Source organism: Hirundo rustica, chromosome 2 (assembly GCF_015227805.2).
Source record: "Hirundo rustica isolate bHirRus1 chromosome 2, bHirRus1.pri.v3, whole genome shotgun sequence".
NCBI classification, from domain to species: Eukaryota; Metazoa; Chordata; class Aves; order Passeriformes; family Hirundinidae; genus Hirundo; species Hirundo rustica.
This window is the reverse complement of record NC_053451.1, coordinates 70,471,388-70,543,476: the sequence shown is the minus strand read 5'-3', so window position 1 is coordinate 70,543,476 and position 72,089 is coordinate 70,471,388. Positions and strand designations below refer to the sequence as shown.

At 35.6% G+C, this 72,089-nt stretch overlaps 1 pseudogene; it reads right to left on the bottom strand.

Moving 5' to 3' along the window:
* Nucleotides 1–34,886: 34,886 nt before the first annotated feature.
* Nucleotides 34,887–51,902, bottom strand: LOC131378487 (uncharacterized; annotated as a pseudogene).
* Nucleotides 51,903–72,089: the final 20,187 nt, after the last annotated feature.

Genomic DNA, 72,089 nt, shown 5'->3' with positions numbered 1-72,089 from the left:
ACTGAAGCCTTTGCTTCAGGGATGTTCAGAGAAAGTGAACACAACTTGATTAGATGAGATTAAGTTTGACTAGATTCACCTGCCTCCCACCTTTCATGTATTCACTTTTATTTAAGGAATGGGTAGCCTACAGCAAGATGAAAGGGGGAAAAAAAAAAAAAAAAAAAAAAAAAAAAGGTAGTATGAGCATACTTCCAAAATCTTATTCCATTTTACCTAGGAGCTTAATTGTGCATTCAGAACATGATGACTCCTGCAGCTAAACTGAGCAAATGTAGAAAACAGGAAATTTTACAAAAGCATGCCATCTGCAGGTAACATTTTTATAAGCCAATTTCAGTTACTCTTTCTTTAATATTTTGGAGAGACTGAGAAATAGATTTCACACAAGGAGAGATTTCCAAAGGCCTTATCTGTCACAGAGGCACCCAGCTTCTGTATGTGGGCTCTCCTAACATGGCTTAGATAACCACTTGACTTTAGTATCTGTAAGAGCTGGAACCTTGTTCCATATGCAGTGTCTTCATCTTTGTAAGAATGCATTAATAATAAAGGTATTGAATAAAGAGTTAAATCTCTATGGCAGCACAAACTTGGAGCAACACTCAAAATATTTCATCCTGCTTTATCTTTTAAATAGTACATTTCAAAAGGCTTAAACAATTAGAATTTTAAATAAATATGCTTTTCTTATTAATCTTTTATATAATTCAGAAATGTAGAAAGAGAAATAATTTTAAACTGTACCTGTAATTTGATGAGAGTATTATTACTTCTCATTCTTCAAAAAGAGGAAGGAACAAAAATTACTTGCTTACAAACTCTGTCTTACAAAGTCAGGATTTTGAGATATACATATGTCACAAATCCAGCAGTTTTTGACCAGGGAGTCACCTTGCAGTTACTGTAGAGATAGTGCAGACAAAAAGTTCATGCTTCTGGCATAGATTACTGTTATTTCTGGTAGATATCTGTGTTCCCACTAAAAGATCTGGTCATTCGGGTAATACTTGTTCACATGGAGTCTAGGCTTAAGCTCCTATGTAAGTCAAGATTTTCAAAAGTTGTACTTGACTGGAGGGTACCACTCTTGAAATTCTTCCCATGATGCTTTGGCTTTACAGGTTTAATTAAACTGATCTCTATTTCATTAAATAATTCTAAAATAATGAAATAATTGCAAGCATGAGTTACTGGGAATATAGTGATATTTTCCCTGCCAAGTTTTATGGTGCCATTAAGTGTTTTTGTAATAGCTCATTAAACAGGCAATAAAATATAATCTCATAGCCATTTTCTGCTCCCCCTAAATGGAAATATCAACATATGGTGATTGAAATAAATATTGATTTAGTTTAAGTTTCAGACTTCATTAGATAATTTCATTATTTTGAAGGTCTCTAGTTTACGAACCATCATCATTCTAACATATTAATGAAAGCTGGGCTATTTCTTATTCAAAAGCCACCTGAGTTGTCTTGTTTTGTATTGTTTGAGTTTCTTTTACTGAGAGCTGGTAAGGTGTGTGTGGAACATCAATTCACATAAATGCATGAAGAAAACTTAATTGTGAAATGTTTTTAAGACATCTTTCATCCCTCAATGGTTATATGCTCCTAATTTTACAATTGTTCTCTGATGTCATATTCCAGAGTATCCTTACCTCATCTAAACATTAGAATTTCCATTTAGAAAACATCTACTCAACATTACATTTGGCTCTCATTGTTTTGCTCCTGAATTTAATCACCATTTAAACTTTGATTACTTGTACATAAAATGGAGGTCTCTAAAATGTTTAGGCAAAACAATTTTGTCTTTAATCCTAAGTAGTACTTAATTTTTTGTCATTTATTCTATTCTTCTGTAAGTGGTTGTGTTGCTTCCGCTCCTCTTGGTATCGAAACTCTTTTCTCTGCTAGGGGAAGTTTCAGGTTTAGTAATGCATTTGAAAGGGAAGAAGTTTCATGGAAAAATTCTTGGTTTTCACTGTTTCTTTAACACTGATGAAACTCTCATTTCTTAATTTTCACATGAGATTTTCTTATAATAGTAAGTTCTGAATGTGTTACTACAGCTGATTAATTTCTTTTGTAACAGCTATGGAAATTGAAGGGCATGCAGTTATTTTAGTCTTGTAAACGACATTAAACACAAGGATCTGATTCAACACTGGGGTTTGGAGTCTAGAATTCTGCTAGACTGCATGTGTGCACTTACATCCAGGCAAGCAGTTGAGAAACTTGTTACTTAACGTTACCTACCTACCTGACCTGTCTAAACATGGAATGCTGTTGACAAATACTTCCCAGAAGTTTGCTGTTCTGCATAGCCAAAAAGGCCTCTGCCTTTTCTCAGTTAAATGCCCAGGCTCACTGAGTCATGACTCAAATGGAAATATCAGGGCAGTGCACATTGTTTCACAGCTCAGTAGACAGACTACTTAGACTAAGGCAGATTTTAGGCCCTACTACACCTGAGGTCATTTTTGCCTACATCTGTCCTAGTCCAGGAAAGTTCCTTTCTCCCTAGTAAATGCAGCTGTGTGAGCAACAAACTTCCCACAAGAGACCTTGATCTTCTGTGCAGCCAGGAAAACAAGTTCATACACGGAATTCCAGACATCAACTGGCCAAGAGGAAGTAGTGGTTTTTTTCTCAGTTATGAATTTGTTGGGATAGGGTTTTTTATCTGTTATAAATTTTAAAAAGTACATCCTTTTAAAAATCCATCCCCTTTAGCATTTCAAATTCTTGCTTCAAAACCTGGAGTTTGGGATGAGGTTGAAGTCATGAGAATTACTCTTTTATTAGGGGAAAATTAAGTGCTACTTCTTCATTGGTAGGAAAAGGTTGCTGGTGTTGTTCTATTAGTTTATGCTTCAAGTTTCCTGAAATATGCTCAGATGAGGAAGAGCACATTGATGGTGCTTTTTAATTAAAGATTTTCAAGTAAGGTCTTCCTTTTGAAATTGCTACATGCTTTCATTAGTAGGAAGTGCTACAGTCACAGCAGAGCAGCTGATAGTCTTATCTGTTGCTATTTGAACTGTTTTACATGCTATAGTTACTTTCAGATCCTGTGAATTAGTAATTACAGATTATATTAGCCAAAACACTAAAATCCCCAAAGGTTATTGTGATAACTGTCATCTTTGTGTCTGGCTATAGCAGAGGACTCTTCCTGTAGTACATAACAAATTAGTGTTTTCTAAACAGAACAGTGCAATAACGCGGATGTCCAGAGCAGCTCCTTCACGGTGTTCTATGTGATATTTATACTGACATTCAGGCTTCACAATTCAGTGTTGACAGCCTGGAACATCCTCTGGAGGAGTAGCTTGGCTAGACTCAAATGTGCAGAGCAAGGCACTGAATAGTTAATTACATATTTTAAAGCAGGCCTATGGCATGCCTTCTTTAATACAGTAGATTCTGCAATGTGAAGGTGTTCCAAACCACAGTGCCTACAGAGTGCTCTTCCCAATAAGCTTGCTGATTTCTTCACTGGCTCCCAGTTTAGTTAAGATTTTATTCTTTTTCTAAATATGCAATTTTGATTTCATCAGCAGAAAAATATGTAGAGAAATAAAAATTTCAAATAATTTTACTGCTAAATTTTACTAATAAATTGTTATCATTATCATGGATAAAAAAATCTAATTTATACCCAAACAATGCATAGCTATCTTTAACAATCTTTATAGATGTTTTAGTTTAACTCCAGCCAGCAACTCAGATCCACACAGCCACTTGCTCATTCCCTAGAAGTGAGATGAGGGAGAGAATTGGAAGGGTTAAAGTAAGAAAACTTGTTCTTTGAAATCAATGTAGCCTAATAGATAAAGGAAAAGCAACACACACAAGCAAAGCAAAACAAGGAATTCACTCAGCACTGCCCATGGGCAGGCCAGTGTTCAGCCATCCTCAGGAAAGAAGAGCCCTACCATACATGACAGTAACCTTGGATGACAAATGTCATAACTGAAATTCCTGCCTTCCTTTTCCTTTCCCCAGCTCCTATCACTGTGTGATGTCAGATGGTGTGAAATACCCCTTGGTCAGTTGAGGTCAGATGTCCCAGGGGTGTCCCTTCCTACCTTCTTGTGAGCCCCCAGCTTAGTGGTGGGATGGGGTGGGGTGAGGAGCAGAAATGGCCTTTACTCTGTGTAAGCAGTGCTCAGCAATGCCTAAAACAACCCTGTGCTGCAGTCCCATATCCAATACATAGCACCATGTTCAAGCTGCTAGGAAGAAAACTAACCTTATCTCATCCAAAATAAACAGAACAGGGAAGAGACTGCTCATTCAGGACTTCAAGACTCTGAATAAGTAATTTGATACATATGATGTGGTGTTACACACACGGTGTACTGTCATGTAAGAATAAGACCTAGATGTCTTAGGTCTCTATAGTCTTTGTATTTGGAGACTGTCAATATTTTATAGTTTGGCAACAAGTACTTTCTATCAGAAACAATCATCTGTATTAATGTAGTGGTAAATGAAATAACTTGAAGATGACAACAAATTTTATTAACAATTCTGCTAAGAAAAAAATGAAAGAAATTAGAAAATCATAATGTTTTATTGTATGAAAACAGTTCCATCGATATGTTCGCATTTGTACATGAGTGAAAATGTAGAAGACAACTTTTTACTGTGTAATTCATACACTACACAAATGTGTGGACATACTTTTTGTGGTGCTCTTTTACATTGTTTGTTCTATGTGTAATTCAACTGAGATTTTTTTAAGAAGCAGAAGTGGAAAAACCTTCTGGCATTACTAACAGGTAAGGATATACCTCTGTCTATATGCAAACACCCTTACACAGCTCTTCAGCAGCTGTTATCCACTGAATTCAGTGGTGTACATTTATGTTAGTGTTCATGCATATATGTGCACACGTACATGCATGCTTATTTATTCTCATATCATTAAATATCAAGATTCCATTACAGTTTAATTTTCATGTAAAGACAAGTTACTTAAAATTGTAATATTTTTCAGCTTAATCTTTTCTTTATCTTCTTCTTGAAGAAATGAAGCTGATTCTTCCAAGGCTGAAAATATTGGAGGGTTGTTTATTTTCTCTGTGTTAAGAGGCTGGAAGACAAAATCAGTTAATAGTCTCAGGAGCTTTTCGGATTTTAATGTAAAAGCGTTATTAAGAAAAGTACCAGATGTATTCTCTGGCAAACAGTTTAGGTTGCTGTGACCCTCTGTTTGTACCTCAGAAAGCCAATTTACTAAACAATGAGGTGAATAAGACCTGTTATGTTCCTTGGTGGAAGAAGATTACTGCAAGAAGTTTATTGTCCAGCTGCAATGAGAAACAAGGCAAAATATTTTCCCTGCACGGCCATATCCTATATGGAACTAAGCTACAATCCCCCAGGCTTTCTTAGCAAAGATACTAGCGGCTCCACAGGGGTCAATAATTTGACAGACAAAGGAGAAAATGGCACTGTATTTCAGGCCAGGTGGGCCTGTGGTAGCTGGTATTGGTACTAGTGGTTTTATGGGTGGTATAAATCTTTATCTTGACAAAGAAGACAGCAGGGAACAAAGAAGAGAAGTTCCTTTGGGCGCAATATTATGGTGCTAGATGGCAATATGCTATAAAATATTAATCTAAGATGACTACTTCTGGCTCCTTTTTTGGTGGAGAATGAACAGGATTTCCATTTTCTTGGATGTAGTAATCTTGAAGAGAACATTTACATTTGTTTTTGGAAGTAAAGGTATCAATTTTTCTTTAATGACTATAAAGAAGGTGGAAAATAAAGCTCAAACGTAGACATTGGCAGTCTAGGCAATAGAGACCTGATTTGATTAGCTAAATGCAGGATCTATTGCAATCTGAGATGTTGCAGGTAGTTTGAGATATTTGTGCGAGGATGACACACAACTCAATGTATATCATAGACTCTCAAGGAGATTTTTGCTTTTCTGAGGTGTCAGCTTGAAACCAGGCAGATTCACAAATTTAGATTTAGATTTAGATTGAAAATATATGCCAATAGCATCTAAAAATTTTCAATACTGCTAGTGCTCTATCACTGTCACTGCTTGAGAGTCTGTTACTATGAAGTAGCCATTAATTTACATCTTTAGTAATTAGGTTTTGTAATCCACAATGTACATTAACACAGCACTCCACAAGTGATTGCTCATATGTGCTTTTTCATGCAAAATTAATTTTGCATTTTGAGAGCTAGAATTTCATCTGGCTTACATAAATATAAATTCACTGCAGTTAATGGAGTTTTCAAAGTTTACACCAATTGAGACTTGACACAAAAATGAGGTTATGCAATACATTTTACCAGTGCAGCTTGATATTTTTGGTATGAGTACTTAATTTGGTCAAGTGAGCACAGTGAAAGTCAGTTTTTCCAATACTAATGAGGTTTTTATTTTCTTTGGACTGTGGTTACAAAATGACTTGTGAGGTTCAGTGTTCTGCACCTGTCTTTCCTGCTTGTTGGGCTAGGAGTACTACGATTGCTCAGTCAAGCTTTCTTACTAGAATATGTTAGCTCGTGGGTTCTGGCTGGATGCTCAGACTTTCCTCTAAGTTTTTCAGCTTCCTGGCTGTCCTTCTTCACCACTGGATTGTTCTGGCTGTTGGCCATCAGTAGTTTTGCTCTCTATTTCACCTCTCCTCTTTGCTGTACTATGTTTTTTGGTTTTTTTTTTTTTTCTTTTCCTCTAACTGCTCATGGACGGGAGACTTATTTCTAAAACTTCCTCCTACTTCTATTTCCCAAACTGATTGTTGAGCATAAAAATTTATTTCAGGTTCTTCTCAGCTTGTCCCTTGACAGGAACCAGCCAAAGAGTGACGTGAATGTAATGAGAGAAGGATACATTATTGTCATCTGGCCCAACACTAAAACGTGGCAGCATGCAACTGCACCCTTGAAAAACAGAATGGAATAAGGTCTCTTTGGTTTTGCCATGTATTTAAAAGAGATAGAGACCTCATTGGAACCAGAGAAAACTTCATTATTGTCAGTAAATACCTCAATAAAAATGGAGTGAAAAGGTAGTATAAAGTAGTCTAAAAGAATCACAGAATCATAGAATCAGAACAGTTAGAGTTGTAAGGGACCCATCAGGGTGGTAACATCCACCTCCTGGCCCTGCACAGGACAACTGCAAGAGCCACACCATGTCCCTGAGAGCATTGTCCAAACACTTCTTGAACTCTCTCAGGCTGGTGCTATGACCACTGCCCTGAGGAGCCTGTTCCATCTGGGTGAAGAACATTTTTCTAATATCAAACATAACACAGCTTCAGGCCATTCCTTCAGGTGCTGTCACTGGGCATCACAGACCAGTGTCTACCTCTCCTCTTCACCTCAGAAGGAAGCTGCAGACTGCAATGAGTTCTCCCCTCAGTCTCCTCTTCTCCAGGCTGAGCAAGTCAAGTGACCTCAGACAATCCTCGTACAGCTTGCCCTAGAGGCTCTTCCCCACAGAAAATCTTTAATAAAGATACCTGAGACTTTAGTGGCTGGAATGTGGTGTTCTTTTTGACAGCTGTCCATATGGAATGCAAAATGAGAATACATCAGCTGCCAAAACAGAAATCTCCACTCATTTGTGAGAGCATATTTGTGTTTGACTATTTAAACAAGCCATTAGGTAAAGGGTGTTGGTACATCAATACTATTTCTATAGATGAATGTTTATCGGAAAGAAGAAAGACCAGGCAAAAGCAGAAAAGTATTACTAAAGCCATCAAAGAGCACGAGGAATGAAGGAAACATTTGAAATACAAATATGCTAGGGTGAGCGTGCAAAGGTAAAGGCTCACAAAGTACTCACACAGGGAAAAATACCAAAATAGTGACTTCTAGATATGATTGATATAAAATATTTTCAAGAGAACAAAAGTTACCATGCTCCACTAGCTTATGTGTTCATGATGGATCCAATAACTAATGTTTTGAAACTTGACGGCAATTTCTAACAGACAATAAAATCAAATACATTGTATTTCTGATTCACAAGGACAGTTAGAATTATTCACCATTATTTTTTTAAATCTTGATTTTTTGAGCATGTCCCAAAACTAAAATATATTCAAAGCATTTAATTTCTTTATATACAAAGTCTTGCTTGAATGCTAACTTGCATACCTTTGATGGAAACAGCTTCAGGTAATAACTATGTTTAATTCTTACTTCATGCACTAGGGGGTTCCCTTTCCCTCCTATTATGTAGACACTTCTAAATAGTTTTAAAATATGTATTTAAGCTAACAAGAAAAAAAATCAAATGTGGTTTTGATTTGCTGCTATTTTAGGTAAGGGTATTTATTCCGAACAATGAACTTCCACTATATGAAGAATTTAAACTCCAATCCTGTCTCTGATAGAAGGATATGTAACATTATCCTGTATTTTTATTCTGCTTATTTACATATAAATATGTTTCAAATGTCTTGAGCTGTATGTGACTTAAATTTACTAAAATAATATTTTTAAACACTTATTACTTACTTGTGGATAGAATCTTAATTTTTTTAATCCCAAATAAAAAGACCAAGAAGACAGAAGTATAAAATTGTAATAAAGTTATAATAAAGTTTAAAAAAAAAAAAGTGAGTTAAATAAATATGACAGAGCAAATATGACCTCTTTCTTGTTTTATAGATTAAAATCAACTGGCTTTAGATTTCAAAACAGTATGTCATTGTGGTTTCTTTTTTAAATTTGGAAAAACCTAATCATTCAAACTACATGTGCTGTAGTATTATATTTATCAACAATTATTATACAATACAGCAGAGGTTTGTTTTGTTTTGTTTTGTTTTGTTTTGTTTTGTTTTGTTTTGTTTTGTTTTTTGGGTGGGTGGTAATGTCATTAGTGTTTTGAGATGTCTGTAAGGATTGAGACTAATTTCTCTTCCATGATAGGCTTTACCCTGGTAGGAATTTCTGTCTTGCATTCAGAATATGGCAGCAAAGGGAATGTTTTTGAGGACTTTGGGAAAGGGTCAAACTCTGAAGATATACAACGTTGGTCCAGTATCTTACAATGTTCTAACAATAGCTGTTCCATTAAAATCTTCTGTTAAAACCAAATTTCTGAAATGTTCATGCATTATTTATAGTAGAAAGTTAGGTTGTAGTATAATGATCCATTAATTAAACACATTTCTGTTTCTTGTTGTTTCTGTCTTTTCCCATGTACCCAAGCCTAGGATAATCTAAGGAGGATTCAATGACAGACTAAAGACATCTGTTATATATCAGGTATGCATCAACTCAATAGACACTTAGCTAATACAGTAGTTTAGAGGCAGATATATCTCCAGTTGAAAAAAAAATCTAGATGTCTTTTTTAGGATGAGCCAAATATCTCTCCAGCCTCTACTGGCTTCTTTGGCTGCATTTGTATTTTGATTACAGTGTAAACTAGGCGTTCGAGGTTACACAGGCAAAGATAGTACTGTATCTACACTTAAAACCTGAACTGTTTTCCTAAACTTTATTTAAAACTAAACTAAACTAAACTAAAAAAAAAAAAAAACAAATAAAAAAAAAAAAAAAAAAAAAAAAACCACTGTTTTTTCTTGTCTAATTTCAGATAGGAAAAAATATCATGGGCTTAATTCACTTATTTGCATATAACACATACAGTGCTACTTACAAAAGTCAAGGTATCTATCCTGGTTTTGGCTGGGATAGTAGGGATAGTATCCATGGCTTTGCACAGACCTTGCAGATATGGCAGGGAACAAACATACAGAGACCCATGCCCTTCTAAAGTGGAAGCTGGACCCCACATGCTGAAGTCTCTCAAAAAGCAGTAGTTGTCTAAATATAAGCAACTGAGGGAAGTTTCTTTTAAGTTCTTAAAGAAAATTTATTTATTGCCATGAGGAGTAGCTGCATCTAAATTTAACTCTTGGGGTGTGATACAGTGTGCTTGCTCTGCAGTGAGCGTCTTCTGCCCATCCTCTGATGGAATACATAAACCCCAACCCTAGAGAACTAGAGAAAGGTCCTTTTGCATACAAACAATAATGCACTACAGGTTGTTTGTTGCCCTCAATGTCTTCTTTCTAATAAAGGCTCTAACAGCATTATCAGCAGGCCTGCAACTGATAAGCCTGCCCAAGTAATCTAAAGTCATTATAGCCAAAATAATTCTGATTACATCATCAATATGAAAGATAACTTCTTTATTGTTTATATATGGCAAAACAAATGATAAATCCTTTTAGTAAAAAGGAGTTTTCTTAATCTATAGCAGAGCACAATTATTCTTCATATCTGTAATTACAGACTAAAAACTGGCAGTGTAACATGACAAAGTTTTCCATCACTTCTATGTCTGAATAGCTTGCTTTTTTGGTTTTGCAGTTGCTCCAGCTACAATGACATAGTAGTTTGCTAAGCAAATGCCAGATGCTTGTGCTTGTCAGTTCTACTTTTAAAAATTAAACCTTTGTTGGTTCAGTTTCTGCCTAACTTCTTAATCTTAATTAATATCTTATTACTTTAAATATATGCTCACATGATTGCAATAATAATTTTTTTTGCAGTCTAATATGTTACCATTTGTCAATTGACCAGCTTACTTATGACTTTTAACCTTAAAAAATGGTTAATGTACTTAACTTGTCTTAAAAAACGTATCTCATTTCATTTGCAGGGCCATGATAGGTTAGAGAAAGGAAGGTACACGTATGTTAATTAACCTTGGCTTAATTCACAAGAGATCATTTGATAAACAGCAGTAACTTGATCAACTGAAGTAGTTTGAATATATTCTGAGACCCTGTAGGCATAGACACAAATATTTCTGTGAATGTGGATGATGGAATAAAAGTCCGGAGTGGTTTGTTTGGTCCCTCTTGTGAAGATTTCTACCATGAGAGCAGAGCCAGTTATATGTATGATTTCTGTTCTCTTTTGCCTCAGTGTAAAGTCAAATGACCTTGTTTGTACAAATATCTTTGGATTTTTCTGGTGGGCTTCACTTGGTATTTTATTTAAAAATAGAGATTAGCTTCAGAAAGTCTATGTAGTACTGGTGATGAATAAGTCCTATGAAGAGGTATGTTTTCTAAAGCAATGAGAGCCATATGCAAAAAAATTTGTTAGAACAAAAATAAAGAAATTATTTTTTTATTCCAAAATTCATCAATAGGATGTGATTCTCTGCAGGCCTAGTTTTGCACTGCTGACAAAGTAGCCTGTGAGAGATTTTGATTTTGTCTGAAAATACTTATCAAAGCCTGAGGAATCATATTAGATGAGATAGACAACTGAATGGCACTGTAAAAGATATCCTAATTTCACAATTTCTGATATAAACAAGATACTGTTGAATTTCAGGCATTACATAACAAGTCAGAATTTAGGTCATCATTCTACCCATGGGGGTAGAATGATGACCTGCATACACCTGCATGCCAGATTCACAGTGGCAAGCATATATATTATTGGTTATTTGTGCCTTGAGTATGTGCATAACAATATCAATGGAACCACTGATATCCATGTGTATGTATTGACTTTTCCATGGGTATGAAATTCATTATATTGATTAATATATTTAATCATTATCCTTGTCCCATTCAACTTGCATTCACCTAGAATGGAATCCACCATGAAAAAAATATCATTAAAAACATAACACTTGAAGGAATGAGTTTCCATTAAATTTGCATATTTATACAGCAGGCATAATTTCATTACAAATTTCATTAAGATTTTTCTTATGGGAAACACATAAAATAACAATTTCATGCACTGTACATGAGAACAAACTCCTCTGAGCAGAATGAAAGAATTAAAAAAAAAAAAAAGTGCATTATTGAATTCCATCGCCATCTCTATGATTAAACATTTTGCAGCAGTAGATACTTTTCAGTGTTTTAAATTAGCATGTGGGAAAGTGAAGAAAATTAGGACAAAATAATCTTTTGTTATGCCAGAATTTATAAAGGTATACTTACAAAACACATTCTGTTTCTCTAAATGTAAAAGACTGTATATATAGATTGTATATAGACAATAACAATCATGTTCAATAATACAGTTGAAGTGCCCTAAATTAATCCATTTCAAAGTCACAGTTTCTGAGCACAACCAATTTAACAGCAAAAGTATCTGAAAATTATTAAAGGCCTTCACATATTTTAAAAGTGCTTCAGCTTAGATTCAACAAAACTAGCCAACCTCCTCCTCCAACACATTTTTAAGTGCCATTTTTTAAAAGGCAGCATAATCTTACCCTGTGATGCCTGTTATATGATCATGTGTTTGACTGTTTTTGTGAGCCCATCCTTTATTTGGCAGTCACAAGTAACATTTTTAGCATACATTATTTCTATTATGATCACAACAATCCAAGTTCTCTGCTGCTTTAAATTGTGTTTTCTTCTACTGGAGCCAGTGAACAAATATTGACTTCAATGAGCTATTTTGATTTATATTTCCAGAAGCCTTATCCCACTGTGTGGAATTATATGTTATTACAACAAACTGTGTTACCTCTTCATTTGGCCCCAAGAACCCTTCTCTGACCCTAGTAAATACTTTCTCTTCTTGGTATCCCTTCCTAAATTTTAGTCAAACAGATCCACTTTTCTATATATTAGAAGTCTATAGTAATTGAAGAGGTGTGCATGAGGATATGTTCCTTTCAATGTTCTCATTTTGAATGTTGTCAGTTTCTTAGTCTTAAGGAGCAGTTTATGTATAACTTCAAGTTCATACACTATAATACACCACTATCAGTATCACAACTTAGATAAAAAGGATTCCATCTAACTAGTCATTTTCCAAAATTTTGTGAATCACATGAAATTTTCCTTAAGCAAATATGCACTTAAGCTATATCATTTGACTTGAGCATTGTAGCAGATCTCAAATATTTCAAAAAGCTTTGCATTTCACTATTCTGAAAGTTTTGGCCTAGGGAAACAACAGCCTACAAGCTCTCTAAGCTCATCAAAGTTATCTAGGCAATAAAAAGGTATTTCAGAGAAGGGTGAATGAAGATATGGGAATGATTCACAGAAAAGACAGAAAATATATTCCTGATACTCTGATATATCCTCCTCCAAGAGGAGGACTTTGCACTAAAACTGCATTCTTTTGAAAATAAATGCTTGTCTGTGCTAAAATTCCCAAATGTAGATGTAATCAGATAATTTGTTCTGGAAATATACCCTCACAAGTCTGAGGAATACCTATTTCAGTTAGTCTGGATACCAGTTAGTATTGCATTGGACTACATAGCTTAGAAATTCCTGGTTATGTAATTTTTCCAAAATTGCTAAAGCAGGCAATTTGAAAGACACAGCTAAAAACTGCCACAATCTTGAGAATAGGTACGAAACAAAGCAGAAAGCAAATATAGCTGCAACAGGAACTCTTTCAATTATTTGATGCATCTAAGGGTGAGTGCAAAGGAAAAGCATGAGAGCTGAAGAATGAAAGAAAAAAAAAGGATTATGGCCAAAAGTAAGCTACAAACAAGTGATTAAGTAAATTGTAGAATCATAGAATGTTTTGGGTTGGAAAGGACCTTAAAGACTATCTGATCTTAACCCCCCCCCCCCGCCATAACAACTCCCAGACTATTTGACAATTTAGTTTATTTTTGGTCAGTAATAGCTGACGGATCCATCCTCTTGCACTAAAGAATCCACAAAACAAAACCCCCAGATACTGATGTTCTTTGCATCCTAAGGAATAAATGTTAATATTTAAAAAGTCAGGCCAATTCAAGAACCCACAGAAACACTGGAATGAGTTAATGAATAGTAATATTACTAAGATCTCAGTAATAATGAGGTGACCAAAAATAGACACCATAGAGACTAATCAACAGCTGTGTCTAATGTGTCATTTCGTTATTGTATGCTCTAACAAGGCAATTGTATATGGGTGATTTAGTAGACTTGTTATATCTAATAAAACTTAAAATTCCATATCAGATGCAACAATAATGGATTTTTACCTATTTGAAAAAGTACATGTAATACTATTATTAACATTTGAATCATGAAAATATATCAATGAAACTCTGAGGGTTGTCCTTCAGAGTATCGCCTTATGCAAGGTTTTTTTAACACTTTGTCCAACAGATAAAAAAAAAAAATCTATAATAAGGTCTCAAGAGTAGCTGTAATAATTTTTAAAACAATTCAGAATTATTATTTAATTCAGAATTATTTTGATAACACCCTCCAATTTCAGCTCACTTTCAGAATACTATAATTTAAAAAATAATTTTCATGCAATAGCTCCTTAAGGAGTTGTGCCATGTTATTTTAGTGATGTAATGTCACACAATAACCACTTTTTAGTCTGATGCTTTGTTTCTTACTGAAAGAGTAAGGAGGAAGGGACCCAGAGCTGAAATTAATTTAGGTTCTGTCCATGTTTGGCTGGATGTCACCTTCAGTTTTCCAATAAATGTAATAAATTTCTGAATTAAATTGATACAGTTTTCTTTTTCTATTACTACTTTCACATCCATAGAATAGTCTACCTCTCAGTAAAAGGCTTGTTGAGATGTGATTCTCAGATCGTCATTATATAGTTTACATAGGCATCTGGCCCTGAAGTCCTACTGTTTTCATCAATGTTGCAGTAAATGGAAGCAGCTTCAAGGGGGCAGGAGCATCTTTATGTAAGTCCAAACCTGTGAATTGTGGAATAACTGGATGTTTCGTTCCTTTATAGGCTTTGTGCTATGGAAGGTGTTGGCTGAAGAAAACCAAATCATGCTTTGCTAACAGTAAGTTCTGTATGATTTCTCTAGTGTGGTGTGTTGGTGTTCATTGCCAAGGTGTGAACTACCCTGTGTGAAAATACTTCATATGAGAATCCTGGTGGGGTAAGTTCATCCCCTTGTTAAATCCCCCGATTAACAAGTAGCTTCAAGGGTGAAAAAACCCCACATACTTGAAGAATATCAGCTGTTAACGCCTGTATTAGATTGAACACATTAGGAACTCTGTGATACTGAAGAAGCTAACTGAAGTACTTTTAATTGTACGCTATCCACAGGCATAGATCCCAACAGGTCAAAAATTTCAGAATGTGTATGTGCACTGAGGATGTGAAATTTTAATTCTTTTAATGTATCAGGTAGCACTGAGAAAGATTAAAATACATTGCTACAGGATATTTCTGTTAAATTATTCTCACTGTCTTGAAAACACCCTGTTGTAATTATAAATAAAACCCCCAATGAGCTTAAATACTGATCTAGAAAAACAGAACACATAGACAGGGCAGGATAGTTAATGGCTTCTTTCCATGCCCAATCCCATGTCGAGAGCAAAATAGTTTACTGGTTTTGATTGATAATCTGTATAACATCAAACTGTGGGGGGAGACGGGGGGACGGGACACACAAACAAACATACAAACAAACAAAACCAAAACAAAACAAAAACCACCAAAACAAACAAACAAACAAACCCAAAAACAACCAACCAAAAACCAAACCAAAACAAAACAAACAAAAATAAATAGTAGGTAAATATTAAGGGGGAAAACCCCACATTTATGACACCCTGTCAATTATTTCAGTCCTCTAGAATGACTTTCAAAAATCATGAGGGACTTTTCAGAAGGCACTTAATGATCTAAACCACATTTTGAGAATTTAAGACATCATCACATATTCAGATGACTTCATTCATTTCTGTAAAACATCGGAAGAACATCTGGCAAGAGCAGAAAAGTTTCTAAAGCTTTTTAAGGAGTAATGGTTTAAACTTGGGAAAAACAAATGTCAATTACTGAGGGATCACATTACCTTTTAAGGATATGCATGTTCTGAAGAACAGCAGAAGCATCAGCCACAGAAACTGGATATTGAGTAATATTGAGATAGTTCCTGGAAAAAATGGGTACAAAATCTTATCCAGATTCTTGAGGACACAAAAATTTCCTAAAACAGCCAACAGAAAGCAGCTTTTTCATGATACAAAAACATGAGAGCTTTTTATTTCTTGGAAAGTTCAAAGTCCATTTTTTTTTCCAGTTCCTGAAAATATAGTAGCAGCTTGTAGAAACTGGTGATTTTCAGATGTCAATTGATGAGTATTAGGTGACTAAATCTCTAAGATGCTGAATAACAGATTTTTAAGAGATAAAAAAGAAAGTAGCAAAACTGAATGTTCAAATATATAATCTGAACTTTGAGGATCCCGTAAAGGAATATTCAGTAGGAATTATATGAATCAGGTACATGAACTATAATTCCTTGTGGTCTATGCTTAAAACCCACAGTCTTGTGCAATGGCACTCAAACTACATAAAAAGAGTTGCAATGATGAATTATCTTGGAAAACACAATGACACAGGTTTCTTGTTGACTGAAGACAATGAGATTAGAGACATGAAGTCCAGTGACAGTGTTCAAGAAAAATAGGCTTTGGAAGTAAAATTGAAAGATTATGCCATTACTAATTTGCATAGTTACACATGCAACAGAATGTGACATTGTTGCTGTTTTCAGTGGTATACACAGCTCTCTTCTGGATGCAAGATACCCACCAAAGCCTCTCTGTCTCTGCAACTGGACAGGGGAGAGAAAATACAGTGAAAGGTTCATGAGTAAAGGGCCAGGAGACATCACTCACTGTTCATGGTCATGGGCAAACCAGACTGAACCTGGGGATAATAATTGATTTTATTACTAAAATAATCAGAGCAAGATAATGAGTGTCCTAGGCACTTGCCTGTACATTTCACATACTTTGCAACTATCCAGCCTCATGGGAGATCTCTGTGTGCTATTCTTAAACAGATTAACCCTAAACAAGGCCTGAAACACTTTCAGAAGGCTTAGTAACAGGACTATGCTGGTTTGAGCATCCCAGGGATAGTCAGCATTCTCAAAAGCAGTTGTTATTTGCCTGGAGGAGAAGGTGGAGATGGAAGGAGGTGTCTCCCTCTTAGGTTGGCTTGGAGAAGGCATAATTATTAATAGCTTCCAACAGATGGCTCCTGAAGTACAGAGTTGACAGCAAGGTAGATTATAAATACCAGATCTGTTTCGTGACCTGTAATTCTATCGTACCATAACACAGTGTTACAAAGCACAACAGGATGGCCTTAGGTCAGTTCCCAAGAGTGGCAAACAGCACAACAGGGATCATATACTGCAAGTAAGGTAATTAAAATAATTTTAAGAACAAGCATGCCAGCTTTATGAGGAAATAAATCAACACTGTGACCAGCAACAATTAAATAAATATAATGTATACTTATAATTTATTTTCTAATCCTTTCCACTCAGATTTGTTGTTAGCTCAACCTGTCATGCCCCACCTTGAGGACAGAAATTTCTGTCATGGTTTAACTCCAGATGGCAAATAAGTATCATGCAACCCCTTGCTCACACTCACCCCACAGTGGAGAGGGAAAGACAATCAGAAATTAAAATGGCAAAACCCGTGGTTTGGGATAAGAGCAGTTTAAATTTTAAAATAAAGCAAAATATAATCATCATCATTATCATCATCACCCTAAAGTAACAGAAAGAATAAGAGAACCCAAAAATATCTGTTGCACAATACAGTTTCTCATGATCCACCAACCAATGCCCAGCCCATTCCAGAATAGTGATTGTCCCCTTCCAGCCAACTCCTTCCCAGTTTATATACTCAGCAAGATGTTCTGCGGTATGGAATAGCCCTTTGGCTAGTTCATCCCAGCTACACACCCTCACAGCTTTTTGTGTACCTCTTTGTTGTAATGCATTAATTGGGTTTATATTGTGTTTCATCGGATTTGTAATGTTTTTCCCCTGTTCCCGTGGAAATTGTATCACGTGGTTTATCCCTGCTTGGCTGCGCCCATTCTCCCGCACTGGAATGTAACCCAACTCTGTTCCACTCCCACCTTATCCCTGATGGGCAGTGGCTTGTCCCTGCCTCCAGGCCCTGTCCCCCCGGGAAAAAGCCCCAGGACAGGCGGAACCTAGCTCTCTCTGGCACCGGCACCACAGGGGGAAAGAGTTCCAGCCAGCAGGGCAGGACTCCAGAATAAAGCCGTGATATTCCCCCAGTGAGAGAGAAGGCTCTTTCCTTTTGCCATTGGCGGTCGTCTGGTCTCATAAAGAAACACCACACCTCTTCATTGTTAAAACATGGAAAACTGAAAAGCCTTTGACTTAGAGCAGACACTAGTTAGCAATAACTAGAACATCAGTGTGTTATCAACATTATTGTCATAATAAAGCAAAAATCTACTTCATTGTAGCAGCTATTAAAAAGAAAATTGACCCTATGCCAGCTAAAACCAGGACACCAATATAGAAATAATGGCAGAACAACAGAGAAATTCATGTTAACCTGTACATGAAGGCCATGTCAATGTTATTAGCCAATTCAATCAAAATTTTTGAAGTTGTTTTGAAATTCTATTTTAAAACTAAAAAACAGAAGATAGGGAAGATAGGGAAGAAAATAAACATTTAATAAATATTGGTTCTCTCTGGAATCTGACACAGATTTCACCTGAACCTGTTATCCTAAACAACTCCTAGAACCACTGGAAACAAGCAGGCATTTTGTGAGGCCTAGATGTCTAACCCAGGAAAGATGCCGCACATCTTTAAAGAACGTACCTCTAAAACTGTTTTAGAGACATTGGTCAAGTAAGTCAATAGGTCAGTAGTAAGTCCTGTCCCTGTTACTTGCAGTAGTCTTCCATTAGCTAGTCTTGCCTGTAGAACTGTACAATAAAAAGTAGAAATACTAAACAACAGGCTAGACATTCTAATGCAAAAAGATCTGGAAAACTTTTTTTTTGTCAATGCCAAACAAGCAAACCTTATTATCAGATGTAAAAAAAACCAATCACTTTGGGCTTGTAAATGAGCCTTATTTTCTTAGAAAAAAAAAAAAAAATCTGTTCAATGAAAATTTTACTGAAAATGGCTTCTCAATGTGTAATAGTATTTAAAATGGCAACACAACATTATGAGGTCTGAGGAACAAAACAAAGGGCATAATGATCATAGAATATAACATGGAACACATAATGTTATGTCTGTTATTTAAACCAGAGCTTGCTCTTCACGACAAATACCGTGTGATGCTCTTCACTGTCTCAGTATGTGCAAGGTTATAAACACAAAAACTATCTGGCCATTGTAGTAATCAGGGCTTTGGAAAAAAATTCATGAGAATTAACTCTAAAAAAGACTGGGATATTTTCCATCAAACATGAATGAATAATATAAACACCTACTTTATAAACACCTACGTGATAATGCTAAAGGATAAAAAAAAAAATACAAAAAAGAGCAGATAATTGTATTGATATTGTTCGTAATTATTAAGCATACTAATGGCAAAAATGAGAGGATATGGCATAACAACAGTTACTCTCTCACAAGGTGTGGAATTGTAGATAAACTTGAAAAAAATGATCAAAGATCCTTGTGAATCAAGAGTACTCAGGGAAGTTTAAAATCCATTCTTTACATAATAGAGAGTGTAGGAATAGATACTATACTTCAGCATCTAAGCTGATCTCTGATTTTTCTAGAGGAAGTAGACATTTTTGCCAATTCTCAAGTGTTTGGAACTGTTCACAATGACAAGGAAAGTAGATTTTTTTTGTAAAGGATTGCTTTAAACCAATCTGGTAATTTCTTTTTTGCAAGAAAAGTAAGACATGCATGAACTACTGAACAGGCCATTGTGGGAGATAGTCTGCCTGAGACTGGAGACACTAGAATTATGTGTACTAATCAGAAATGAAATCTCAAGTCTGGGAACTCTATATGCACAATTTCTGACCTCCACAAGATGTGCTCTATGCTTTCATCAAGCCTGTTCCGTAAATCTGCAAATTCTCTCCTTTTTCAGCATTCTCACTTCAGAGCTGTTCTGACACCATCCAAGGTAATTTACTCCTTTAAGCAATGCTGTAATATAACAGAAATGGAAGAATACTATTAGAAAATATGTATGTATGTATATATATAGGTAGCCACACATAAGTAGCTCAAACATGTCAGATCATTCCAAGAGCACCTGGAGCAACAAACCATGATTATACAGGGACACCCAGCTGTTCCAGAAAAAAAGAGTCAAAAGAAACAGGAGATGCTCCACAGGAGGACTCATGTACAACTAGTATCTTTCCCAGTATGGCTGTCAGTCATTAAAACTCAGTTTAGATTTCTATTACACTCTGTTACACTTCTCTTACCAAGCTTATGGGCTGTGTCCACACACAACTCTCAAAATTTTTCAACAGAACCTAAACTCAGACTGCATTTTCTTCATGTTAAGTCTCTTGTTCATGGCCCTGAGTTACCACTTTATAAATATAATTTGGTTTAAGTGATGATGGAATTTGTATCCCCATGCAGGCAATAATGTCATAAAAAATGAGATACTGCTAAAATAAAATGTGCGCTTTGCAAATGAGTTGGTTTACATTGCAAAATGGGTTCCTTCAAACAACAGGTAGAAAAGAGGAGACCTTGGATTAGAGATCACATTGTTATTCTCCTTGGGAATATCAATGATAAATGAATAGTAGAGGAAAAAGAATGAGTATAAACTGGCAATTACTAACTTTTGTCGCAAAAATAGTGCAAAGGTTCTATGTGGAGACAAGGAACACAGTTGTTTTGGAGGGATGCAGATACATCTATTAATTTATATGTATTTAGTATTAGGAAATGTTTTCTTTTACTCCTATGTCTCAAAGAACTCTGTTAGTGTAATAAAAACTAGGACAGAAGTCAGAGACAGCTAGGAAAATGCAAGGGGGAGTTGGTGGATGAAATTTTGCATATATGTATATCCTAGCTTTTATTATACTTTCACGAGAGTAAAAAAATCAACATAATCTATTTAAAAAGACAAAATGTCTATTCCTCATTAAGTTGTTATGTTTTAAAAATCTTTTTTTTTTAATTTTAGGTTTCTTCCTTTTGTCAGACAATATGAGTTCTTTATTTTATATATCATGGGTATTTATTTAACTTATTGTGAGTGAAAAACATCTTTAAAGGAAAATAAAGGATTTTAAAATTCCATATTTGCTGACCCAAAATCTTCAGAAAACAGTTTTTCAAGTGTTAAATATGGTGTTTTGCATAGATGGTGTAAGTATTTATACTATTTGAGGGTAAAAGTGAAGTTACCTTATTTGTAGCTACAATCTTCCATATTTTGAGACAGTAATTAGTCTTCTTATCTACTACTACTTCTCTTTACTCTGCTGTCACTAAAATCAAGGCAGACACTTTATATATAATCTTCTAATACAGATTAATTTGAAGGTGTGACTCTGAATATGGGAATAGCCATACAAAGCAATCTATTACTTATTTGTGGCACTGATAATGTCCTTCTTCTTTGCAATTTTGGTATCTGTTTTATTCTTCCTAAATGAACAGTTTTCTGTGTTGCACACACTTAAGGTAAAGGCTGGAATTCAGTCCTACAGGTAGTCTATTAACCTTTTAAATTTAACTTAAATTCAAATAAAATTCCAGAGAAAATTAATCACTGAAGTACCATTCACAAACGTGTTCTGTTCCCATAGCTTCAAAGAAACATACGTAATTTGCAAAAATCAGTGAACCACAAAAACTAAATCTCATATGGTTTATGAAGTTCCTGTGTTCCCCAAGTACATCATATAACAATACTAAGCAGTATGCAAGAACCACTGCAGCTGTGTGGTACAGCTGAAAGTAAAACTATTCAGTAAGTGAAATATTAATGTCTTCTTTGTCATGCAGAGTATTCAGGGCTTCCATTCTCCACCCACAATTTCAAAAGAGAAATCAAATCTTGAAGGCTGAGGGAATGTTGATTCTACAGTAGGTGTTGTTAAGCTGCCCATATGACTTCCCATAACTATTGTCAACATTAATTAATAGATAGCCCTGATGTCCACAAAGAGAAATCTAAAACATCACCTGTCTTTTGGTTCAAAAAGTTTATGAAGTTCACTGTCAAGTAGCAGACTGACTGGAGCTGACAGATGCACAGGGATATCTAAAAATGTGGTGCTTCAGGTAACACTCCTAAAGGGTTCCTCAGCCTCCTTAGCCTTTGTGATGTCCTAGTGTTAGTTGAAAATGCAAGGAACAGCCAATCATTCCCTTTTCTTCCCCATGGTCGCATGTGATAAATTGGATAGCATGTTGCATCAGTTTTATGAAATGTCAAGATCTTCCTGGCATGGAAATTCTCCCTTGCTGCCTTATGCCACCTTTATAACCGTTTTTCAATACCTTCACAGGACCTGCATTACAGTAGAGGACTGAAGACTCATGTCTGAAATCTATTCAGATTCACATATATCAATAAGGTGCAATTGTTTGGAAGAGCATTGAACTCCAAATGTCTCTCTTATCTGTGCGTGCCAGCTGAAAAAAAAAAAAAAAACAAAAAACAAAAAACAACACACACACAAACAAGGACTGATAAGCCCTGGACACAGAAATTAATCCCAGAATTAAACCCTTTTTCTCTCTAACTATGCATTTGTAGAATACATTAATTTTTATTGCAGTCTTCTGCTGGAAAAAACCAGCCACTAACAAGTGCTGAGGCAAAATACAGCTTAAGAGGATCCTGCAAATACTTAAACTCTAAATGTGCCTTAAGCAGAAACAACCCAATGTCCTGCATTTAAAATGAAAATATATTTCTCCTTTGTGAATAGTTAGCTGGAGCCAAGAACACATCTGTTATGAAGATTCAACCTCATTTTTGTGCTCCGCATTTTTGAGAACAAAAGGTTAAAAAAATCATTTACAAATGTATATCTGAAAAGAACTCTATATTATTTAGTTGCTATTCTAGTTAAAGTATTCTGTACATCTGCTGTTTATCATTAAGTTCACTAACATAAAACTGAATCTGCCCAGAGGTGATAATCTAAAAAAGGGGCATTAGTGAGAGAAAATGTTATGGGAATGACAGAAGAATGCAGCTATATATTTTGATGAACAGTGAGGGCTCAGTGACCCAAGACAGAGGAAGCTATAAATGATTCATAACTTTGAGAAATTCTGTAGTTTCAGTAATTTAAGACATAGAGTTCTGTCTAATTAAAAGTAAGTACAGTATCTATTCTAATCTTAGCTCTTTTATTGGGTCCTGGCTTCAATAAAATTATTTTCATGTGATGCACATTGCTATTTTAAGGGCCTCTGTATGGTGTATTCATTGATTTATTATTATCTGATTTGCACATTGAAAACAATTGCTCTCGGGAGAATTACAATGGGATTTGATTCAGATGTAAATAAATAACAGAAGAGCCCTGAGATCTCAGCACAGTTTGCTTCTTTTTGTAGAGCTTTCCAGATTTCCCAGCTTGACAGAAAATATCTTTCAAACTTAAAGGCATAAATTTGAAATTTGTGTCTCACTCTTTTTGCTGTTGTTTTTAACAGATACTTTATTTACATAATGTAAATAATTGACTTGGGGAGTATGTTTGTTCTTGCAGTCATTCCTCTTTTAAAGGCAGACTAGATAAACATTTCCAGTGTTTTCAGTTTTACCTGGAAGGTAACAACTTTAGTTTAGTTATCCACTTCTTTGCTGTTGGCTATAGAAATCCCTGGTTCTGCAAATAAGTGCACACACAAATGTATTTTAAAAAATTTGAAAGTGTTTAAAGCTAAACATACAGAAAAACATCAGATGTCTTAAAACCTGATGCTTGTAATTTCTAGACACTTGGCATTCTGAAGGGTATCCAGAATATGGATACAGATATATTACAGAAGTAATCAAGAAAACTTGTAAGTGCTGGCCAGGGAACTGCAGAGCAAAGTAGGAGAAAACCTGAAATCTGAGTTTCCTTAGGAAGTAGGAAACTGAATGGGACTGCCAGTGGGTTCTTCTGACTGTCAGAAATGGATAACTGTTCTGGAAAAAGTTACCTAGAAAAGTACTCTTGAAGACAACAATAACAACAAGAAGAAAAAACCCTAAGAATCAAACAGTATTTGTGGATATTGTTTAGTCGAAAAATGACACTTAAAAGGAAATTACTGTAACAGAGTTCAGAAGTCTGTAACTCCAGTTGAGGAGAAATAACCTTTTGCATACCTTGAGGCTGATAAAGTAAGGTGGAATTTGAACTGCTGGAGTGTAGGAAGGCTCTAAAGAGGGATTGAGATGGGCTAGTTCATAAGTCAAAGCCAGCACTATGAATTTCAACAAGATGAAGTGCTGGGTCCTGCATTTGGGTCAAAACAGTCCCAGGCAGCGCTACAGGCTGGGAGCAGAGATGGTGGAAAGTGACCCAGCAGAAAAGAACCTGTGGGATTTCTGGTCAATAGCCAGCTGGACATGAGCAAATGTATGCCCAGGTGGCCAAGAAGGCCAGTGGCATCCTGGCCTGTATCAGCAATAGTGTGGCCAGCAGGACCAGGGCAGTGATTGTCCCCCTGTACTCAGCGCTGGTGAGGACACAGCTCGAACCCTGTGTTCATGTTTTGGCCCCTCACTACATGAAAGTCAGTGACGTGCTGGAATGTGTCCAGAGAAGGGCAATGAATCTGATGGAGAGGCTGGAGCACAAGTCTTACGAGGAACAGCTCGGGGAGCTGGGATTTTTTAGCCTGGAGTAAAGGAGGCTTGGAGTGAGGGGTGGCCTTATTGCTCTCTACAACCGTCCAAAAGGAGGGTGTAGCCAAGTGGGAGTCAGTCTCTTCTCTCTGGTAACAAGCAACAGGACAAGAGGAAGTCTCAGGCTGACCCAGGAGAGGTTTAGATGGAATTTTATGAAAAATTACTTCACAGAAAGGCTTGTCCAACATTGGAACAGGCTGCCCAGGGAAGTGGTGGAATCACCATTACATTTAAAAACATGTAGTAGGTGGCACTTGGGGACGTGGTTTAGTGGTGGACTTGGCAGTGCTGGGTTAATGGTTGGACTTGATGTACCTAAAGGTACTTTCTCACTTAAATGATTCAATGATTCTGTGATTCTGTTTGAACAAGGCATGTTTGAGTGTATAATTAATGATCTTATGTTTGCTTATATCCTTGGGGCTTTTGTTTTGGTTTGTTTTTTTTTTTTGTTTTACCTTAGGTGTAAACATTTTTCCACAGCTTTACTGATTCCACCCTATTGATGACATTTGGGTGCAAGGGTTTTTGGGGCAGAGAGAGACTAGATCTCTGAAATGCTGCAAGTTGCAAAAGCTTTTAATCAGTGATAGTTCCTGTTATTGGTACCTCCTCTGATTGCAGATATCCTCTGATCTTCTCCAAGCAAGTCCTCAGCTAGTTTTCTCCTTTTTTCTTTTCCATTTCTCTTGAATCTATTACTCGGTAGCTTTATTAAAGTTAAGAGATGTTGAAAGAGTAGATATGAAGAAAATGATAGATAACATTGCTAATCACATGATTTTTGGAAAAGTCTTTCTGTAACTGACAATTTTTGGTATGAGTGTCAGCACACATTGCAGGTGAAGTTTGTAACAGGCAGCGTCCCCACTCACAGGGGCGGAGTGGAATGGCCCAAGATTGTGGCCAGTGACAGGGACCACTGAGAGACCCCAGAACCTCTGGGCACCACTGAGGCAAGACTGGAGCCCAGCTTGGATGTCACATCACAAGCATTTGGATGTGCAGAGCAAAAGGGGGACTGTAAAAGCTGGGAGCTGAGAAAGGTAGAAGGTAAGTTAGAAAGATAGACCCAGAATTAAAGATAGCTTAAAGCTTTATGTATCACCCAAAAATCAATATGCATTCACAACTAATATACTTTGTGGTATTTAAGGTATATTTTATCCAAGAAGGGTTATCTTGATGTCCTGAAAAACTTTAATTAATGGAATGGTTTCAACCTTAGAGACTTCACAAGTCATCTACAAAACATTTGTTCTTCGAGATGTACAAATTGTCTTCCAACTAGCAGCCTGACCTGGGGAGAGGACATAGGTGAACTATCATTTACCGGTGCCTGGGTGGGAGGTCTAGGCAATAGATCTTCAGACACGAGGGAGTAGATTAGCTTCTTCATCTCCTTGCTTTTTTACTAGCTCTGCTTTGAAAGCACCATTGGTGCTATTCCTAGAATTAAATAAGCAATATGAGAATCCCACTGCAGCTCAGGTATGGGTCAGAAAGTTTGAGGAATATTCCAAAAGCTGAACATCTGTATACATATGGCCACTAGGAGAAAAGCAGTTTCCTATGGACTTTGAATGCTTCCCTGGTTTGATAGAGGATACAAATGAATTCTGAAAATGTCCAGAGATCCATAAACTGCTAATATTGTTTTAGCATGACTAATAAGTATCAAAATCCATTCATGAATTTAATTCCCTGTTCCTTCAACTTCTCTTTGGCAACCTCTTAAGATACTTTGGGGGTTTTTTTAAGACTGTAAACTCTCTGCTTCTTTTCCAGTATACAAAATACATCTCAGGTGTCATCTGACACTTACTAGCAATAATGCAATAACTCTTACAGTAAACCAAGGTTTGGTTTAGGGTAGTTAGGTCAGTGGAAGAGAAATTATTTAATCTGAAAGCTCTATTAGAGATTGAAAAGAAAGATGAGGGAGCAATTGAATTATTTTAGATTCTTTACATTTCAGATTCTCCAAATCCTTCAAGTTCAATAAAAAGATGACCAAGATCAATTCCAAAGGTTGTCTTCAATTCAATAATTATAAAAGAGTTACAAACACTTTTAAACGTGATTGTCATAAGAGAATAAGAGTGAATTCTGATTCTAATGGAGATTGAGAACTAAATATAAGAAGATAAATGTTGCAATATTAGGCATCAGGCTGGTGTTGGGTAGCTTTTAAGGTACAGTTAGCCTGCGCAGTACAGTCCCATGCTGAAGTATTTGAGCTATTGTGAGAATTCACAACCTAATATTGCATAATTTTTTTCATACTGATCTTTCCTCTTGAGATAACTGTTTTAAAGTATCAAATAATCTGTAACTTTGTAAAATCATCGATTCAGTTGAAAATAAATCTGTCCTGACTCACGGACATTCAGAGCACAATAAACATAAAGACTAAATGCTTCAGCATTCACACAGAATTGATACTAAGTTTAGTTAGTACTCTGTGAAAAAGTAGTGGTCAGCCTTGGTCGGTAGACTGTGAAACAATACCTAATACCAGCCTTGCTGGTTTTGGATTAATGTTTACAGACATCCTCTTAAAGATTCCTAAATTTTATGGGAAACAGTGAGGCCTAAATTATTTTTTTCCTTCAACCATCTCAAAATTATTTGAACAAAATAGTTATTGTAAAGTTTTCTTATGAGTATTGGATTATGTTCTTGTGAATGAGATGTCATAATTCATTTGAAGGGGGTGGTAAGCCTGGAAGACAATATAGTGATAGGGAGAAATTGTTAATTGCTTTTACTGTAGAAATCTGTTACAAGAGTTTCAATCCACTCTCATCACCCCCCTTTACATACCTTGATGAAAATAAATTTGTTCAAATATAAAATAACTCACCTATTCTTAAAGAAAAATATACATGAGATGAAGCACCTGTCCCCTCCTAATTTTTAATTTTAATTACCGATTTAAACTTCCCAGTACAAATTACTTAGAGTACCTAGAGGTAATATTGTAACAAGATTAAGAAACCCAGTGAGGGGAAAGTTAAGTCAAATGGAAGATAATGCCAAAATTCTTAACTCTAAAAAGATGAAATAGTTTAAAACATGATATTTAGATCAATTTCCCCTGCCTTTCTGTAAAAAGTAAAAAAAGATTTACCTTCACGTTAATTACATTTAAGAGAACAATCATTTTATTCTTTTTTTTACTTCAGAAAATTTTAGCCCTTGATAATATCATCAATAATAGGAAAATAGTAAAAGTATTTTTGTCTAATCTGTTTTGGATGGAAATGTCAGAGCTAAATTTGGAAGGCTATAATTAGCAAAAAGATATAAATCTTAGTTTATGTTCATGCCAGTTCAGACATATTTAAACATCCAGCAGAGCTCTAATAAAAAAAAAAAAAACCTACATAACTGTCATTAAATGATCAGTTTCAGTGATACCTATCTATTTATTTTTCTAAAAATAAACATCCTCCCTTATTATTTCAATTTACAAAGTGAATCCACATGTTAGATAACAGCATTAAAATTGTGATTTGAACATTTATGGGAATTTTGATCCATATAAGAAAATGGAGTTTAAGCCAAAAATTGCTTTCCTCATCTCTAAAAATCCTTCATGTGATTAGAAACACTTCTACAGTCTTAAAAGTCCACTCAGAATCAATCTTGCAAGAGTAAGTGTGCAACTGCATTGTGGATTACAGAGGAAGATGTTAACAATTAGCTTTGTCACCATTTGAGTATCTAATCCTTCAGCTGTGCATGTGTATATTAATTCCAGCAGAGCTCTGGCAGGGTATGGGGATGTGTCTACATAGCCCTCTGCATATCCACACTCCTTTTTTTTCTCTACTTTTATTGAGAAGTATTTTGCTGCCTCTCAACACAGCTTTCACATAAATTAATTTTTCTGAAAGGAAATTTCAGAATTTGTTTTTGGACTGAAGAGAGAGAGGAAAAAAAGATAGTTTTATAAAAATTTGAATTTGTCCATAAAACTTTTTGTCACTTAAACTCTGAATTAATAAAATCTCATTGCAAAATACATGAGATTTATTGTAAATGCATGCTTATGTATGACTGTGTAGACAAATGCAGGACCAGATAATCATATACCAAGTACATATACTGTGTGCATTTTTTTCCATCGTTCAAAGAACTCTGAGGTTTTGTTAGCTTTAGAGTGACAAGTTTAATAAAAGTACAGAAATTTTATACAGCAGTGCTCTAGCAGAAGTTGTGACTCTTCATTTATCTATAAAATGAAAAATGTTTTATTTTTCATTATAGCATTATACTCGCTATTCTTCCGTTTCAAAACCACATAGGTTGTAGAAAATTAATTGTGTTGTTTTTTAATAATGTTATATGAATAACGCTATATAGGAAATGGTATAATCAAGTGTCACTATATCAGGATATTTTCAAATAATAATTCTCTCCTGATATTACAGAAACACCAGATGTGCTGCAGTGATCCTGGATACAAAAGACATTATCCTATTCATTTTCAAAAGAGAGGTTATAAACCTGTAGCAATGCTATGGTAAAAACCTATGCTGAATTGTACTTACACTATTTATTATCTGTTACTTATGGGAAATAATGGAATAAGAAATAATTCTCTGTGTGCAAAGGCAAAACAATATAATTCTGACCGGGTTAAATAAAAAATCTATTTGAACTATTCCCCTCTCTTACTAGGCTGGTGATGAAAAGTAGAATTAACTGTGAGTAAAGCATTAGAGATGTGAGGAAAATTAAGGCAGCAGGATTCTCTAGGTTGTTCATAAAGATGATCACTAAGTAGCAAAAATACCAAAATCAAATCCAAGCACATGCTTATCTTTACAAGAAACAAGTTGGCATGATTTAATCAATGGATTTCCTTCCCTGCCTAAAGCCCAAAACCACAATGATCTGAAAACTTTTAGAAAAAAATGTCCACGTCCTTTTCTCTGTTTTCACTGTTCAAGTAATCTTATCATTGATAGCACATTCATGTTTTACATAAAACACACAGCACTAAAAATTACCTTTCCGTATCGTCTCAATAGGATTATTACTGAAGGAAGAGTGGCTGCATGAGAATGAAAAACTGTCAATGAGCCCACACCCCACTGGACAGCTCCAAATTAATCATATAGTTATTACAAAACCAGCATTTCCCTTATTTTCCAGATGACAATGATTATAGCCAGCCATGGAAAAGTTTCTCCAGATGAGGTGCCTAAAGGAGAGCACTAATCTGACTCTTCTGAGAGAGCTATGCTTTCCTTTCCCAGAGGCTGCAAAACACCATAAAAGAATGTTCTCCTTGGCTTCCCCCCATCTTTTCCCCTCAACATACACTTCTGAATTTATTGAACAGCTTCAGAGCTCAAACTGCAGAATTTAACTCCTGCATATCTGAGGTAAAGGGGATTCAACCTGATTAGCTTGACTTTCCTTCAAGTCCCTTTGTTCTTTTCTATCTTACATTGAAAAGAAAGGAAAGGAGCAGAAGTGGGGGGAAAGCACACAAGCAGGATAATCTACTTCTTTAAAATATCACATTTTCTAAGGCACTTAACCCATGAGGTGACACAGAATAAGACAAGAAGGAAAGACTTTTCATGAGGGATAGCCTACAATGTGGCTAATGAAGGCCAGGAGGTTGTGCTAAGCTCACTGGTGGTCCCTTAGTTATGAATGACAGCAAAATAGGATAAATACTTAGGATAAATCCACAAAATACTCATGTGTTTGCTTTTCAAGAGCCACTATGTTTTCTCTTGATCAAAACAGGGGGAGGAAAAAACAAAGAAAGAACCAAACAAAATAAACCTATAGAGTACTCCCAACACATAAACCTTAATTTCCTGTAGGAAAGGGAAGAAAGGGTTTGACACCTGTGGAGCATAAAGAGTACCTTGACCTTTTCAGAGCAGTTTCTCACTTGAGATTCATAAGTAACAAAAGAGACAAAGATTAAATTGTATGGCACTTTATCACTTGGTTTGGTGACATTTGCTGTTCTCACAAAGCATGTGGAAATGCTCCTTAAAAATAGTATAAACCTGGGATGCACTAGGTGTTTTGACAAGAATTTCAGCAAGAGAAAAACTTGAACCAATGGGGTCTGGCGCAAAGACAATCTACGTTTATGGTTCAAACTTTTCCTGACTTGGTAACCCTTATGAGTCTCTTTAGGGACCCACAGTTGTCTACTCAATAAGAAGGATAATCTCCATCCCAAAGTGATTTCAGTTGTAAAGCTCAAGCTTTTCTCCTTTTCTTGGCTGTACTATATTAATGGATTTTTACAAAATGGGGACTATTCTCAGAAAAACCCATAAAATCTCCAAAAGTATAAATTGAAGGAGTTCTTTTTTCCTTTATTCTGGGGTTTGTAATGTATCTTCTTAATTCCTATTTCTGGTATCTAAACCTCCGTTTTGTTTCTCATTATAAACTACAGGAAGAATCTTATTCTATATCATTATTTGATAAACAAATCAATGCAAGAGACATATGTTATTCCTCAAAAACAGCAAAAATGTAAACATCTGCTCTAAATCCCCAAATGAAACACATTTTCCTTCGGGACATTTAAGTTTTCATTTCCTGATATATCATCTTTCGTGTCTCAACCTTCTTATGGGAAATCCTGAAACCATTACTCTGGATAAGAATAAATAAATGTAAGAACTCCAAAGCAATTAGGGAAAAAACCCAACCCAAACCAAGCCAAAACATCCCTGATTAAATTGTTTACAATATATGCAGGCCATGTGATCATAGCTAGATAAAACAGAGTTGAAAAGATTGACAAGAGTTTTTAATTTTTTTCCTCCAAATATATATTAAGAGTTTTTTGTATTTTATCTTTGTATTTGGAGGATTAGTGAAGATGAGAAAGGAATGGATATAACAGGTTTCTGCTGCTTTGAACATAGGCTTGAATACCTTGATGTGAATTTATGTAATGGAGCTACTATACAGGAATAGGGCCTAGTACAATTTGAAACAAAAATCGAGGATCAGAGGGCAGTAAGAATGTCCTTTTTCATCAGCAAATACTAGTGTGGAAGTGTTAAAGGACTAATTTCATAATGGTGGGAAAAACTGGTCTGAAAAAAAAATTTGTACCTTTCCCCAAATAAATGTCTTTGATAGTGCTAACTTTAATTATATGGTTGAAATCACCACTGTTGGAAACCTACTTAAGGACTGAAGAGGGAAAAGACTGAAGACACTGGGCAGTGCTCTCACCATGATGTCAATACAAGCAGATCTGAATAAGCAGATTTCTCAGAAAGTTTTGACCTGGAATGAAAAGTACTAATTAAATTAAGATTTATGAGTCATCACATTGACAATTTGCCCTTTTGCAACTCTAGATTCTTGCAAGATGCAAACAGATTCCACAGTGCAATCAGCACTGTTCAAAATATGCGTAAAGCTATGGGACAAAAGTAACACAGATAAAATCCTGATGCTAAAGCCAGTGGGAAATTTTTTTTAAATCATTTCAATGTACCTAAAATGGAGTTAGAATGTTTATCTCTTTCTGACATAAAATAATCACTGACATGTTACATTTCTAAAAGACCAGGTTTAAACAGTACTTCCTCGTGAAAACTAAAGTATATAGAGTTTATATATTTAAAATTTGAATTAAACTGAGTACTGCAGAAGGAAGGTTGAATACCAGCCAGTTAATTTAGATAAGCCTGAAATTAAAGCAGTTGGAGAGGTTGACAATGTTTATCTGTATCCACAACCATGAGATTACGTTGATCATTTTATATGTTGTGTTTCAATACTGGATCCTGACCTGGTTTTCTGCTCTAAAAGAGGGAGTGTTTCTTTCTATGTTAGTGAAATTAATATTATGGCTTCTTTTTTGCTGGTATCTTCACTCCTTTTTCAAGTTTAAAATTAAATATAAATCTCATTGACATTCTCTCCAGTAACAGGATTTAGATGTTTATCCTCTATCATTTGCAAATCAGCATGTTTACAGGCATTAAGTCTGTGAATGGATTGTGAAGTGTTGGCATTAAATAATTACATTTCATTTAGTTAGACAAATCTTGCTCTTTCTATAGAAAAGTGAAAGTATAGATTCTATTTATGCTTTTAAGAATAGTAACAGCTGTACTTTTTTGTGGCCTATGTAACAAATTGAAGGATTTGAAATTTTTTTTTATTTTTTCATTCACATTGTTTGCTTAGAATTCTGCTAGAATACTATTTAGATATATTTTTGATCCATCTGAGATTGATGTAATTAAAACTGTAGATTTGTAAGTAGCCAACTGCTAAAATTAGAATCTGCATGCTACACTGAATTTTAAACATGAATTCTGTAAAGCTTTGTTCCAGCTTCCTTGAACTAACAGGGTCAAATTCTGCTTGAGATGTACATCTGGCCCTGGTTCCTGAAACAGGACATACTGTATTTCACAAAGAGCACTAAAGATCAGCCAAGTGACCTTTTATGTATTTTACAAATGCAATTGCACAGTGTGCAGCTGCTGTGGTATTCTTCCAAGGTGTTCCCCTTATTTGTCCTTCTGCTTCTCCCAGAGTTGCAAACTGAAATTATTCCATTGTTAATTGCAGATTATATTATTAAATCCCAGTTGTTAAGTAGGAGAGCAAGAATGTCTGGAAGTAACATCAGCAGTCCAGAAAAAAAAAAAAAATCTCAAAAGATTTTAATACTGTGATTCATCAAAAGAAAACAACCCAAATCTCAAATATATGCTCTTTGACATAATTGGTCTTTCTACTAAAATGTACAGAGTAATGTATCCCAGAACTTGAAATACCAAAACTTCCCTGAAATTCAAGACAGAAGAACAATATTTTCAAGCACATATCCAGTGATTATACCCATCTAGAATGGACAATAATGCTATAAGCAATAAATTAAATTGACTGTGAAAATTGTATTGATATATATTGATATATGCTTTTAATTTAACTGATCAACACTTTATAGGTTTCTATGTCATTATTTAACATATAATAAGTGTAAATATATTTATGATACCAAATACAATATTAGTATTATAACTGTAAGAAATTATGATATTTAATGGAGAGTTTTCTTCTCTTGAAAAATCATAGTATTGGCCACTGCAGTACTTCATTAATTTCTACCACTTTGAATCCTGGGTTCTACTTGGAATCTTTGTTTTTGTACATCAGAATCTGAGAAATTCCCTAAAATATATAGAATAAATACCTCTTTGTTTTTTATGTTACTGAGTATATATGTTAACATGTATACTCACACACATGTATGTATCTGATTGGAAAAAAAAGGATAAATAATAGAAATACATTTTTAGACTGTCAGGTTCAAAACCAAAGAAGAAAAGAAACAAAACATCGTCATTAATGGAAGAGGTTTATGGGATTCAAAGTTCTGTGATAAAAAAACTTAGCTGCCATACAAAATCATGTTAACTTGATAAATGCAGTGTAAAGAACTGGCAATCACGTAAATTCCACACTGCAGAATAGATTTGTAAAAGCTTTTACAACATATTAAAGTCATATGAATCATTAAGTCATCCTATTTGTTTGGGATTTTTAACTGTTCAGAGTTAGGACATTATTTTCTTTAAAGATTTCTGGAAATCAATGATCTCATAGATTATAATAGAATTTGATTTGTGAGGGTGTTTTGGGGGGGGTTCCATCAGTACTGAATTTTCATTTGCCTGTTCAATGAGTGTTTTACACTTTATTTAAGCTAATATAAATATTAGTTTAAAATGGTAGACACTCTTCATTATATCAGATATTCCTTCATATGCATGTTTTGATTACAGCACAAACACTTTGTTTTCCAATCAAGTTGACAGAATGCAGACAAGCATTTGCTAAATTAGATTATAACAGCCTGTGAGACAGAAGTGGTGCAACACCAAATAAAGAGTACCTTTTCCATTCTCTGACACAGTGCTCATCTCTCCAAGGTGACTTGGACTCTCCAAGGTGCCAGCATTTATCTGGGCTGAAGGAGCTGGGGTTTAACTAAAAGTCAAAACTTCACTATTTTTCTCTGGTCCCCTTCTCAGACTCCAAGTCTTGTAGTGAGAGAACTTCAGAGAAACTAAAGTGCTGGAAGGCCAGTTGTCTTAGATGTCTTGAGGATCTGAAGTAACAGAATAGCTCAGATAACTGATCACAGAATCACAGAATCACAGAATAATGAGGTTGGAAGAGACCTCTAAGATCATCAAGTCCAACCTATGCCTTAACACCTCAACTAGACTATAGCACTAAGTGCCATATCCAGTCTTTTTTTAAACACATCCAGAGATGGTGACTCCACCACCTCCCTGGGAAGACAATTCCAGTGCTTTATTATTCTTTCAGTAAAAATCTTTTTCCTAATATCTAACCTGCACCTTCCCTGACGTAGCTTGAGACTGTGTCCCCTTGCTCTGTCAGTTGCTGCCCGGTGGAAGAGACCGACCCCCACCTGTCTACAACCTCCCTTCAAGAAGTTGTAGAGAGTGATAAGGTCACCTCTAAGCCTCCTCTTCTCCAGGCTAAACAACCCCAGCTCCTTCAAACGTTCCTCATAGGGCTTGTGTTCCAAGCCCCTCACCAGCCTCGTTGCCCTCCTCTGGACACGCTCAAGCATCTCAACGTCCTTCCTGAACTGAGGGGCCCAGAACTGGACACAGCACTCAAGATGTGGCCTCACCAGTGCTGAGTACAGGGGAAGAATGACCTCCCTACTCCTGCTGGTCACACAATTCCTAATGCAGGCCAGGATGCCACTGGCCCTCTTGGCCACCAAGGCACATTGCTGGCTCATATCCAACCGGCTGTCGACCAGCACCCCCAGGTCCCTTTCCACCTGAACACTGTCCAGCCACACTGTCCCCAGCCTGTAACGCTGTAGGGGATTTTTGTGGCCAAAATGTAGAACTCGACACTTAGACTTATTAAACTTCATACTGTTGGACTCTGCCCATTCATCCAACCGATCTAGGTCTCTCTGCAGAGCCCTCCTCCCTTCCAACAGATCAACACAAGCTCCCAGCTTAGTGTCGTCTGCAAATTTACTAATGAAGGACTCAATGCCCTCATCCATGTTGTCTATAAAAATATTAAATAGAACTGGTCCCAATACAGACCCCTGAGGGACACCACTGGTGACTGGTCGCCAGCTGGATGCTGCACCATTCACCATCACTCTCTGGGCCCGGCCATCCAGCCAGTTCCTAACCCAGCGAAGAGTGCTCCTGTCCAAGCCATGGGCTGCCAGCTTATCTAGGAGTGTGCTGTGGGAGACAGTATCAAAGGCCTTGCTGAAGTCTAAATAGACAACATCCACAGCCTTTCCTGCATCTACCAGACGAGTTACCTGGTCATAGAAGGAGACCAGGTTGGTCAGACATGACCTACCCTTTGTAAACCCATGTTGACTGGTTGATGCATTGGTGAGACATTCATTTCCACCTGGCTAAGGTTAATACAGTCTTCAGAGCAATGTGATACCACTGATTTCTGACAAATCAGAGAATTTCAGAGGAATCAGAGTCAGATACATTAGTCTGTATGTCAGGTCTGGACCTGAGGACAAAAGAGAGCTCTTTTTATTTGCAAGACTGAGCCACAACAAATAACCCTATTTTACCTCACCGAAGCATTTATGTAAGGTATCTTCTATTCATCAGCACAATACTTTAGCTGTTATACTGTTAAGAAGATAGGGAGAGTGACTTAGAAATTAGAGGAAGTGTAGATCAGGAAGTTGGAAAACACAGGCTACATTGGTCAAAACTGATAGATAACTCCTAATGGTATAAGCTGAGAAAAATAGAGACATGTAGTATTTATTCCATCAGGAGAGAACAGTCAGGTGGGCAAACAAACAAACAAACAAAAAAAATTAAGTCCCTACTTAAAAAAAAAAAAAATCAAGAAAAATAACAAAAATATTAATAACATTTTACTATTGTTCCGTTGAACAAAAAGCATGCCTTCAAGTAAGTATTGATAACTACTCCAAACAGGCATGCCTTTGCTCCTCTACAGAGGCATGGGCTGTCAATGCAGATCTTTTTGTGCTTGCAGATGATACTGAACTGTTAGGCTGTTACAGCCTACTGGGACTTTCTATCTGCTAAGAGATCAGGGACAGCTATCAGCTGTCAGTGAGCTTCACTGCAGCCCCTGGAAATGCACTTTGTCAGAATTTCTGACATGGAAATTCTAATAGGAGCTGTATGAGAGACTGAAATAAAGCTGTAAATTAACAACCAATAATCAATCCAGTCTGTGCTAATCACAGACTGTATACACGCATGAAAACTCACAGAAGCCTTAAACAACTTGTTTTTCAAACTATTAAATTCTTTAGACTTTGAGAGGTTTTCTCATTGTAACTAAAGTTCTTGTCCTACCTGTTTCAGAATGTATCAGGAAGGTGAACAAGAGTTGCTTCCCAAGTAACAGGGATTTTTATCATATAGGGATAAACTGGTGGTCAAAAATAGTCATAAACACAATAAAAATAGGTAATATTCACTCATCTTCTTGTTTCAAACTGTTCTGAGAGATTTAATTTCAGAACAGGAAAAGATTCCTGTTTAGTCTTTGGACTAAATGAATCCCTTTTGCCATTTGAATTCAGCAGCTTAAGCACTTCCTATAATTAAGTCTAAAGAAATACTTACTTTAGGCTTAAATATATCCCCTTGGAGCTGTCAATGAATACTAACTTCTCTGGGCTCCAGAGAGATGTAGGGGTCCAGGGATTTCTTTTAAGTGCCTCATTATCCATTAGCTTGCAAAACACATTCATTTTCAATACCTGTAATATGATATTGAGTTTTAAGACAGTTAAAAAAAAAAAAAAAAAAAAAAAAAATCTAGAATCCAGCAGGCATGTCTCCTTATGAAATTTAATACGGAACTGCAATCCCAGGTTGGTTGTTTGGGGTTTTTTTGCTTTTTTTTTTTTTTCCCTGACAGAGTGTAATTGAACATGAAACACCATACAGGAACTTTTTTTCTTTCTGTTTTTCAGGCTCCCTATCCCCACCCCCACCCCCATCTTTGAAAACAATGTACAAAAAGGGACTCTTCTGCTGCCTGCAATAGGTGTCTAATTACTAGCTGGAAAGTCTGTTCATTGCCCAGGTGTTAGAAAACACAGCCCTCTAATAGCAGGCCATTGCACTCCAGTGAACTTGCCCTGCAGGGGTTTGGACTGTTCAAGGGCAAGCCTAGGGTAACCTGTTCACAACTATATGGAGGAGGTCTATAGTTCTGTTTAAAACAGTCCTTCTTTAATTCCTCTTCTTCCTCCACTATCCCCACAGATATTTAAGAAAAAAAAAAAAAAAAGTTTTTGCAGGAAGAAGCAGATGCCTCCAACCACCTGTACAGCAATTCTTTTATGCATAGAAAGCAATTCTTTTATGCATTTTTGGCTCTCTTGTGCAAAAGCAAAACAAGTATGCATGCATGAGCAGTTATCAAGCATTAATGTAGAAAAGAAATAGAATTAAAAAAAAAAAAAAAATCCACAAAGTCACATAAAGAAGTATTAAAAAATTTAAAGTGACTTGAAGAAATTAAAAGAAGCTGTTTGAGGCAGAGTGGCAAATTATTGACTATATTCTCCCTTCTAAAGATCAAATCTAATTCCTTTCCTTTCCTTTCCTTTCCTTTCCTTTCCTTTCCTTTCCTTTCCTTTCCTTTCCTTTCCTTTCCTTTCCTTTCCTTTCCTTTCCTTTCCTTTCCTTTATTGTTATTTATTTAGGACTGGAGACTGAAGCATCTGTGCACAATAGTCATATAAACCCTCATGTTTGTCTTCCTGACATTTCAGTTTCAGTTTATAGCCTTCTTAGATCACTAGCAGAGACAAACACATCCCATTCACACAACGGGCCAGAGCTTCGGTCTTGCAAGAGTTCAGTTTTAGCTAGTTTTAAACAGTCTAGTACTCAAATTCCACAATGTGTATGCCAAGAGACTGTTGGTGCAAAATACACTGGGTGTAACTATAACTGAGTTTCAAGTCAGATCAGGAGTGAACTTTTGAAACCAAATCTCCTGGTAATTGTGGAGTCACTCTCCTCACAATGTAGTCGGAAAGAGTGAGTGCTCAATGGATTTGTAAAATGCAAAGTAAAATGCAAGTTGTACATGGAACAACTTCATTTCTCAAAACTGATAGTGGATGTTCAGCCCATGGGATCACCCTAGATTTTGTGAAAAGTCCTAAAAAGCATACAGTGTTGGCACACCAGATCCTCCACAACAGCTGGGTCCTGTAGTGTGAGCTGTGCCGTAGAACTTATGCTGACATGTTGTGTGATCATCTGCTGAGCAACAGATATTCATCAGACCAACAATCTCTGGATAGTCTTTCTACATCTTTTCTGTCTCTGAAGTGATAGGTAGATAGCCTTTCTGTATCAATTGCTTTTGAACCACTCACAGAATCACAGAACCAATGAGGTTGGAAAAGATCTCTGACACCATTGAGTCCAATCTTTGACCAAAAACACCATGTCAACTAGACTGTGGCACTAAGTGTCACATCCAGACTTTTATTAAATACCTTCAGGGATGGTGACTCCACCACCCCCTGGGCAGCCCATTCCAATGCTTGATGATCCTTGCTAGGAAAATTCCCCCTAATTTCCAGCCTGAACCTCCCCTAGTGCGGCTTAAGGCCATGTCCTCTTGTCCTCTTACTGGTTGTCTGTGAGAAGAAACTTACCCATCACTGGCTACAACCTCCTTGCAGGTAGTTGTAGAGAGCAATAAGGTCTCACCTGAGCCTCCTTTCCTCCAGGCTAAAAAATCCCAGCTCCCTCAGCTGCTCTTCATAAGACTTGTGCTCCAGCCCCTTCATCAGATTCATTGCCCTTCTCTGGACACATTCTAGCACGTCGCTGACTTTCGTGTAGTGAAGGACCAAAACCCAAACACAGGCTTTGAGATGTGGCCTCACCAGTGCTGAGTACAGGTAGACAATCACTGCCCTGGTCCTGCTGGCCATACTATTGCTGATACAGGCCAGAATGTCATTGGCTTTCTCGGCCACCTTGTCCTGTTTGTGCCGTGTGATCACACTCAAGATAAACTGGTCCATAATCTTGCTGTAGCTGCCTGCGTCCTCCTTCCAGCCCTTCTTGTGGATGACATCCCACTGGCCAACCTCCAGTCATCTGGGATATCCCCAGTCAGCCAGGACTGATGAAAAATCATGGAGAGAGTCTTGGTGAGCTCTTCTGACAGCTCTCTCAGCACCTTCAAGTGAATCCCACACGGCCTCACAGACTTATGAATGTTTAAGTGGCACATCAGGTCACTAACTACTTCTTCCTGGAAGGGGGGGTCTGTTCTGCTTCCTGCCACCATCTACCAGCTGAACCAACTGGTTGCCCTGAGGATCACTGGTATTTCTGTTGAAGACTGATGAAAGAACAATTTCTCCCCCTGCTGTCATCCAATAAAGATGGATATAGAAAATTCAGAAAGTATGAATAAGGAAACTGAGTATCACAAAGCAAGTCCTTCTTTCATATATGAATAACAAGGTGTTTGTAAACTCACAAATAACTGGTAGAAAACCAGTGTAGTTCTGTATGTTGAAGTAAACTCAAACCCCGTGTTTGTGGTGTAGAGATATATTTACTTCATGCTATGTGGGCACTCCTACAGAATGAGATTCTGCAGGAATCAGAGAAAGTGATTCACGTGATTGCACCGAAACACCTTAGGATGAGATACATGTGCTGATATGCCCCTGAATATCTATCTACACACATACATTGTACACATATATAGCATTATATTATACATTATACACGTATGAAGCTCCATTAATAGTAAATTAGTGTATATTTCTGGAGGTGAATAATAAACATAATGCTCCTCACCTCTGTAGCTGGAGAACAGCCTGATATTTACACAGTGTTACATGAGTTAAAAGGGACAGTATCTTTTCCTTGTTCTGTAACCTGGGTAAAGACAGGCAACTCCACTCAACAAACTGTGTAGATATTTTTGGCTGGTGCTGTTTCTAAGTAAGCCTGACTCCTAGGAAAGATCAGATATTTTCGACTGAATGGCAGCAACATGAGCTATATTTCTTGTGGTGTTGTGCCACGTTAATGTCACTCAGTGGTATCTAAAATAAATGGGCTCTGTCCTGACATTTCAAACACAGCCTTGAGAAGCAGGAGCCCATCTTCATCCACTCATACCAAAACTCCCCAGGTTTTTATTTCCTGACAGGGCTTTAAGTACTCTTGGGAAGTGCTGTCACTTTGAGGTCTTATAGTATCACCCTGGGTTAAGAGCTCAGAAAATAATATGCCACAAAAATACTAATACAGGAAGGGTGTGTCTTCTCTCATAATTATTTACATTAATTAGAAGTGCCCCTAGGTTAAACAATAGGTTTTTATTACATTGACAGAGTTACTGAAGGAAAAAAATAATTGGTCCTGCTTTTCAGAGTACATATTTGCAAAGATTAACTAGGTTCAGTTGCTGCACTTAGAAGCATAGCATTGCTTGGGTCTCAAGTTCATGAAAATTGTCAAATTCTTGTCTATAATTTTTTCTATACTCCCAATTCTTGAAGTATCACAATGACCTCAGAAGCATTCAATTTTAAATTTCCATTTCTATCTAAAATTTTTTGCACCCAGTCCCAGACTTCCCTCTTGGTAATAAATATTTTCAAAAATATTACAGACTGCCTTCTCATGAGAATTTGTTATTTACTTTAAAAATTCCTATATTCAATTAGATTTTTCCTGATATTTTTACAAACATAATTTCTGAATATATACATTTTAAAGAAGTCTAATTATAAAAATCTTCTAAAGTATTCTTTTTACAAGAAAAATAATTAATAAACTCATATGTTTTTCTTATTTTCCCAGTAACTGCACCCTCCAATTCAATTTACTGATATTACTTGTTTTCTTTTCACCAACTTTCCCAGGCCTCTACTTCCTCTGCAATGAGAAGCCTTTCCAACTGCATTATCTCCAAACTCCCTTGTTGACAGAGAATTATTCCTTCAGTTCCTTTGGAAGGACAATATCCCTTTGAACCATCTGCTGAGGAGATATGCTATTATAATTTTCATTCCTTTTTCTTCCTCTTTCCTCCCTCAAGGAATAAAATGTGTGTGCCTCAATGAAAACCAGAATGAATAGCTATTCCTCTCAGATCTTCATCTGTGCTCTTTACATTTTACCTGTTCCAGAAGAGGAAGCTGAATAGAACTTTGTGCATCAACTAAAATAAATAATTTATGCCTGAAACATCAAGCAATCTTCTGCGGAGTACTGCTTATAGTGTCTCTCTAATCTTGCATTTTACCGAAAGGAAAGGTAAAAAAACACCAGGATGAACAGTAGGGAGTCTAAGACATTTTTCTGGAAGGTATCTTCACATTAAAAGATTTTAAAAACATGTGTAGAAATCTGTAAGCCTAAAATCTTGCCTCAGAATAATCTTCCCAGTGTATTTTTGAGCTATGTAGCAATCCTATGTAAACATTACAGCATTAGATCACTTCTTGTTCTACTTACTTACAATCATAGGCAAATCTGTATAGTCTCTTTGTCAAACTATCCATACTTTTGGATTAAATGTTATTGTGTGGCTCTGAGCTCCATTACTTTTTTTTTTTTTTTTAATTCAACACATTACTGCATGTCACTAGGTTTTTATAAGAATCATAAGAAAATAACAATGTAATTAATTTAGAAATCACAGCGTCTGTCTAATTTCGTGCCACCATGATCATGTATATCTATTTCTGTCAGTGTTTGAGTGACATAGACTACACAATATATGCTGAATATGTTCTGTTCTTTACCTCCTTACCTTTACCTTTTTTTCTTTATCAAACATGTTCAATTTATTAAAAAAGAGCTCCAACCAAACAATAGTAATTTACTACTACTCTTATCTGCCACAGCTATGGAAAACAGATTACTCTTTTATATATCTAATGGGTGTTATCATGCTCACTAAATCTTCTGTTCTCTAAGGTAAGAGGCACCACAACTTTCATTCTTTTCTCCTACATTACATTTTCCATTCTTGTCAATGTTTTCCTTGTTTTCATAAAGACATATGTCATAAAGACATAATTTAGGCTACTTACTGAAGTACCCAAACATGAATTCTAGCTGATATTTTAATGTTCCTCAGTAGATAAGGGAAATCATTTACTTGTCTTGCAACCTTAATTCCTATTTAAACTTTTCTGTTTGCTTGTTTTCTTCATAAAAATATGGCAAAGTGAAATTCTGGTTCCCAGTAATCTCAGAGCATTTTCTTAAGAACCACTGTAAAATAGTTTTTCTCACCTTATATTTCTCCAACCTAAATAAATTTATGATTCTCTATGATTTTTCCTACTTACAATGACCCCTTTAAAATATCTCATTAATTTTCTTCTCAGTTTCATTTACAGGTCAAGAGCATTTTGAACTCCTGCCCTGTGCTTCAGTTTGACAACCACAGATGATTACATTTTGAATTTTGAATTCCCTTTTGAATTTTAAAGACCTCTGTTGCATATCACTCATATTTATCCCTTGCTGAAAATTCCTCCTCTCTCTACAGAATCTTCATGGAAGTCATTTCATAACACTGGTTAATCAGTTGATTTTCAGTATAGTTTTTCTACTTCTGGTGTTCAGTGGAATGATAAAATGTCAAGAGATTACTACACCAAGTGTTTTAAAGCATAGTTTATTGAATAGCAGATGTAGTTCTGTTACCTTATGAAGAATAATTTGTAAAATAAATACAAATATCAGAATCAAGCTGCAGAATAATTAACACATCAATGCAAACCCAAAGTCTTTCTATACTACACAGCATCATCTCAGTAGGTTTTATGCCACACCTCCAGTTTCTCCAGAAAGCAGACAGATTAGTTCTGTTACTGAGAAACCTTTTGCACACCTGTCCTCATCTGGATTCCTGGTTTATTGTGCAAATCTACAATGCTTTTTGCTGGTGAAGAACGTTGACACACATTTTATAGATATGATAATGGGAAGTTATTTAAATTGCTCATGAAATTTGAGTCTCACAATATAAAAACCTGTGAAATCACGCATTTCTATTTTTTCTCATCTTGTAGTGAGTTTCCTCAGAATTCACTGAAATCATAAGCTTCATTTAATAAAATTTCCTCTGCATTTCAGTGCTTTGTGGTGAGACTTCAACTCTGATGGGTGTTTGTTCTGGTTTTGTTGAACCAGTTTTGGTTTTGTTTGCTGAACTGAGGATGGACTCCATGGACTGGAACTGTCTTAAGAGCAAAGATGCGGCCTTCACCATTAAACATTACACTAGTCTGTGGCAATTTAGTCATTATTTTATCCATCATATGCGATTTTTGATATGTTGGCAGACATGAACATCGATGAAATTCCAAACGACAAGAAGCCATTTCAACTGAGTTCAGGATATTTTATTTTTAAATTGAAAAGTAGTACTGGCAACAATGCACTAGGCTAAATCAAAATATGAAACATTGTGCATTTTTTATTTTTTAATTAAGCAAGAACTTTAAAGGTAGTCTAAAGTTAGTGTAATATTTTAGCATGCAAAAATAAGAACACAAAAGTGCTAATGACTTGAGAATTGCATGTGAGTGTCATTTTTATGTGTGTGTATGTATATATATATATATATGTCAAGGGTACATAAATGAGGGTATGTTTTTTAACTGGAAAAATAATATCTTAGGAAGCAGTAGAAGGAAGCTTTCTTTTATAAGTTGAATATACAAGGTTTTATAAAATTGTTTACTACGAATGCCTGAATGAATCAGCATTCTTAGTTTCAGTATGATCCCATTACTGCAAAATTAGTACTAGAGATAGGCAGAGATACAATTTTTTTCACCAGTACGTAAAAAACTGTAAAAAACAGAAAAAGTCCAAACTCCAGGGAGGGGACTCACTTCATGTAGCTTCAAATGCCTAAAACTGATCATCAACATGTCCTACAGTTGCCTTGTGCTCAGTGTACCATCAGCAAAGGGACATGAAGTCTTCAGGAGCACAGTTTGTCTCATCTTCACATCTAAAATCTCAGTTCAGGTCAATTCCCTTTTTTTCTTCACTGACTATAAGGAAAATGTTATGATCAGCTCAGATTGAAAGATTTAAATCTTACATGCCTAAACTAAGAGAGAAATGCTCCAAATTTTGAGAAATTGAAGTTTTGAAGATACTGGGGATTTTTTTAAGTCAGTGAAAAATCAATAATCATGACAAAGGCTTTGATTAATATTGATCTTACAAGTTTTTTGAGCATGAACTTGACCATAAGCATGCCAACAGGCCCAGTAACCTTACTTGTAACATAAATTTAATGGACTGACTCAGATAATCAAGGTTGGGATTAAGTACTAATTACACAGGAACCAGGGATTTTATCATCTTGTCTGTCTGTCAAATTTCATAAACTACATGGGCTCTGCACACTAAACTTGGTATGCATTGTGACCTAAGCATATTTAAATTCATTTTACAGATGTTTTGTCATTTTAGTTCTGAAAGATACTGGGAAAAAAAGTGCTGATTTGTTTGTAAATTATCTTCAAGGGAGGTAGAATATAATGAATTTTCACACCAACCACTTGTCACAAGGTTTGCCAGTCCTCCATTGATTAAATTAAGCATTTTTAATAGCTTTGAGACTTACTAAACATCAAACTGTCTTAATCCAAAATCTGCACCTCTGAAGTACGTTCATTTTTACTTTAAAACTTAATTGAATGGACTCTCCTTGAATTAACACTTGATAAAATTTTGATAAAATATTTTTAATTGTGATCTAAAATGTGTTTCCTCTTTAAATAAGGAGTACTATTATTTAAGAACTGCAGTGGAGACAAATTTAATAGAGAAATAATATCAGCTTGTCTCAAAGAAAATCCATGCCGTATTATTAATGCTAAGCTGTTAACAAGATTTTCCTAATATTAGAAATTGCTAATGGTAATTTACAACACACATCAAAAAATATGTAAGATGTCTATGGATGTAATATTCTCTATTGCTGTTATACAGCTCCAACATTTTCAAAACACTTTTAGTCACATATAGTGGTCACCATAAATTCATGTCAATTGATCTTTCTTTGATGGCACGGAACCATAAAGAAAGGTCATTATACATATTGCAGTCATAAAATTCACAAATACTACTGTAAAATGTCTCTTGTGGGGCACAAGAAATAAGAGCTTGAGCCTGCGGTGTAATGTGGCTGTGGAGAGAGAATCTATTGTTGCCAGTGGTGGTAAATCAGCTGGCATTCCCTAAGGATTTTAGTCTACATCCACAAATACCCCTCTGCAAAAACAAGCTGTTTTCCTTTTCAATCACACATGCTGATCACCCTGATGTCAGAGCAATGAGGATACTATCAACCAGAAAAATAGTAAAAGTAAATGCTATTAAGAGCTTCTTTTCTTACAGTTAAATTGATTTTATAGTTAAAATAAACCTGAGATTCATTTGGAAAACACACACAACTACTTCATGCTTAACAATTCAGCAGTTTATAGCTAACCATCCTGTTCTCAGCTCAGTACTCTAGCAACTGAAAGTATTGTCTTTGTACAGAGACATTTTCCTCAAAATGTATATTCTCCTTTTTCTTTTTCTTCTCTCTTGAGAAAAAGGTTTTAGAATTTAATAACATTTTGTTTCACTTTAACACAACAGTGTGGTTCTGATTATTTTCCTTATTGAATTGCTGTTGGGAATATATTTATGAAAATTTTAATTAGAATGGGATAGAAATGACAATTTACTTGCCAGTTTCTAATACGCTTAAAAACTGGAATGTGAAAGACTGACCACAGTAAAATACTTCAAATATACCTCAACATTCTAAAACCTATGCACTATTTGCTGTTACCCTCCATCGTTAGAAATTGGAAGAAAGAAAAGAATAAAAATAAAATAAAATGGAATTCAGCTTGTGTTCCAAGTAAGAGTCCTAAATAAGAATATAAACCTTTTTCACTCTTAGAAAATGAAAATTCTAGCACTAACATGACACTGATCCTACCAATGGTGCTTTCTGATGGTAACTGCATCCACATTATTATCTAGTTTACCCCTTGAGCTGTCTTTGTAACATTTAAAACTCCACGTTCTTGCTCGTATATATGCTGTATGGTAGCAATTAAATAGGAAATTGTAGCACCTGTGCATGCTGTTTTATTTCACTTCACAGTTTCCAGATGGCATGGAACAGGTGATACAGCAACACAGAAAGTCTTGTTTACAAAAGGGAAACACTTCAGTATGCATAGCAGTGCGTCTCATCTCACTGCAGCTAGACTTCCACAAAAAGGAAGAAAAGGACCCCTACAACAATATGAACTTTACAACAGCAAAAGTGCACCACAGATGACTGAAAAAAGAGTATCCCCTTCCTTTAAAGAAGATTAGAGACAAAGAGAAAGCTCCTGCCTCTCTGCCTACCCTGAGTAGTCACACAGCTAAAGACTTATCACAAGATCATGGCCAGTAATTCCAAACCCTATTGTTATCTCTTCTCTCTTTTCTGGAAAGACACAGATATGCATCTCTTTTCTTATGTATGTCTACTAATGACAGTTATTTATTTTTCTTAGTGTTAAATCGTTCAGCACGCTCATTTTGCTTTGTTTTATGCTCCAACTAAGGAAGTCCAGGCCTTATTTATTATGAAAATAATGGCAATACTGCCATCAGACCCATCAGTATGGCACAAGGGAATGTATTGACTCTCAAATACGTTAAGATCCAATCCAGAAGTCTCTAAAAATTACTTAAATTATCTTTTACCTATCCATCTACCTGTACATACATTCTTATATATCATATTTAAAAAAAGCACACTATTTTATGTCTCTTTTTTTTTTTTTTCTTTTTCTTACTTAATTATGAGACTTAGTGTATTTTCTTCTGGAATCTGGAAGCACCCGTTCCCAAAAGTTCTCGTTTTACCACTAGAGGGCCAGTAGATACTAGAATTCTTTAACTTTCCCCTCATATAGCTAATGGAGGAAGAATCTGGAGCCGGAGTAAATATTATTTCTGGCAGTTTGTCATTGCTTTGTTTGTTTGCCACTGGACACTTCTCACAGAATTTAACTGTTGTCAAAGATTTGAAGTGCACAATTTTTGTAATGGGATCACAACTGCATAAGTAAATACATTAACTGTCGGGTTTATGCAACTTATTACATATAACTGCTCTCCATACCCACCAATATGCTAATGGTGATAATTACAAGAATGGCTGCACAAGTGCACATGCATTTGAACTCAGTTGCAAGTTGCCTGAGATTTTGCATCAAGTTTTCAGAAATTCTCACTAGCTAGGGTATATCACAACAACCTTCCTTGCCATTTCTGCCATAGAAAAGTATTTGAAAAAATAATTATTATATTTATGTATTTTTGCTTTTAGGTAAGGCTGTTTTGCAACAATTATGATAGAATAAATTAAAACTCTTGATCAGGGCCATTAAAAATTGATTCAATGAAGAAAGATATCTGATGGAGCTTCATGAATCTACCTCAGCAGTATCTGCTGGAATGATTTTCAAGCACTGGCTAAAGTGCATTCCTGTGTATTTCCACTTAAGCCATCTGCCAATCTTAATACTTATTCCTGAGGGAGGAAATCTTCCAGCGCTGTTTTTCATTTGATTTGCAAGGACATCCTGTTTAGGTACTTATCAAAAGAACAGAAGAATAGATGCCAAATTCCACAAGTCTTGGTTCAGAAAACTAAATTTGTAAGACTAAAGAAACAGCTATATTTAAAAGGAACTGCAGCAATGTTCCTTTATATTTGAAAAATATATGTTGTTGCTTGCAGGCCAGATATATTTATGCATGTCTCCACAGTAACTTCTCCGTCTCCTAAACATTAAAGAATTTTGCTAAAAGTTGCTAAACTCCACTGGTTTGATGATTAAGGATGAAATCCAAAAGAACGACTAAACAAGCCATGCAAGAAGAAATCATGACTGATTTAGGGCATCAGTTAGCTCAGTTTCCTAAACAGTCATTGACCACAGGGTTCAATGCAGGAGTGTTTATGTACTCAGATGACTAGAGTTATGCTACTGTACTTGTTTAGAGATGCTGCCATTGTGTTTGAGCCAAGGTCTTTGTGCTCATCTCGTGCTTCAGGCTGCTCAGATCAAGCCAAAGACTGTGTCTAACTCTCACAATAATGCATATGTTGGAGAGAAAGTCGGAGGGAGTAGAGAGGAAGAGACCACACCTAAAGCACTCTCACAGCATTTAGTACAACACAACCACACAGCTGTATCCCATGGACTGCCATCTCCAAAAACTGAAGGGGAGAAGCTGCAGGTTTGCCCTGGACTATTGGTGTTAATTTCTTCTTCCAAAAAGAGACTGACTAAATAGCAGTCTGTGTGCAAAGCTGAAACTGCAGTGGGAAGATTCTTGCGCTAAATGTTGGGCTACTGTGCAAAACTAGGTCAGTGACAAGTACATGAGAGCCTATGCATTGTCCAGTAGTTAATACAACTGCACTCCCTGGCAGGAGAAGGAGTTCCTTAAGTTCCATTTCTTAATTCAAAGACCTTATACTTTCTGGATTAAAGAGTCATTGGACAAAACACCCTAACTTTAATTGGTAAGAATTAGAATGCGGGGAGAAAAGGGAAACAGGCAAGCATGGACCTGCCTCAGTGAAAAGTGCTGTTTTCTTTGCACCTAATCTCTTGGGAGGATGAATTCCTAGAATTCCCACTGACTTCAGAGTACAAAATTCCCATCCTACGAAAAATTTCAAGCAACTACTTTCAAGGTTTTGGGATCAATATGATTAGGCGACTCTGCCATCTCTGTTCTCTTTCAGGGCCTCTTTTCATCACTAAATCTCTTATTGACACTGAGGGTAGAAATTATTTCCCTAAAATGTAAACTGATACATCTTATCTACTCACTCTAGGGATCTTTCATAGGCAAAGAACAGGGGTTTGAGAAACAATCCATCTTACCCAAAGTTAGCTACCTAAGCTATGTTCAACAACTTTGAATAACCATAAAGGAGTCTGTTTCCTTCTGTTGAATAGAAAAGAGTTAAAGTAGCCACTCAGAGGAAAAGTTCTGTCATTTGGATACCCAAAATCAAGTGAGCAATAGTGTCTATGATTTCACTGGGAGATTTGCTTTTATAACAGTAGCCAGTAGAAATCTCAGACATTCAATTTAGTTAAAGAGCAAAACAGTCAGTGAAGTTCTGATTCTTTTTACATTAGAAAAATTTTTATTAGAAAATAATGTAAAAAGAATCCTAAGAACAAATCCTGAAATTTTTATTCATAGCAAATAAAACTTGATTGAAGGAACAGATATAAATTTGGAATCTTTTCCTGCTAACAGGAAAAAAAAAAAAAAAAAAAAAAATTGGCTGAAGGTGTCCTGATTTACTGTAATTAGTAAGCCATGGATACTTCTACTCTTTGAGAAACAGACAGCATAAGTGTTAATGTGAATCTATGACTAGGAGCTTTCAAATATACTGTTGAAAAAGGGGACAATAAAGTCTATTCCCAGGTATCCACCAAATATTAGCACCTGAAGTTACCTGCATGGTTCTGGGATACCTCTGCACAGACAGGAAGGGTGGAAATGTTTTTTCAGTATTAGATTATCTAGTCCTGCATCAGTCTTGGCCTACATGTGCTTTTCTAATGCGTTTCTGCTCCCATGTATGCAGCTTGCATAATGCTAGGCTTTGCTTCCTGCTGGGATTATTAACCCTGTGTGCTTCTCCTTCTTGTCTCCAGATCCAAAGCAACAAAATGTTATGTTGCTGGCCAAGAGCCCATGTGTGCCTAAAGAGAGGTTAGTGGGGCTTGCCTATTAATGAAGACAAGACTGTTTCAAACCTGAAAAAGGATGTATTTTTAAAATCATGGTGGAACATGCTTTTTTATATGTGCATATAATAGTGAGGAACTGTCACTAAAACAGTCAGCACAAAAAAAAAATAAATAAAATAAAACAAAACCCACAAACAAACAAACAAAAAGAACAGAAAAACAAAAAAAGAAAAATATCACAAAAAAATCCAAAGCAAAACCCAAGTTATGGGATTCACATGAAAGGGGAATGAAAAAGTGAACAAACTTAAAGTTGTGACTCAGATGAATGACTGCTTGGAAATTGAGAGTTACGTATGACATTACAAACTCATGCTGTTGTTCCTGTCTCTGAGTTTTCATAGACACTGGAGAAAACTATAATCTGAATTGTCTTGGGTTTGTTCACTGGAGTTCCTAATACAACCATTTAACAGTGGTTTTCCTCTGTATGAACATACTCCCTTCATGAACTCCAGGCTTACAGTGACCGGTTTTGAAATGCTGCATTGGCTGTAGAAAGAACTAGTTTGTCACAATAACTGATCATGAGCCACAGAACAGCTCCTCAGTCATATCTCACAGCATGAAACTAACATTTTTATATTTTCTAACATGGGTCTTTTTTCATGTTCATTTTTAAAAAGGGAGATTAACGACAATAGTTTTTACTAAGAAATTCTGTCTGATCTGGCACTGTTAACTCAGTTAGGAGAGACATCTCCCAGCAAAGCAGTGCTCATTTCCTCAAGCACCTAAGCTATCACAAAATATTTTATAAATTACCAATTGCAAGATAGATACAAGAGAGTCATTTTGGCAGGAAAGACCAGCACATCCATCTAGTCTATCGCCTGATGTTTTGGAGGCAGAATAATGCATTTACCTATCCTTTGACAAAGAAAAAGATCAGTGCAGTGTTATTAGAGCCAAATGATTTTTGGTTTAGAAGTTTATAGGAATATTGCACAAACTTACGTACAAGAGTAGATACATAGGAAATGAAGGTCAGAAAATATTAAATCCAAGACAACTCTACTAAAAAATCACTGCAATCATCCTGGGGAAACCAGGAACATAATAGCAATATGCCACACTCCCACTTATCTTAACATCAACTTCCTTTTTTTCCCTCTCCTTTTCTTTCTTCCTCCTCCTCTCCAATTCCCTTAAGACTATTAAAATTCAAATAATTAATTTATAACCGTGCTGGCATTCCTGTGCATCCTGACGTTTGTTCCTCTCAATTGGCTCTTTATGCCTCTCAGTGGAGGCCGGATGTTTGCAGTTGCTGGCAGCTGTTGTTGGAGGCCCCAGAACAGCTGATGGGCTGGCAGCCGACATTGAGAGGGAGCAGCCCGGAGCCTGGGAAAGAGCCCAGCGCTGAATGCGCTCGCCTCTGATGGGTAATTAGCTCAGTACACGCAAGATTAGAGCACTACCACCGGAGATAGGGCATCTCAGCCGCTTTCCAAAAGTCATCAGAAATTAGAAATGGTAATTCTTTCGAAAGAAACATTAAGAATTTTGTGAATGGAACTGGTTGGCTTTTTTCTTTAACCACAGACACTGCTAGAAGTTGATCTCCTTTGAGCATTTATTCAAACAAATGGTTATTGTGTTAGGTTTTCTTTCTACAGTGAAATGTTATATTTTAAATATTGTTTAAAAATAAACTTATATGTGCTTGTCTCTGAAATTTGTGGATGCTACAAAGTTTCAGGCATAACTTGTGCCAGTAAATCATCTGAGATTTTTTTTTTTTAATTTGGTTCTCTTCTTTTTTTTTTTTTTTTTTTTTTTTTTTTTTTTTTTTTTTTTTTTTTTTTTTCCTGTCTGTTTGCTTTGATTTGCTATGTTTTGGTTTTGGAAGGAGGAATCACTTTCAAGTAGTTAACCCCTATTTCTTAATGATTTGATTAAAAAAAAAAAGTTATTCAGAAAAATAGAATTAAGGCTCCATTGTTTTACTTTCATTCATTGTATAGACAGGATCAGACTCAAAGCCAGATGAGATCAAATGAAGTCCTCTGTGTCCTAAGGGGATCTGTTGTAATATTCAACAAGTATCTGTATGCATGGCGGTGGGTATGTGTGTATGCATGTGTTAGAACATACCACATCCTTTTTCATATCCTGCATTTAGACTGGGGTTCTTTCAGTATCATGAACTTTTTAGAAATTCTTATCTAAGCATAGCAATAAAATATTGTCTCATCCAGCCATGAAACTAACTCCCTCTATGCCCTAGCAATATTTTCATGAGTTTCTGCAAAAATTAAGAAAATTATTATCTTCACAATTTACAGGGTTTTTTTGGGAAAAATAAAATCATGTTTGCAACGTACTTAGAAGAAAAAATATTATCATAATTCCAAGTCCAATGTCACAGTTATTAGAAATTTTGCATTCTAAACCAATTTGGATTTCATAAGTCACAGTACTAATGTCTTGGCAGATGCAAACCCTAGAGTCAGTGCTCTACCAGTGTTTAGACTTGAGAATTACTACCTGTGGTGCCTGTTATCCTTAATATCTGCACCTGCAGAAACCACAAGTTTTTCTTTTGAGTGAAAACATGCAAAAAAGTATTTTAACAGATATAAAAATCCACAGAGAACATGGGTGAGAATTCTCCTCTTCTCTTTTAGCTTACTGTATTTTCAATTAACAGTGACATTTGATGTTGGGTCACCCCTTCGGAGAATAAAATAAAAACGTAGGAGAGGAAGGTTTAGAAGAAAAGGCATTAGAAGGAAATCACAGGAAAGAGAAAGGAGATACATTCTAATTAATTTTTACTATTTAATTCCCTTGGGAATCTGCAACTTGCAAGGGAGAAACTGTTGGCTTTGTCTGTGCTTGGAAGTCAGCTACACACCTGGGGTAGAAGAATACATAGGAAACTGTAAATTTAAAAGAGAGAGGTCCAAAATCCTACTTTCATAAAGAGGTTTTGGGGATGGGGAGCACTCATATTTCTAGTAGTTTCTGTTTGTTACCAGTCAAAACCAGCTGAGAGGAGCAAGTTAAACTCAGGACAACTAAGTGAAAAAGTTGGTCTCTAGCAGATCTTCCTAAGATTAATTCTTGGGCCTGAGATTACTGCTTCCTGATGAGAAAAAGGAGGGGACACATGATGAACAGAGAGACAGGGACCAACAAGAGTACAAAGGATAGGAGACAGAAAGAGAAAAGCAGACCACTATATATTTTGCTAGGGACTAGTGTTCGTTTTCTTTCATTACTGAATATTATCAGCATACTGAACTGTTAGGGGAAAAGAAAAAAAAGAGGGAAAAAAAAAAAAAATACCGTTCCAAAGAGATTTATCATCCTGGAGTATCAAAAAACTGATGTGACTTCATGCTATGTCTCTAAAGCAGGGGGGAAAAAAATGACAAGATAAATTATCTTCTTTTCTACTCATTGCCTCAGTGCAGGAGAGCTACAAGACAAAATGCCCGTGGTTTAACTTGCCCTGGTTTAACTAGACTGCTTGGGAAAAAATAGTAAAGACCATCCTGCTCCTGCAAGCATTCTGCTTTCAGAATAGCTTCCATTGTCATCCCAGATGAGTTGTAGTGATCTTGTGACCTATTCTGAAGGTAAAAGAAGGAAGTGAGGAAGAGTTTGAGTGTTTTCTAAACCACAAATTGGACACACAGTTAACTGAATGTAACTTCAAGAACCTGAAGCAGGATGACATATGTGAGTTAATCATTCTATCTCCAATGGGGGCTTGTGTGAGCTACTTTATCTTACCCTGAAGCAAGAATGCCTTATATGATAACATCCCATTTTAACCATTTCTCTCAACTGGATGCTAGTACAGGTGTAAGCATATGCACCAGAGATGCCTTAAATTAAGGGAATGAAGTCATTCCCTGAACTGCCCCCAACATCTTTTCTGTCACTCTTCCAGAAAGTTATTCCAGGACCTTCACAACTTCAGATCAGCAGTGACCAAAGCACTCCATTACATGAGCTGGGCTAAATTACAAGAACTCTACAATTCACTCCACCCATCCTGTTTATATGCCTCAGTATGGAAAGCAATGAAAAATATGGTCATGAGGATAATGTGACAGGGAAGTCAAGAAATTTTTGCTACTTCTTGTCACTCCTGAAGGGCATGTGCCCACATCAGTGCTTGGGCTGGTGAGACACCATTTCGAATTTTTCATTCAATTGCTCACAGCCACAATTCCTCTGCCAGGAGAAGCAGTTTATAAAACAAGAGGTTTCTGCTATTTCTTTCCAGTTCAGCCAACTATTCCAAGAATCCTGCTCCTTATCAAGAGTGAGAGCAGGCTGGGCACTCATACAAGAGGTAGAGAGTAAACATTAAAGATGCTTATGATTTATATTTAAAAAAAATAAAAAATTAAATATGCCAAGGTAGATTATTCCACTAGTCAACTTATTGAACCCTCCCACATCTATGGCAAAAGTGGGGAATTGCAAGAAATTATTTTTAAATTATAAATGAGCCTCAGGAAAAACATACATGCTATGTGATTCACAAAAAGTATGAAGTATTTATGGGGTTTTTGTTGGAAAATTAGGCACTTGCAAGTGTAGTGTCTTCTTTCTCTTGTATTGATAAAAGACTTCTTTCGTCCCTAATTGATTAATTTTTGTCTCTCAGTAACATGTTTAAAATCAGAAATTCTTCCAATATATCCTTTAAAATGTCCTTTTAAACTGAAGTAGAAAACAAAAAGTCTTTAAACAAATGCCACAAAACTACTGACCAGTATTAATATAATTCAGAGAACATCAAGGGCAGTATTGATTAATAGGAAGAAGAGCACAGATTCATCTATGTGTATGTGTATGGGGCTGTGTGCGTTAACAAAAGCATGGAAAAGATTTATTCAGTGAAGGATGGAAAGACATTTATGATGGTTTTTCTGTCAAATTCCTTAAGAATTTTATGGTGAATTGCATAAATGGATGTGAGATCTTTGGACAGTTTAGAAATGTTTACAGATGTGTTTGGTATGTGTATTTGGTAAAGAGATACCAAATATTAAATAGAACTAAATTAATAAATTTGTAACAGAATCCTCTATAATAAGTGATACTGATATATATATATATATATATATATATATATATATATATATATAAAAAAATGAAATTGCAAGCCCTTGACAAATTTGCAATAAACTCTGTATGGTTGGTTGGTTGGTTTGTTCATTTGTTTGTTCATTTGTTTGCAATTACCAAGAACCTGTACAAGTTGTCTGAATTAAACAAGAATGAGACTTAGATATATCCAGAATAAAATAATAAAAATATATCTCAGCAATCAAAAATAGAAGAGCATAGTAATTAAAGCAAACAAAAAAACAGGTCTTTGAATATCATGACAGAATTTAAATTTACATTTCTGGTTCCCAGCTCTTAATATTTTGGTTCTAGGCCACAACTACCTTGTGAAGAGTAAAAACCCATGATTTCCATTGAAAGTATCAAGAGGATATTAACTGTCAAGAAGTAAACTATCAAGAGGATAGTTTAAACAGTTATAGCAAAAATGTCTAAAACCTAATCTTAACCAAGACTCAACAGTTAGCTTCACTTTGCCTAGAGACCAAGCCTCTCCTAGATATGAAAACTACCACAGTGGGACCTTTAGTTATATGAAATAGCCACAGTTTAAGATAACAATTCATTATTACTGCTAAAATTTTCATTAGAATCAGCCTCAAAGAACTCTAAAAAGAATCAGCTTCTCTCATAGGTGGAACAAATAATTCAATTTGCAGTTAAATAATTTTCCTGCATTAACCATAATAAGCCTCCTGCCTCAGTTATTTCATTCCTTACAAATTTTTATCATTTGAGCTCTAATTTTCTAAAGCTGATTTTCCCTGGGGTTGAGTATGCTAAGAAAATTTAAACAATAATAGTTCTTTTCAAATTTTTAACACTTGTCTTTATAAGTTCAATACCTTTTTTTGTACAAAGTACTCTCTATATATAAAACTACCAATAATGCTCAGTAATGCTTAGTAATGCTCAGTCTCTAGCATTATAAGGTAGGCTTTTCAGCCACTTGAGGTGGAACAAAACACATTTTCACTGTAAGTTCTTAAACAAATGAATCAGTATAAATAATCAAATAAGGATAAAAATGAGCATTAATCTACTCATTATACCATGCTCATTATTATAAAGGTGATTTGAATTACTCTGATGTACTTCTAGATTTTTTTTTTTTTCTTAAAAGTTGAATTTCTAGGAAAGGATTTTAATCAGAAATCTCATTTATCCATTCTAAATGTTAGTGGATTTCCTGCTTCTATTAATTATTTCAAGAAGAGTATGTATGTTACAATGAGGTAAGCACTAAAAAGAGTTCTCTATTTAAGACACATGTGCACTGGGTCTCTCAATTTTAATTAATACCAAAAAAACTCCATCAAAGTAATTTTATTAGAAAGACTGAGAAGTGTCTCTGAGTAGAAATTTAAACGTGAGGGCTGGATCAAATAGAACTCAGGGGCAAAAGAACTTCTATTGGAAATTTTAGGTTTGAAAAAATGCAAATGGGGGGGGGGGGGGGTGGTGGAAAAAGAAAACAAAACCACTGAGTATTTAGACTCTGATTTGATCTTGCTAATAAAAAAAATCTTTTTTTGGAAGACAGTTGCAATACTTACATTCAATAATGGAATTGTATTTCATTTTAACTTTTATGTAATAATATTTTAATTTAAAATTTAATTCCTTTTATTTAACATTTTATATAAAACGTTTCAATGTTAAATATTTTTAACTTTTCTAGGTGATACATCCTGAAATATTAAAATTCCATTTTTCAAGAACTGATTATACATGAAACTGTAAAAATTGACATCAAAATGTAAGTGATTTCAGAATATTCTTATTTCCAGTAGCTAGAAATTCTGGTTTCCAGACAACACTGTGAAAGACTCTCCAGTCAAATGGTGTACTACTGGGTGCTGACAGCTAATTTTTAGATACCTAAATTTAGGTGACTGTAAAATGATGATGACTTCAAACATGGTTTTCAGAAACTTAAACTGATCTGAAAGTGGAAGTTCTTTGGGTTGGGAGAATCTTCAAAGCATTTATATATTTAGCTCTTATCATTTCATCATGTCCTTTTCAAAACTGTATTACTTGCAATTTTAAACCCTATGTATAGATACATGGACATATATATGATCTATAAGTTTTCACAGATATAACTAGGTTTTCTAACTTCCTCCTCTTAAAACAAAGGTGGATATACACTTAAGTAAATCCGTTTTGAAAAAAAGATTTTTTTTTCTTTTTCTGCATGAAACCAAAATGAGATGAAGGCTAGGAATTGTTATTTCTAAGTAGATGGTAAAAATATAATGGTTTCAAATAGTTTTGGGGCTGGGACATAGCTAGCTAAAATGTCTAGTGTGAGAGAGGGGAGGAAATCCATTGCCTCATTTCCCCCTAGTCTGAAAACTGTCAGCTGGTGGATAGCCCTGTTTAAAAAATAGCTGACATGAAACAGCATTGCAGCCTCTGCAAGTGTTTTTACACTGTTCACAACTGTAAGCACAATCTCCCTCTCAGCATGTAAGCCTTCATGCAGAACAAAGCTGCTGTGGCTGCTGCCTTTATACAATTCAAATGTTTGATGTGCCAGACTTGGCATAAGCCTATCTCTCATTAACATCAAAGGCTCTCAAATAAAACACCGTTAGTGTTGTTTGGGATTTTCATGAGCAGTGCATATAAATACACATCTCTTACACTGTCATAGTTGTATTATCCTTCAACATTAATGATGACTCTGAGACACAGAACTCTGAATCAGAACTGGGTTTTGAATCTCCCACATTCAACACATAGATTCTGGAAAATGGGTTGGTGCCTAGTGTTTTATTTAGAAACATTTTAAAATGAAAAGAAACGTAAGATTTGCAACTAGGTTTTGCAGACTCTTCTAACATCTTCCATATGTGACTGCCTCTCTCTCCCTTCTCTCATTCATTGCCTTTAAGGCCTCATATCTGAATGTGACACATCTAATTTCTTAGCTACAGATGTTCATCCATTCATACATTCCGAGGGAAACCACTGCTTTGCGGGAAATCACTCAGAATGGACTTTTAAGCTTTTAATTGTATATAGTTAAGGTGTTTTAAGAGAAAAATTCAGATGTGTTTATTTTTCTGTACCTGTTTCTAAGTCATCAAAAACTCATACGTTTCTAAGATTAACTTTTTTTTCTGCTGTTTGATTAAATGAAGCAACTGATTGTAGCTCCAAATTTCCTGAAGACATGATAATATTGAAGCTTTCCTGGAGTACATGCCCTAAAACTTATAAATCAGCACATGAAAATTGTGGCATTATTTTGGAAAAGAGTTAGCCAACATATCGAGTGGGTTCTTTGATTTAAATGTATTTGGTTTTAATTTCTATCTCTTGTTCCCAGTTCTAATTTTTTAGGAAAAGTCAGGACGGATGAGATGCCATATACTTAGCAGGTTATCAGCTCACTATAATTCACTGAAGCTTCCCATTCTGGCAATGATTTTATGCCAGTAAGTCATTCCAGGTCTAACCACTTTTGTTGGAATTGTCCTAGTGTCTGCAAATTGTTTAGAGCACATAGATGTTGCCAACAGAAATCACAGTTAATATCAGTAAAATCAAATTAAATGAGCATGTACAGTAAAAAAGAATACAAAATAACCATCAGGAAAGTGAAAGCAGACACAAGGCCTTGATACCTTTCTCACCTCCAGCTGAGAAAGACAGATGGTTTGATTTTAATAATTACTTTTTTCTCCTGTATGATGAACTGCTTTTGGCTAAATTTTAATATGTTGTACTACATATGTGCCAGTAAACATTTCAGGCACATTACACTGGAATATATCAAGTAACCTTGTGCTTATATATGAGATTTTAGAATTCTAGGTAATTTTTTTACCATGACATTTTCATTAGATTTCAATCAACGTTATGTATTTATCACAAAATTGTGAATTAGGTTTTAAAAAGATGTTACTCAATATTTTAAGTACTTTTGCTTCTAATAGTGATTTTCATTTAAAGTTATATAAAGAAAATTTAAACATGCAACAAGTCTGCAATTATAAATAGTTACATACAGAAATACTTTGTAAATACTGCTTGTGACATTTCCTTTAAACACAATCTTGATTCTCCCCATTTCACACTAGAATTTGGGAGTGTTCACCATGGACATGTCCTCAGTAGGTTATGTATGAGTGACAGAGGAAAAAGGTTGTATAATGGCTCATTCTTAAAAGCATATGATGCTGGCATTCCCATGTGTATGCAAAAGCAAATGTTCTGACTCTTTCTCAATTTATCCCTTTTTCAAAACCAAAAATCACTGATTTTGCAAAAAAAAATTTGCAAGTACTCTTTTTGATACAAAGTAATGTCTTTGAAATATTTCTAAATAAGTATGTGGCTTTTGATAAAATTCTATTTCATTAAGAAATAATTATTCAGACCAATATGTAGTCAAGCAAAGCAGCTTAAAATTATTAACAAGTAAATGATCCAGTTGAATAAACTGATAGAGGTATTCTAGCAAACAAATATATTCAATTAAAAAACTGAGCATACACAAAATTTCTTTAAAGTCTTCCTAGAATTTTTACTTAGATATTAAATAACCTTTTCTACAATGTTTTCTCATTGGTGTTGTAAGATGTAATTATAACCTGTCTCTTCCTAATATTTATGCATACCACAGGTCTCAATTCCTTCAGTAATTTTAGCATTATTATATTAGTAATTAAATTTAGCATTATTGTATAAATAATTTTAGCAGCAATTTTAACAATCAGCACTGTCCCAGATTCCTAAAACCATACAGGATGGCAGAAGTACTACAAAGATTCAGACACTGGCATTGTACTTGTTATTTTGTTGTAACTCAACTGATGCTTATAATGTCAGAATTGTCACAGTCATATTTGATGGTGATTATTTGGCATAGACTAATGAGATACTGGGTGTTATTTCCTGCCAAAATAGAGAATACTTCTGAATTCAATAAAAACTTTGACTTGCAATATTCAAAATGACATATTATAATAATTATAAACTAAGAGTCTTGCTACTACAACTCAATTCCCAAATCAAATAAAATACATTGAAGCAGCATAAAAGATTCTGAGAAACAAATATGGTAATGCAGTGTCTTTGTAAAACATCCGAACTGGAGGATGTCAGCTCCATTTATGACTGTTGCTAAACTGTATGTCTATTCCAAGTAGAGTTCGGATAAAAACCTCAGAAAACTGGCAAAAAAATTATGTGCTTTTTATGCTGTTAAACAGGAAACATTACTTATAAGTCATAAAAAGTGATGAGAAGGAGAAAAGCTTTTATTAGTAGAGAAGATTCCAGAAAGTTCTATAAGATGTAAAAAAAATACTTTATCCCCCACCATACTACTCTGCAATGAATGGTCAAGTCCTTTTGACTGATAAAAAGAGACACTGGATACGGGCCCTGGAGTTTTTGACAGTTTGCCAACATATTCTCGTTTGAGCAACATGAAATGAAACTTTTTCCCCATCTAAAGGCATCTAGTGGTAACTGTAAAAGGTGTTATTAAGGCTCTTAATAGCTGTTACAAAGCAATGCAGGAACTACCAAAGTCTCTCCAGCAGAAATCATGGGCATATTCTGATTAGAATATCAATGGAGACTTTTTCTGTAAAGTGCAATATGGAAAAAGTCATGCGATCATCATATACGTTTACAAAGAGAAGGTTGCTCAATGCCAGAGTATATCACTTGTTTCAGCTGTGGGATAAATTACTGTTTGGATAACACAGTGAAGTTGCTTAAAAAAAATCATTGGGAAAGTCAAAGCTGTTTGTGATTTCTACAGCCAATAGCACATGTAAGTCTATGCCAACTGTTTATCTTTCTAGCCAAACTAACAGAACTAACAACAGCTAGTTAGTTATCTTTAGATACTCCTGAAAAGATCTGCTATCCAGATCAATTTGTAAAAAATTTTTTTTTTTTTTTTTTTTTTTTTTTTTTGCATTATGGCAAGATGGTAGGGTCTTCAATGTAAATGGAATGACAGAATCTTTAAGGATACTTCTGCTGAAGGTTGTGTCTTGATTGAACACACATGATATAATGTCCAGCACATTATGGACTCTTGATTGTGGTACCAACTACTTCAGATTGAAATTCAACCAAAAAACCCTCAGAGATCCTTCTCCAACCCTATTTCAATGAAAAGTATTTGAGGCAAAAATGTGTGCGGTGACAGTGCAACTGAAATTTATAAAAAAGTTTTGCATCACAATATTTCAGTCTGTCATGACAAATGATACATAACTTAGAGATGCAAACCCACAGCCAGCTTTTGAGAGACAAAAACATCATTCCTAGGCATCTAATTGGAACAATTTCTTCCCCACTAAATGGAAAATGGCATAATAAATCAGTAGAAAATGCCATGAATTATTGTTTAATAGTAACAGAAATGGTACCTTTATCAAATGTGTTTTATTACTGCTTGGAAAAAAAAATAAATAAACAAGCACAATGACAAGCAAACAAGCAACAGATCAAAAAAGGCTGTCCTTCTTTTAACTCATGAGGATATCCAAAAGAATTGTAATAATATTACTGGCTATGGTCAATTAAAAAGTATTACATACTCCTTTCAGGAGGTTCTTCTTGAAAATTTCCCTGCATATTTCCCTGGATTTTTAACAAATTTTGCTACATTTCTGTTAGGTAATACCTTCTTCAACTACTCAATGTGGGCAAAAGTTGTCATTTCATTCACCAGAGGAGTATATTCTATGGAAAACTATTTTATTTTAAATACTTATTATAAGAACATGTAAAATTGTTGGTGAATTGGTGGAAAATAAAGTATTGAGGAAAATAAGCAAATACTGTTTATTTTAAACAGATGCAATTATTTCCTTGTGAGAAAAAGAAATAATCTTTTCAAAAAGATTCTGGGGATAGACTGAAGCTTTTTATTCTTTAATTATTTTTTTATTTTATCTTTATGTAATTCATAAACATTAACTGTAAACGGCCGTTTTCAAAGAGTTCTTAAATTAATGCTAAAGTATAGAAACACCGCAAAAACAATTACGAAAACATTCAAGCCCCAAAGAAAATATTTGCCTTTGTTAAGTCAGTACAAAAGCATTTCTTGTGCAAAAGAAACATTGAAACTTAGATGGTAGAATATGTATGTTTCAAGAGAACAAAGTGTTGTCTTACTGAATTCGTGCTGGAGTCAGGCAAAGAATGACAAAGAAATATTATGACAGATTATGCCATGAGCTGCTCATTTCCTGTTACCAAGGAAGAGGCAGTAGCCAAAATATTTCAGCCTTCTGGCCTTTATTGTACATCTGCTGTTGTATTGTTGTTTAGCACACCAAGTTCTCATTGAACAGACTTAGTTAGTATAGCTGTTCCTCCAAAATCATAGTCAATAACAGATGTTTTAAAATGCATATTATGTTATTTTGAGGTTAGGGGTTTTTTTTCAGATAACCTGGGAGAAATCAAGTGCAGGCTGTAAATACATAGCCATAAGATAATGTGCATTTCTTCTGAGAACAGGCAAGTTTGACTCCAATGAGGAAAATAATTTGCTTAACCTAATATATACATTTTAGATGAGATATATATTTCTCTAATTTACATTATGTGATTCAGTTTTCATAAAACAAATGTATGTGTGCCAAGACACAGAGTTAAATTTTCTGTATCTACTGTGAGATCTTGCCCAACACACTACAGAATTCAGACAATGTTGAACACATTTTCACAATCATTGCATAAAACCCAGATATGACACAATACAGAGATACTAAAAAGGAGCATAGTTATAAGATAACTGTTTAAAATAATGGTTTTTTATATGACTTTATAAAAATATACTAAAAGACAGGATATATAGGAAATACACACAAAACTACAGCCTCCTTTATCATAAAATCTTTTCAATCTCTATACCTTTGCACTCCATTCTCGTTATGTTGTAATAATACCGTTCATTTCATTTCTTGAAGGCTTTAGTGGGATTTTTTTGTAGCTAAGGGGTTGTTTTCAATAGGGTAAAAATTGGAGATATTTGTGTAATGAGAGAATGGGCTGTGTTCTCTTTAGGTGACACAAAGTAATCTATGAAATGAGTAAATAAATATAATTTTTAAAGGTTCTTCCCTGTTGCTTCCAAAATTCCTGAGAATAAGTACTTACATTATCCTGTCCATGGGGAAAAAATAAAAAATAAAAAATGAAAAAAAGAAAAAAAAAAAGGTACAAAATTAACTAAAATAACAATACACTAAACAGTCTTCTAATTAAAGAGAGCTATCTATTTCAAGGCTGAAATAAGAATATGATCACTTGAATATTTAACTTACATTTTTTTCATCAAAGTCTAAACTTTTTTTTTTCCAAAATAAGCTTTACAGATCTTGTAAAGTATAGGAAGCAACTTAGACAGAAGTATGCATAAGATACTTTTTCCTAGGACAAAAGGACAGAATGGTAAAGCAAACAAAGGCTGTAAATCAGATGATAAAAAATGCACATTGTGAAAGAATGATTTCCTGTTTTGGAAGGAAGAATAACTAGAAAAACATGCCCTCAGCTTTCACTACCTGTAGCAAGAATGAGTTCAAAGAAATAGCTAAGCAATCAAAGGTTAAAAGGAAGCGCCAGATCACATCTGTCAGAATATTTTTAACTTTTTTGATGGAGATATGCCACATTGAGTCTTCTTTTTTAATTCCAGAAGGAAAGGAAACAATTAGAAAGTTCTTCATTATCTGTTTGTTGACACTGAGATAAGCTAATAAATCTTTCTTTAATCTCTGCAATGCTAATAACTTTTGCCCCAGCTTTATAGAGTGCTTAGAATGAAAAAAAGCTGCTTAAAAATCCCTCAAAACCCCAACCAAACAAAAAACCTCCAAACCCAAGCTCCTTATCTTTGCCAGTAACATTTTCTCTTCCAAGGCAAATAGCAGAGTTATTTGGACTGCTGTTTAGAATGTATGCACAAATATATACCAGAATGGTAAAGCTCCCTTTACATAGCATGCAAAGGAAACTTTTCTTAGCTTATTGTTTTTCACATTTCTTTCAGATGCCTGGAATCACCAGACAATTCTGGCATGTCTCTTTTCACAACTATTAATATATTCTATTTCATTGCTGTTGTCTCTATTGTGATCACTTGTTTTACATCCTGTCCAGCTGTGCAGATCTTTCAGATTAACATCCTATTCTGGGGAAATTCAGACATCACTCTTCCCAGGTAATCATAATATACCCTTTAGCTAAATTATGCAATCTTCTCAAGTTCATTGCCTTAAAAACTCAAGTCTTTTCTTTCACATTTGAAAAGTGCTTGCTGTTTCTCTGTGCATGTATTTATACATTCGTGTGCGTACTTTAATTCAAAGCAGACATCATCTGTTGAAAAAAAATTGTGTTCTCCTAGCTTTTCACATGGACTTTTGCTGTTAATAAAGACTTTGAAATATATAACCAATCACTGTTGAAACACTATGCTAGAAATATTAAGAGCCATAGCTTGATTTGAGACAAATGAAACTATTTTATAATATTTATCTGTAATTTCTTTCCTGAGAAAGGACCAGACATTCTCTGCAGAAATTGTAAATTCTTGAGGAATGAAAGGAGAGAGGGTGATGCAGTGCCAGAGCTGACTAGCTCTTCCATGGCACCATGCTGGGAGTGGGACACACCTTGGGAGGAGGGTGGTCACCTCAAGGTGCAGCTTAGAGCAGCTGTTCTACGGCACTTTTTGGTAATAAGGCACATGGTAGAGATAAATGATGAGGGGGACATCTTCAGCAGGGTTCCAGGGAAAGGTGTATTTGCTGAAGGATCCAGGGATTGAAGACCCTGAGTTCTAGTGAGCAGCAACTCAAATACAGTGTCCCTTGGACAGAGGGTACAATTTTTCAACAGATGGAGAACAGCTTAGGGAGGAGATTTAGGTGGAGTTTTCAACTTGGGGACCAATGAGGGAAACAAGGGGAGGAGAACAGGTCACAGGGACCAATGGGGCCTCAAAGATTAGGGACTTTCCAAAGGATATTTCCAGGGAAGGGGGTGGCCCCAGGGTGGATTGACAATGAACAGTCTAGAACAAGAAGCAGGGTTAGGGAAAGAAGGACAATCGGGGTAGGAGGGTACAACTTGGACTGAACCATTAACATAGGGAATAACAGAACAAACCATTAGATAGAAAACACACCACAACAATTGTGAAATTTCCTAAAAGTTCAATCTTAAATCTGATCCAATCTATCTTAAAAGGTGGTTTCTAGATGTGTTGAGATATCTGTGATTGCTGTTGGTTGTCTCTCTAAGGTATATTTAATTCTGCTTGTAATGGAGACCTTACAATGAAAAGTCCCTGGAATCTTCCAGCTTTTTCAGTATTCCTTATTGCAACATCCATGCATAAAAATATACCTCTTCCAAAGGCAGTCCACAGTAACAAGGAAAGCTTACTAGAAGCTTAATCAATAGAAATAAAGTATTGTGGAGGAAAAATATGGAAATACCCCTCTGTATATGTGATTATTGCATACTTTTAATGCATCTTAAGAAAACGGTGCATTTCCCAGGCATGCTGGATGTGCTGTAAGGCATGCCCTGACAGAATGATCCCAAGGACCATCACTCGTCAGGAAGTCACTGCTTTCTGAACACACAGAGAGCAGTTCTGCTGTGCACAAGAAGCATGCATGCAGCAAGTGGCCTTGGGACTTGGAAAGTGCTTGGAGAAAACAGAGGTAAAGACCAGGCTGTTCTTGCTGCCAGAACTGTTTTATCTGACTCGTGACATGCCTCCAACATAGTGTACAAAACCTCTGAAGCAGACCAGAGGCTACATGGATCTCTTTTACAGGACATCTATTCCTCATGTGTTACCCATTCTGCACATATACGGAAGCAGAGTGTCTTTTGTCTCATACATGTTAAAGTGGAAGATTACAGAGAGGGAATATGTCTTTTATAGGGGTTTTGTAAACTGTTCTTTAGCACCTTGCGCTGGTTTGAGAGCAAAACCAGAGAGAGATTCCAAGTCAGGGGAAAAAAAAAAAAAAAAAAAAAAAAAAAAAAAAAAAAAAAAAGCAATAGTACAAAAGATCACTGACAGAGTCAGAATACAACCTGATACCCTATGGTTGTGATAGCAGTCCAGATGAAGTGGTCTTGTTGAAGCAGTGATCCTGCAGAAAGGTCTGGTAGCTCTTGTCCTCTGGGAATCCAGTGGGTAAGGCTGCCTGTGCTGTCCCAAATCCCAGATTATATCCAGGTGGGAATGCTTGGCTCCTCCCCCTGGGCAGAGCATCTCACAATGGACTGATATCATTTTATCAGTCTTGCAATGGGTCCTTGATTGCCCATTAAACAGAGATAGCTCCTGGAGGGAGTTATCTATGAGTCATGCAGGACGGCATTGATGGGCCATTAACAGAAGATAGTCTGGAGGGAGGGGGCAAGGGAAACACTGCCCAACCTAGCTTCAACAGCTCATGTAGATGGTGATAGAATACGTACTTTGGGCACATCTTACATTGTAAACTAGGATACACCTTAAATGACTTCTGTCAGAATAATGCCATGTAAGGCCTCCTACACAGTTGATGAAGAGGCAGCCTCCAGAGGGATTCAGACTGTATGAAGACCAAATCCTTCCTTCTGTTTCCTGCTGAGCAGCAGAAGTCTTGGGGAAACTATAAAATAGACTTCAATATTAATAAAAAGTTCTCAGAACTGGGAAAATTCTGACTCTGCACTTGTTCCAAATTTTATGAAACTATACGCTGCAGAGAAAAGCTAAATCATGTTAAGTGAATAATGAAAATTCTGCTACTTTAGCAGTGATCATCATTACCAAATGGGAACATAACTGAATCTACAAAATACCACAGGACTCAAGTATTTTTAAAAGCTCTTACTTTGCTGAATAGTAGTAGTGTTTACTCAATTATTAATTTTCTGGATCACAAAATCACAGAATCACAGAAAGAAAAAGCTTGGAAAATAGCAGCTTATATACTGATTATAAAAATAAAACACTTTGAATTCAAGCCTTAAACATTTAAAGAAAAGACAATGAGTGAATGATTGTTTTGTGAAATGAGTTCTTTACAACTCTATTTCCAAACAGGGACTCTTTATGTCAGCAGCACTACACTCTGCCAGAAGCAGTCTGGAAGTGAGACATAGTCATTTAGAGATGTGCCCCAAATGTGTTCATACATCTTCTTTTCAGCACTGTCTATTGTCAATTCGGGGCACAGAGTAGCTTTTTGAGGCATTTATGTTATTTTGTATTAAATTTGTATTACGTTTTGGAGCATTTCAAATATTTTTGGTCATTTGTGCTGAGCCAAGTGAGCATGACTGCAAAAAGTATTAATTATTATATGTCTTATTTTCCATTAAAAATAATTACACCAGAAACTGAAAATGCATATGTCTACTTAGGAGCCATCACATCTCATAGAGGTAGTATTTATGGTTTGTTTGAATACTTAAGAAAGCAACAATAAACTGCAAGAAGAGTATTTAAAGCCCCAAAAACAACACATCAACCCACCACACAGCATTCCTGTGCAAAGCAAATTGGTCTTTTCTCATTTTTGTTTACAATCAGCTCTTCATAGACTAAACTCCAGTAAGTTGTGGAGTTTCTGATGTCCTCTCTCTATATACAAACAGTGCATTCACTATAAACACAATGAGGGAGGTAGGAAATAGAACCTCACAATCAGACCCTGAAAAACTGACCTCTTACATGAAGAGCTGGTTGATAAAGAAAACTGGTGGGGTGACAAAAGGTAAGAGTAGCTTAAAACACTAATGATTTAAGCAAAAAAAAAAAAAAAAAAAACAAAAATCAGCTTACTCTCTCTGATTTCTGTAATACCGAAGCTTACAAAGATTTAGTTTTCAGCCAGAAACAGAAGCTCATTTAGAGGCAAGTTCTGTAAGAAACTTTTTCTGTTTGCATATGTAATTGATAAGTACTCTACGGTACTAAACAGGATCACTTTGGTTTTAACTTAGGTTTCAGTGTTTACAAAGCTTCCAGACTGCTTCCTATGAACTACAAAAACTGTTTTATATTCCATAACTTACTACTACACGAGTTTTATAAGAGTTGAGTACACAGTAACATGGTTTTAAATCTTTTCTTAATGTAGTAATATGCTAAGAAATTAGTAATATGACTTTAATTTTCCAATATTCAGGCAAATAAAAGAAGAAACTCTTGAATATGGATCACCAAATATCTATTGTCTCTTAGAAAGATACATCTGTCAGGTATGCTGTTACTTTGGCATGTTTTTCTTTCCGGTTTTGGAGTTAGGTGGTCATTTGAGGCCATGTTACAAGCACAGGAGTTAAATAAATACAGTGTTGCCAAAACTTTGCTGAGCAATCAGTATTTCAGCAGGATTATGCTACTCACAAATAAGTTACAGGCACTGTGGAAATAGGAATCTTTAATTCAAAATAATGTCTATATTTTCAGGTTAGAAATAGAAGCAGAAATAATAAAAGAATCTTAGAGGGAAGATAGATAGATAGATAGATAGATAGATAGATAGATAGATAGATAGATAGATAGATAGATAGATAGAACGAAAGAAAGAAAGAATCCAATCCGAAAGTCATAGACAATATTTCCAACCTGTCAAAGCACCAAAGCACTCACTGCAAAGGGCCTTTTGTATTGTGAGTACGCTGGACATACTGTTTTGCATACAGTTATGCGGATATCCCAACTACTCTGTCTTTTCACACAACACACACTATGATACCACCCACCAGAGATGATTTCTGAGTTGGGACAAAGTCAGTAACAGTAAGGTAGGCAACAATTTGCAAATTTTATTTAATGTTTCTGATGATTTCACGGCAGTACATAAAGATGATTCGGAATTTCAAGTTACAAGAGTGTATCTATAAGTTGAAATGTTTAAATGAAAGCCCTCCAGCTCCCCAAAACGAGATTTCTATATTTCAGGCTGCTAATATACAAATATCCTGAAGAGAGTATTAGATCATTCCTATTTCCTCTTCTGTATTAAGGCATCCAAATTACAAACTGAGAAAATTAAATTATTGGACAGCATTTTCCTATAATTATGTGCAGGTCAAGTTTCAAAAAATAATGGTTTTTTACCATTTCTCTACAGAGGCAAAACCTACAAGGAACACTGACATAATGTCCTGTCTTCCCTTAAAGAAACAGTGGCAAGTTTTGAGCTAGATCAGACTGAGGAGCAGTGATCTTACAGGTACGAAGTTCTTACAGATTTCCATATATAAATTTGTTCTGAAGGAAATTTAATCAGTGACCTAAGAGATAGAAAAGCTGAAGAATTATCTATTATTTGACAGAAGAGAATCCAGAAACATTATTAAAAAATTAGTTATGTAAATTGCTAAGATTGCTACTTTGTACTTTCTATAATACTATCTACCAAAAACTTGATTTCATTTCACTATTCATCAAAAGCAATTGCTTAGATGTGATCTAAATACTTAATGTATTTCTGACTGATTAGAAGGGATGTATGTCTTGGTCTTGAAAGACAGTTGTCTGCCAGGGAAAGCTAGAGCCTCCCTTGGAATGGAGAATGTAAACCCCCTCCCTCCAAATTATTATAATTTTGCAATTAGGGGCTTTCAGGCAAAGATATGGGAATAGGAGTAAATCTTCTTTACTAGGAATATTAATAAAAAGACAAATACAAATGTAGTAATACAAGACAACAAGAAAGGAAACAAAAATCCTGGAAAAAACCGTGACAGAGTCAGGGATATGACCTAGCACCCTGTTGGTCAGGGTGTTGGAAGCAATCCAGATAAGTCCTCCTGGAGTTACAGATGTGGTTCTGTGGAGTAGAGATGATCCTGTAGAAAATCCAGTAGTGACGAGATGGATCCAGTCTTCCTCCGGGCACCCAGGGGAAAAAAAAAACTGGGTACCTTGTGTCCTTCAGTCCCAGTTTTTATCTAGCTAGGAACAGTTGTTTCCTCCCCCACTGGGTGGATCATCTCACAATGGGATGATGGAATGTCTGATGTCATTGGTGGGCCCTAATGGCCCATTATCAGAAGATGGAGGATGGAGGGGTGGTGAAAGAGGTAAGAAACACTGCCCCACTTGGTTTTAATGGCTGGGCCATTATCAGAAGGCATCCGCCCCCTTCCGCCTTGGAAGTGTGAGAGAAGGATAAAACATCTCCCAAAAAACAGCTTTCAACAGATTAAATAGAATACACATTTTTAGGTTACATAATCCAATACATTACCCATCCCTTATTCTATTACCTTCTGCATTATACATTATACAATAAACTCTGTTATGCACAATGAACCTTTACACCTAGTTCTCACTTAGGATTAGGTTCTCCTGTGGTACACAAGTGGTTTCTCCATCTTTCTGCATTACCCACCAAGTGGAACCAGGTCCTTGAGCAAAAACAATCCCACGGATGGGTTTGCCTTTGCCTTAGGTATGGTTAATCCAGTCTTTCCTAGAATACTTTTCATGTTTACCACAAGGACTTTATCTCCACTTAATGTATGTCTGACTGATTAGAAGGGATGTATCACCAAAAAAAAAGTATAATCAAAATGTTTTAATCTCCATAAGTAACCTTGTTCAATTTAATGTTGCTAGTTTTATTATTTCTCTGGCCAGAAGGAATTGCATCCAAAAATTTTGATGCATAGGAAAGAAACAGACATTTCATATTTCTCACAGATACATTTAGACCTTGATTTGGCAAGTGAAACAAGCAATCTGATCATGATCTCCATGTTAGTTATATTGCAAGATGTTAATCTAGTCTTTTCTGCTTCTTGGCAGAAGCATATTTTTCCTATCTTTGTCTAGAATGCACAAAAATTTGCCTGTTTCTATACACTCAAAAAGCAAACTAATCAACTGATGGTCATGATGATCATTGCCTGGCACTGTTTCACCAAAAAGTCACTCATTTCCTTGAATTTCAGTATTGATTTCCTTTCTTTCAAGAAGATTCATTTTCAGTTAAGTGTATTGAGGTAACTAGTTTATTTAAGAAGACAAAATTAATAATCACAGATTTTTCTGCTTTTCTCATAAACCGCTTTGAATTAATAGGAAAATAGAGTTACCATGTTTATGAAGGGAAACTAGGGTATTTGTGTGCTTTCATCTTTTGAGGTATGAATAAGTTAACCTGTGGCATGCAGAGTAGTCCATACATGTGCTGGACTCATCATAATAATAATTACATCAGTTATATTTTAGAAAACTGGATTATTCTGGAGACTCTGGATACTGTTACTTTCACAACATTATCAAAGACTGTGTGTGTTTCTTACCAGCCGTTCCTTCAGGTTTTTTTAATCCCCTTTCCAGACTTCTCCATGGTTATATCCACATCACAAAATCTGGCTTGA